General features: G+C 51.1%; 1 protein-coding gene across 1 annotated transcript; it reads left to right on the forward strand.

Moving 5' to 3' along the window:
• The first annotated feature begins 14,322 nt into the window (after positions 1-14,322).
• On the forward strand, positions 14,323-39,902 carry LRIG2 (leucine rich repeats and immunoglobulin like domains 2). The gene is made up of 18 exons (XM_068918634.1): positions 14,323-14,561; positions 20,092-20,163; positions 20,685-20,759; positions 21,263-21,397; positions 21,923-22,066; positions 22,201-22,344; positions 23,109-23,252; positions 23,514-23,657; positions 26,476-26,556; positions 27,319-27,390; positions 27,534-27,602; positions 29,619-29,782; positions 30,945-31,265; positions 32,190-32,471; positions 33,357-33,806; positions 34,320-34,469; positions 35,548-35,829; positions 36,481-39,902. Exons 1-18 carry the CDS (start codon positions 14,323-14,325, stop codon positions 36,708-36,710), a joined length of 3,198 nt encoding a protein of 1,065 aa, XP_068774735.1. The 3' UTR covers positions 36,711-39,902.
• The last annotated feature ends 13,954 nt before the right edge of the window (positions 39,903-53,856 follow it).

Genomic DNA, 53,856 nt, shown 5'->3' on the forward strand with positions numbered 1-53,856 from the left:
AACCGTCCGTTGTGTTGATGCCGGTCTCCGTTCCCGGTGTGTAACAAATACTGCGAGAAACGACTATTACCTGCAAACGTTTCCCTTTTGCATCTGTCCCCTGCCACCTAACGAAGCTAATGGTCTCCTGGGTGGCGGGTTTAACCCTCTGATTTGTTTTAGAGCAGAAGGGAGGACGGTATAGTTCAACTCAGAGCAAGGAGAGGAAAAGAAGGGAAAAGAGAAGCCGTGAGGCTCAGCGGATGGAGGCGGGGCAGCTGCAGCGGAGGGGTGACCCCTTTCACGCCGAAGGAAGGCCCCGCGGCGCGGGGCGGCGGGCGCGCGAACTCGCGCACCCCCTTCTAAAGCAGCACAGCTTGGAGCAGGGATGGGCAGGCGGCAGGTTTTCTCGATGCTGACAAACGGACCGATCTCGGCCTAGCTCCCTGCGCCCTGTTTTGCCTAGACAACACGACGGATAAAAATTTTAAAAGGCAGTTTTGGATCAGGCTCAAAGTGCGGCTTCGCCTTGTCGCCCTGTAACATCTTTAACTGGGAAAAAGGGCTGTTTGGAGGAAGTGGCCCTATTTGTCGATGTGAAGTGCGGGTGGGGGATCCCACCCGGGAACACAGGGCTCCGGTTCCCTTTGGGAAGGCTTAGGGCTGCTGGGATGATGGAAGCCGTCCGGCAGCTTGGGACGGCGCCTCGGCGAGAGCGGCAGCACAGCGCTGCCGCTGTCGCTGCCCCGGTCGAGAGTGGAAAGAATCCCCAATGCCCTGCACCATTTTTCTCCTTTAAAAGACGTATTTTATTTTAATCCCTTTAGGAATTTTTTTCTTGTGAGGAAAACGGGATATTGTTTCAGGATGTTGGGCAACAAAGCTGTCCTTGAAAAGCAGCTATGAGCAGCCTTGCAGTCCTTACTGCTGGCTGCATTTGTTGTGGGTGTTAATCGGGGTTAAAATGGGGTGCACCCAAAGCATTTTACTTCCAGGATGAGAGAGGCCACAATGGAGTAGCTCAGTTTCAGGTTTTCTGTATCCTGTTGTAAATACTAAGGACCTGTAGTACTCCTGAAATGCAATCACTAGTTTTGGCTTTATTGGAATTAATGTCTATAGCAGGTGTAAAAGTCCAGAGTGCTCACTTATTGTGAATACACATGTCTCTTGATAAGAGAGGTAACATGAGTCCAATTCCAGGAATTATTGGAAACCTCTTGGGAAAGTCTGTTCTTTTGAGATATCCATCCCGGTTTCCTGAGCGCGCTTTGCAAAAAGGTTTTCAGAACTTTTGGATTCACTTTTCAGTTTAACTGCACTTCCAGGCTTTGAGTTTACCCATCATAGCAACCTTGTGACAATGGAGGAGGCACAGGAGGCGTCCGAGCGCCGTCCTCGGGGACCGCGCGGGTCTGTCTCGGCCAGGTGACAAAGACGTGACATTGTTTGGGGTGTGTTGGTGTTACAGCCTCCGTCGTTGTTTAGAAATCGATCTGGCTTAGGAAGAAAGTCTGTGCTGCTAAAACGCTTTAGACCTAGGTCACTGATACTCAGTAGAAAACCTTCACGGTTGCGGTTGTCTTTACCCTCGTCTCGACTGATACTTCTTTTAACCCAGTGAGATAAGGGCCTGGGCTCTTCGTGACCCCTCCTTCGCCTGCCGTCAGGCGGGCAAACGCCTGCCCTGGGGAGCAGACCGTGGCTCAGCACGGCTGCTCCTCGGCAAGGTGCTCCCAAGTCCTCTGGGTCCCGACGCTGGTGACTGGTTCGGAGGGCGGTCTGGGTGTCTCTCACACCCGCTCCGCGTACTAATTACACCAACGTGAGTTACGCAGTGGTAGCGGAGCTAATTCCTCGTCAAAGTCCGTTAGAGGGGCATGGTGTGACCAGTGACTGGTGAGAGGGACGCGTTGATTTGGGGCATAAAATGACGCGTGGCCAGTGGAAAGAGGATGACCTCACATGGACTGAGCTGTGACTGCCACGTCCCTGCGAGCCGGGGAAATGCGGAGCGGAGCAGGGTGGGACGGGGCGGCGCTGCGGCAGCCAGCGGTCGGCAGCAGCGCGGGACCTGGGTCGTCTCCTCCGAAAAGCCTTTCCTGCAGACCTGGGGACCCTCGGGAAGGAGCAGGGGGGTGGGTGTGCTTCTCATAGCGCTCGGCTCTCCCGTGGGATCGCTGCTGTCCCAGAACATGCTGTTTTAATGACCATATTCCTGTTCTTGGGGCGGAGAGGAAAAGGTGGGGGCTCTGCAAATAATTTAACCATATCCTGCACCAAATAATTCCTTATTTCAATAACACTGTCTCACCCGCGTTTACTCTCCTTTGTATCTCCGTCCGGGAAGCCTATTTCAGCTCTGCTTCATAGCCCTGGCTTGCAGGGCCCTCAGCTCTCGGATGCCGGTGACATCCTTTGTCAGGTCCCTCCGTCTCTGAGCAGGCGGCAGGTCTCCTCCCTCTCCGCGCAGGGCCTCCCGCTGCCCGTGCGTTTGGCTGCCGTGCTGCTCCTGGGCCAGGCTGGTCATCGGCATGGTGGCCGGGGACAGCGTCACCGAGGGGATGAACCGGAGCGCCAGGCTGCTTTCCAGCCCCGGTGCCGCTTTCGGCCGTCCCGAGCGGCCGGGCGCAGGGCTGGAGCGCTGGGAAGCGCCAGGGCGAAGAGCTGGCGGCAGCGCGCTGAGCCCTGGCCCGGCGCCCCCGGCTCGGGGCTGCGGCGCTGAGCTGTGCCGGGGCCGGTGACGGTGACGGGCCAGCCCAGCCGCCCGGCGAGGCTCTGCCCAGCGCCGCCGCGGCTGGGGAAGCCCAAGCGGGGAGAGGGCGCAGGGCCGGGGCGCGGGAGCCTGCCGAGCGCACGGACCAAACACAACCGCCGATGTTTGTTCTGAAACCGGCCCAGAATCTGTTGGCCTCGGCGAGACTGGAGGATTATGTTCCTTAAAGTATTTTTAAACCCGGAGGCTGGCAAGCGCCGCAGGGCTGGGATTTCCTGGTGGGAGCGCGCGGGTGATGGGAGCCGAGGAGCCGCTGGCGGCGCCCCGGGGCGCGCGGGCGCCCGCTGCCGCTGCCGGGGCAGGCCGCCGGCAGGTTCCCCTGCAGGGGAGGAAAGGCAGGAGCCGCGGGAGGAGGCCGGGGACGTGCTGGCGCTCCCCCGGCCCAGCAAGGCGGGCGCGGAGCCAGGGCGGAGGCTCCTGATGGGTCCCGCCGGGCGCCCCAGCAGGAGCAGCTCCAGCAGCGCCGAGCTCTGCCGGGCTCCTTCGGCGGCGCAGAGCCCGGCGGGGCCGTGAGGCTGCCCCAACCCCTGAGCGCGTCCTCGACGCCCTGGCGGGACGCGGCGGCGGGGCAGCGGCGTGCAGCCGTCCGGTCGCCGGCGGCGAGCGCACGCCCTATTGTGTGCATGTGTAAATACGCATTTGCGCGGCCTGTTCCCCGCTTCCCCCGTTCCCTCCCCGCAGAGCCCGGGCTGACAATGCCAGGAAAGCCTCCGTCCCGCCGCTTTGTTCTACCTGGCCGTTCGCAGGAACGGTCCCCGGGGAGCAGCTTGCAGCACGTGCTTGCTGCTGGGCTCCGCCAGCCCCGTCCCGCGCCAGCCCGCGGCGGCGTGTCCGTGAGAGCGGGCTTTGGCTGGCGCGTGCGGTTCTCTCCGCGCCGCCTGCTTTTCGGGCTCGGCTGGCGCCAGGCCTCGCGGCTGAGCCCTGCGGCGGGAGACGTGGCGGAGAGCGGCGTGATGAGCGTTGTGCCAGCCAGCGCTGCCCCTCCGCCGGGCCCGGCCGCGGCCCCGCACCGCGGCCCCGCACCGCGGCGTGCCCAGCGCCGCTCCGGCAGACCCCCTTGCAAGGACCGCCTTTGCCGCCCAAACAAACGCGAGCTCCTCCACGAACCGGGGAGGAGAGCAAGCGTGCGTAATAAGCTGCTCGGCCTGAATTATCATCTCTGCTCCGATAGCAGCTGATAAACTAGTCCTCCGAGGGACAACAGACGTTTCTATCGTCCCCCAAACCCAGCGGAAGGACAAGCAAAGCCAGCCCGGGTCGTCAAGCGGGAGGTCACGCTCCGTCCTAGGGTAAAGGCCCTGCCACCCTTTCCCTCCTTAACGGGCTTAAAAGAACAAACTGTATTGAGATTTCCCGGCTCTGCAAAAAGCCGGAGAAAATTAAAAGTAGCAGAGGCTGAAGACAAGTCAAACACGCCAGCATTAACTTGCCTTCCAATGTGTGCTTAGCAGATAGTGCGTTATCATCCCAGTCCACAGCTAACCTGTCAGGAAGCGGCTGTGGGAGAGCTGGCTGTGGCTGCAGCGCCAGTGCTTTAGCTAGAGCAAACCAAAAAATGCTACAAAAGCTTGTTTTTGATTGAGTCTGTCGCTGCCAGCCACAAATGCTTATTTTGTGGGTGGAAGTTCATCGGGACGCAAGCACCCAAGATTAATCCCCCGGGGAAAAGACAGGCTTTGTGCCTGGAGCCAGAGGCGATGGCGGCTCAGCCCGGGCGCCGGGGGCCTCCGGGGGGGCCGGGGGCTGCCGGCCTCGTGCGGCGTTTGCGGCTCCCGGGCGCGCGCCCTCGGCGCCGGGCTCCAGCGGCTCCGAGCCGGCGCGGCGCGGCACCCCGGATGCTGCCGTTGGGTAAATCCCAGCTCTGCGCCCTTCAGGCAGAGCTGGGGAGAAGAGGCGTCGCGGGCAGGTCCCGGCGCACCCGCCGGCCGCAGCAGCCCCGAGCCCTGCAGGCGCCCGCCCGCCTCGCGCCGTAACGCGATTACCCCGGGGCGCGAAGGCCGCGCAGTAATCCCCGGTGTCACTCCATAAATCCCGGGATCCAATTACTGCTCCACGTGACCCCCCTTCCCGGGAGCGGGGAGCCGGAGCCGCCTCCGCTCGGCGGTCTCGCCCTCCCAGGGCCTGCCCGGCTGGCCCGCCGGCCCCGCGCTCCCAGCCCAGCCCCGGCCTTCCGCCGCCGCCGGGCCGTCCTCCGCAAACCCTTCCCCAGGGCGCTCCCCTGGCCGGCACCTGCTCCGCAGCCAGGGTCTCCCTTCCCGAGGGAGTGGGAACGACGCCGCCGGCGCGGGTGGCCCCGGCACGCCTGCGGCCCCAGGACGTGCCCCGCGTCCCCGGTCCGCCGCCGGCTGCGCGGTTGCTGCTGGCCCTGGCAGGTGCTCGGACAGCAACGCGGGTGCCAAACCAGGCAGGGAGCGCGGCCAGCTGCAAATTTAGGCTTCGTTTTTGGAGCCCTTGAATTGCTGGCCAGCCGCCAGGTTTGTTGTTTGTCCGTCTCTTCAAGTGTTTTTTTTCCCCAAGTGACTCTCGAGCCGGCGAGAGGAGCCGGGCCGGCGCAGGGCGCAGGGGGCTGCGGCGGCGGCGGCCGAGCCCTCGGGCCGGGAGACCTCGCGTTTCACCTCCGCGGAGCTGGGAATACAACCGAAAACGCCGGCAGGCTGCAGCCGGGCGCCCTGCCCTGCCTCCCGGCTCCGGCGGCTCCCGGGCGCGAGCTGCACGGCGGGCAGCTGCCCTGCCCCGGGCTGCCAGCCCGGCCAGCCTCCGGTCCGCGGTGATTAGGAAACAAAACAAAAGAGGGACAATTTGCAAGGGAAGAAATTGCTTTTCCACCTTGGAAACCTGAGCCGGGCTTCCATTTCCCTCCAGGGACAGGAAACAAAAGCGTTGGGGGGCAAGGGCCAGGCCACAGCCCTGGCGGGTGGGGGCAGAGCAGAGGGGCCGCGGAGGGCAGGGAGCCGGGGGGCCGGGATGGCTCTGCCGGGCACGGGATGTGACTGGGGTCCTGGGATGGCTCTGCCGGGCACGGGATGTGACTGGGGGTCCGGGATGGCTCTGCCGGGCACGGGATGTAACTGGGGGCCGGGATGGCTCTGCCGGGCACGGGATGTAACCGGGGTCCTGGGATGGCTCTGCCGGGCACGGGATGTGACTGGGGGTCCGGGATGGCTCTGCCGGGCACGGGATGTAACTGGGGGTCCGGGATGGCTCTGCCGGGCACGGGATGTGACTGGGGGTCCGGGATGGCTCTGCCGGGCACGGGATGTAACTGGGGGTCCGGGATGGCTCTGCCGGGCACGGGATGTAACTGGGGGTCCGGGATGGCTCTGCCGGGCACGGGATGTGACTGGGGGTCCGGGATGGCTCTGCCGGGCACGGGATGTAACTGGGGTCCGGGATGGCTCTGCCGGGCACGGGATGTGACTGGGGGTCCGGGATGGCTCTGCCGGGCATGGGATGTGACTGGGGGTCCGGGATGGCTCTGCCGGGCACGGGATGTAACTGGGGCCGGGATGGCTCTGCCGGGCACGGGATGTAACTGGGGTCCGGGATGGCTCTGCCGGGCATGGGATGTGACTGGGGGTCCGGGATGGCTCTGCCGGGCACGGGATGTAACTGGGGTCCGGGATGGCTCTGCCGGGCACGGGATGTGACTGGGGGTCCGGGATGGCTCTGCCGGGCATGGGATGTAACCGGGGTCCTGGGATGGCTCTGCCGGGCACGGGATGTAACTGGGTCCGGGATGGCTCTGCCGGGCACGGGATGTAACTGGGGTCCTGGGATGGCTCTGCCGGGCACGGGATGTAACCGGGGTCCTGGGATGGCTCTGCCGGGCACGGGATGTGACTGGGGTCCGGGATGGCTCTGCCGGGCACGGGATGTGACTGGGGTCCGGGATGGCTCTGCCGGGCACGGGATGTAACTGGGGTCCTGGGATGGCTCTGCCGGGCACGGGATGTGACTGGGGGTCCGGGATGGCTCTGCCGGGCACGGGATGTAACTGGGGTCCTGGGATGGCTCTGCCGGGCATGGGATGTAACTGGGGTCCTGGGATGGCTCTGCCGGGCATGGGATGTGACTGGGGTCCTGGGATGGCTCTGCCGGGCATGGGATGTAACCGGGGTCCTGGGATGGCTCTGCCGGGCACGGGATGTAACCGGGGGTCCGGGATGGCTCTGCCGGGCACGGGATGTGACTGGGGGTCCGGGATGGCTCTGCCGGGCACGGGATGTAACTGGGGGTCCGGGATGGCTCTGCCGGGCACGGGATGTAACTGGGGTCCGGGATGGCTCTGCCGGGCACGGGATGTGACTGGGGGTCCGGGATGGCTCTGCCGGGCATGGGATGTAACCGGGGTCCTGGGATGGCTCTGCCGGGCACGGGATGTAACTGGGTCCGGGATGGCTCTGCCGGGCACGGGATGTAACTGGGGTCCTGGGATGGCTCTGCCGGGCACGGGATGTAACTGGGGTCCGGGATGGCTCTGCCGGGCACGGGATGTAACTGGGGTCGGGATGGCTCTGCCGGGCATGGGATGTAACTGGGGTCCTGGGATGGCTCTGCCGGGCACGGGATGTGACTGGGGTCCTGGGATGGCTCTGCCGGGCACGGGATGTGACTGGGGGTCCGGGATGGCTCTGCCGGGCACGGGATGTAACTGGGGTCCTGGGATGGCTCTGCCGGGCATGGGATGTAACTGGGGTCCTGGGATGGCTCTGCCGGGCACGGGATGTGACTGGGGTCCTGGGATGGCTCTGCCGGGCATGGGATGTAACCGGGGTCCTGGGATGGCTCTGCCGGGCATGGGATGTAACTGGGGTCCTGGGATGGCTCTGCCGGGCATGGGATGTAACCGGGGTCCTGGGATGGCTCTGCCGGGCACGGGATGTAACTGGGTCCGGGATGGCTCTGCCGGGCACGGGATGTGACTGGGGGTCCGGGATGGCTCTGCCGGGCACGGGATGTAACCGGGGTCCTGGGATGGCTCTGCCGGGCACGGGATGTAACTGGGGCCGGGATGGCTCTGCCGGGCACGGGATGTAACCGGGGTCCTGGGATGGCTCTGCCGGGCACGGGATGTAACTGGGGTCCGGGATGGCTCTGCCGGGCACGGGATGTAACCGGGGTCCTGGGATGGCTCTGCCGGGCACGGGATGTAACTGGGGTCCTGGGATGGCTCTGCCGGGCACGGGATGTAACCGGGGTCCTGGGATGGCTCTGCCGGGCATGGGATGTAACCGGGGTCCTGGGATGGCTCTGCCGGGCACGGGATGTGACTGGGGTCCTGGGATGGCTCTGCCGGGCACGGGATGTGACTGGGGGTCCTGGGATGGCTCTGCCGGGCATGGGATGTGACTGGGGTCCTGGGATGGCTCTGCCGGGCACGGGATGTAACCGGGGTCCTGGGATGGCTCTGCCGGGCACGGGATGTGACTGGGGTCCGGGATGGCTCTGCCGGGCACGGGATGTGACTGGGGGTCCGGGATGGCTCTGCCGGGCACGGGATGTAACTGGGGTCCTGGGATGGCTCTGCCGGGCATGGGATGTAACTGGGGTCCTGGGATGGCTCTGCCGGGCACGGGATGTGACTGGGGTCCTGGGATGGCTCTGCCGGGCATGGGATGTAACCGGGGTCCTGGGATGGCTCTGCCGGGCACGGGATGTAACTGGGGTCCTGGGATGGCTCTGCCGGGCATGGGATGTGACTGGGGGGCCGGGATGGCTCTGCCGGGCACGGGATGTAACTGGGTCCGGGATGGCTCTGCCGGGCATGGGATGTAACTGGGGTCCGGGATGGCTCTGCCGGGCACGGGATGTAACTGGGGTCCTGGGATGGCTCTGCCGGGCACGAGATGTAACTGGGGTCCTGGGATGGCTCTGCCGGGCACGGGATGTAACTGGGGTCGGGATGGCTCTGCCGGGCACGGGATGTAACCGGGGGTCCGGGATGGCTCTGCCGGGCACGGGATGTAACTGGGGTCGGGATGGCTCTGCCGGGCACGGGATGTGACTGGGGGTCCGGGATGGCTCTGCCGGGCACGGGATGTAACCGGGGTCCGGGATGGCTCTGCCGGGCATGGGATGTAACTGGGGTCGGGATGGCTCTGCCGGGCACGGGATGTGACTGGGGGTCCGGGATGGCTCTGCCGGGCACGGGATGTAACCGGGGTCCGGGATGGCTCTGCCGGGCACGGGATGTAACCGGGGGTCCGGGATGGCTCTGCCGGGCACGGGATGTGACCGGGGGGCCGGGATGGCTCTGCCGGGCACGGGATGCGACCGGGGGGCCCGGGATGGCACTGCCAGGTGTGGGATGCAACCAGGGATCACAGGATGCAACCGGGGAGCATGGGTGCAAGCGTGGCCGGAGGAAGGCTTGGGTGGGCTCCGGCAGTGGCAGATTGCCCAGAGCCCTGGGGATCGTTCCCCACCCAGAGACGTCTGTCGGCTCCCAGCAGCACTTCCAGAGCAGAGCCCGCAAATCCCGGGGCTGGTTCCCGCGGTGGAGTGCAGCCCGCGTGCCGGCCGGCCTCTCGGCGGCTCGGCCGGAGCCCCGGGGCCGCACGAGTCACGTGCGGGCGCCTGCAGGAGCCAGCGGAGCTACTGAGTTTTTCCCGTTTACTCTGGGCAGAGCTGTCGCTGCCGAGAATGAGCCCCCCCGGAGCGGGGCAGCTTGGAGGGCTTGAATGGGGGCTCCACACTGGGTTGCAAAGAAAAAGATAAATATCAGGATTTGTCCTTTTTTTCCATTTTCCTTCCTACTAGAGCAAAAATATCCCTGTTTATTACTGTAAACCCTCAGGGCTGTATGGTAAACTCCCAGCAGGAGCTATACAGTCTCAGGAGATCAGAGATCCCGAGAACATCCCCTGGCCAACTCTGCAGTTGCTTTTAGCTCTAATCAGCCTTGTTTATCTCTCTCGCTGTGACGGTGTTTGGGAAACTCGGTGCGGGTCAAACTCAGGCCGGTTTCCTCATTGTTACCAGCTATCTGCAATCTGCCCCCGGCCCGGCCACACGCTGACACCGCTTGCCCTGCAGGGCACCTTCGGCCACCCCGGCCGAAGCCTGGTTCGGGGCGCTCGGTTGCTGCCTGCGATCGGCAAAGCTGCTGCTGCTGCCGCTGCTGCTGCCGCTGCTGCTGCCACTGCTGCTGCTGCTGCTGCTGCTGCCGCCACTGCTGCTGCTGCTGCTGCTGCTGCTGCTGCGAGCGGCGGGAGCTGCTGGCGGGAAGAGGGAGAGCAGCGGCCGGCTGCGCCCGGAGAAGCCCCCTGCCCCAGCCGCGGAGGCGGCCGTTCGCGGCGCAGAGGCCTCGTCCCCTGCGGGCGCGGGGCTCCTCCCCGAGAAAATAGAGCATCGCTGTCCTGTTAATTGTGTGAGTTGCGGAGCAATATTTTTCCCAGTCGCCTCCTGGTTTGCATGGTGGTTTTCCAGGCGGCTCAGCCAGTAGCCTGGCAACACGGCGACCTTATGCTCTGCTCCGCTTTGCGCGTTTTTTTAGCTGCGCTGGACTCTCTCCACCGCTCCATATTGCTGAGCCCCTCATTAGCGCAATTAATAAGCCGCTTCTGTCAATTCAATCAAATGCCAGGCTCAACAGCGGCAGAAAGCTTTGGCAGATCGAGTAGGGGAGACTCTGGGTAGCACTGGGAAATTGCAGGAAACCTTTCATCTCCCCCAAGGAGCCGAACAAGAAAGGAATTGTGGGACTGGGATTCTCTCAGGTCATGTTTGTTTATCGCCGGCTCGTTAGTATAATAAATCAGGTCCCCTGTCACTTTGAATGAAGCCCTAGGCCGGCTGGAAGGAACTTGGCAGAACACCTTGGTATTATTCGTGCCGGTGGGGACAAAGCCTGTCGCAGGGGCGCGCGGAGGCCCCCGGGCGTGCAGGCGCGCGCCCGCACCGCTGCGGCAGCTGGCCGGCGGCGCCGGTTCATGCCGGGGCAGCCCCGAACGCGGGCTTCCCGGGCAAACCGCTCGGCTCCGCCGGCGCTGGGCGGCCCCCGGCCCCCGGGAGAGGGGCCGGAGCCGCGCGCGGGGACGGCCGGGCCGCTTCGCCTCTCGCACCTCTCCGAGCCCGGGCGGACTTTGCTCCGGCGCTCTCGGATCCCGCGCCGGCTCGGCGACTCGCGGGGCCGGGCCTGCACTCGCCACTGGGTGCAAACCGCCGCTCCCACCCCCAAAATAATCGGTCCCCGCGTCCCCCAAGCAGCATTTCCCCGGTCCCGGCTGGAGCGCGGCCCCGCCGCCCTCGCCCTGCTCATCAGCTCTCCTGGCTCCGGCTCCGCTGGCCGGCAGCTGCCTGACGTGCGAGGAGGCGAGGGGAGGGGAGGGGAGGAAGGCTGCCGGCGTTGGCCGCGTGTCTTGGGAGCCCGAGCCCGGCTCCAGCTGCAGATGCTATTGTGCTGCAGCAATTTCCTAGGAAAAACAGCCCCGGCGACCTCGTCAGCCGGCCCTGGCAGCGCTCCGCGAGCGGGAGGGGGCGGACGCGGGCCGGAGCCCACGCAGGGCGGCAGGCTGCCGCGCTGGGAGCCCTCGCTGCTGCTTTAGGAGGCTGCTGCAAGCGATGCCGCCAGACGACTCGAGAGGGGAGGTAACAGCACGTCCACGTCAGCACCTCCCGCGCGAGGGCTCCGCTAAAAGCCGCAAAGCGCAGGGTCACCTCTCCACGCGCGGGAACCCCCAGGCAGGCCGCTCCCCAAACAGCCAGTGACGGGGCGCACGCCGTGCTGCCAGCAGCTTTGCTGCACAACTGCAGCTCGGTTTCTCCGGGCTGCGCTGCAAAGGTGCTCGGGGAGGCGCCGGCGCCGGCAGCAAACGCCTGGGATGCGCAGCGCCCAGCCGCACCGGGACCTCGGCGCCGGGTCCCGGCTGAACAAAGGGGGTTCGGACCGCTCGCAGGCGCCTGCGCTCGGGGGAGCGCGCCCATGCGAGCGCTTGCACGGGCACAGCCGCTCCTCGGCCGCGGCACGTCGGCAGCCGCCAAACCAGCCCCGCCATCCCGAATCTGGGGCCCGGGAGGGGACAACGGAGGCGTAGCGTCTCCCCGCGTGCTCCGAACCAGCCCTCCGAGCCCGGCCCCAGCTCCGATGCACGGCCGCTGCTCGCTGAACTTCGCTGCCCCTCCTGAAACGGCAGCTCGCAGGCGGCGTGGCTGCGGGGAAGCGCCTGCCCGGCTCGGGAGCCGGCTGCAGCGCGCTGCCGCATCCCCGCGGCGCGCGGAGGAGCGCGGAGGGGCCGCCAGCCCCGCCGTGCTTCCCCTTTCCGCAGCGGCCGCCGAGAGCGCCGGGGCGCCTCGCACGCCGCGCCGGGGTCCGGGCTGCCGCAGGCGCGCCGAGGTTTCTCAGCTCTCACCCCCCGAGTCACCGCACCTTTTGCAAACCCAGCCTCGGTACACCCTGCGCCGAGCGTCCCGGGGAGTCCCAGCCATCGCCCAGCGCGGGCAGGCTGCGGGGGGCCAGCACCCGCTCCCTCCCGCGCCGCGGGGCACCGCCCCGCCTCCGGCCCTGGAAAGGCAGCGAGCCCCCCGAGGCGGCGGGGGCCTTGGCACCCCCGCCGGGAGCAGGGCAGCGGGCAGGGGCTCCGCGCAGCTCCCGCGGCGTCCCGCAGCACGGTCTGCGGCCGGAGCCGTGCCACGGGCGCGCAGCAGAAAGAAGAGCCCGGGGGAGGTATTTTTCAAGGCCTGCAGGCCGGGCTGGCACCCTGCACCTTCCACCGGGCTGGCTGGGGTGAAGGACACTGGTAAACAGACCATGAGATGGTTTTAGCCCGTGCTTGCCAGGACCAGCTGGCTTAAGGCATCGCAAGGAGCAGAGCCCATCTTATCTCGTGGGAGCACTGGCGGGCAGAGCTGCACGTGCTCCGCGGGGCGCCCAGCCCGCGGCCGGCCGGCGAGCGCGCGGCGGCAAGGTCGGAGCCTGCGCCCCGGCCAGGCGCAAACGCTCCGGGTCGAGGGGGGAGCGTGGGGCTGGGAGCCCCCTGCACCCCCCGCACGGCCCTGCAACCCCAGCACCCCTCTGCACCCCTCCACTGCCCTGCACCCCCCCCGCACTGCCCTGCACCCCTGCACCCCAGCACCTCCGCAGCACCCCTTTGCACCCCTACACTGCCCTGCAGTCCCCCAGCACTGCCCTGCACCCCAGCACCTCTGCAGCACCCCTTTGCACCCCTACACTGCCCTGCACCCCTGCACCCCAGCACCTCTTTGCACCCCTACACTGCCCTGCAGCCCCCAGCACCTCCCCAGCACCCCTCCACTGCCCTGCTCCCCCCCAGCACTGCCCTGCGCCCCTCCCGCACTGCCCTGCACCCCCCTAGCACTGCCTTGCACGCCTTCGCACCCCCAGCACCTCCCCAGCACCCCTCCACTGCCCTGCACCCCCCAGCACTGCCCTGCACCCCCCTCCACTGCCCTGCACCCCCCCCGCACTGCCCCGCACCCCAGCACCTCCCCAGCACCCCTCCACTGCCCTGCACCCCCCAGCACCCCTCTGCACCCCTCCACTGCCCTGCACCCCCCAGCACCCCTCTGCACCCCTCCACTGCCCTGCACCCCCCCGCACCCCAGCACCTCCCCAGCACCCCTCCACTGCCCTGCACCCCCCAGCACTGCCCTGCACCCCCCTCCACTGCCCTGCACCCCCCCCGCACTGCCCCGCACCCCAGCACCTCCCCAGCACCCCTCCACTGCCCTGCACCCCCCAGCACCCCTCTGCACCCCTCCACTGCCCTGCACCCCCGCACCTCCCGCACCCCCGGGCCCGGTGCAAGCCGGAGCACCCGCGCTCCTCGCCCTGGGCTCGGCTGCCCTCCAGTGGCGGCGGCGCGGCCCGGCGGGCGGGGGGCCGGGCTGGGCTGGGCTGTGCTGGACCGGGGCCGCGGCCCCCCGCCGCCGCCGCGCCCAGAGCCGCGGGCTGCCGCGCGCAGCGAGCGGGTCCGGCCCGGCCCGGCCCGGCGGCGCGTCCCTCGGGGAGGCCGGGGCGTCCCGCGGCGGCGGGGAGGAGCCCGGCTGCAGGCAGGCAGGGCGCCCCCCGGCCCCGGCCCCATCCCGCTCCCGGCTGCGCGGCCGCCGGCGCAGGCGCTGCCCGGGCAGCTCCGCGGGGCAACGCGCGGCGGCGGCGGCGGGACGACGGCTCCGCGGGGCAGCGCCCGCTGCGGGGCAGCACCGGGCGGCCCGCGCCCCTCACCGCCGCCTCGGGGCGGCCGCGGCCGGAGCTCCGCCCCCGCCGGCGCAGGGCGTGGTCAGCGGCGGTCCCGCCCCCCGGTGCCCGCTGAGGCGGCGGCGCGGCGGGAGCTCCGCCCCCGGCGGTGAAGGGCGTGGCCAGAGGCGGTCCCGCCCCCCCGGTGCCCGCTGAGGCGGCGGCGCGGCGGGAGCTCCGCCCCCGGCGGTGAAGGGCGTGGCTAGAGGCGGTCCCGCCCCCCGGTGCCCGCTGAGGCGGCGGCGCGTCGCGGGGCGTGGCCAGCGGCGGCTCCGCCCCGGGGCGCGCTGAGGCGGCGGCGCGGCGTAGGGCGGGGCGCGGCGTGGGCCGGGCCGGGCGAGCGGCGCCGGGCCGGGCCGCGCCGGGCCGGGGGATGCGCGGAGCGGGGCCGGGGGCGCGGGCCGCCCGCGGGGCGCCGCCGCGGGCCCTGCTGGTGCTGCTGGCGGCGGCGGGGGCGGCGCTGTGGGCGCGGGCGGGCGCCGCCGCCGCCGCCGGGCCCTGCGGCGCGCCCTGCTCCTGCCGCCGCGGCCTGCTGGACTGCAGCCGCCACCGCCTGCCCGGCGGGCCGGGCCCGCGCCGGCTCCCGCCGCTGCCCGCCGGCACCACGGGCCTGTGAGTGAGCGCGGGCCGGGGCCGGGGCCGGGGCCGGGAGGGGGGCTCGCGGGCGGGGCTGGCCGACCGACCGACCGACCGAGGTCCGGCCCGACCCGACCCGGCGGCTCCTCTGTTTGCGTCGGCGGCCGGGGTCGAGGGCGGCCCGGACAGCGGGGCCGGGGCTGCGCCGCCTGAAACTGGGCGCCTCCCGGGCCGGCTCGGCCCTGTGGGCGGCAGCTCGCGCCTCGCCTGCGGCAGAGCCCCTGGAAGCGGCCGCGGGGGAACGCGCTTCCGCCCGGAAGGGCGGCCGCTGCCTCCCGAGAAGGCCTTGACGCTTAGAAAGGCCTGGCGGCGCCTTAGCTTCAGCGCTTGCCGAGGAGGGTGTCCGTCCCCGGAAAAAGGAGTCGGAAGCTCATCAGGGGGCTAATAAGCAAGATGGTGTCTGTGGTGTTCAGGGAGAGCAGGTTTTCAAGCTTCAAAAAAAAAAAAAATAGTTGTATCTTCTTCCAAGTGGATGGAGGGCGTGTTTGAAATTGCTTGGCACAAAGTGCGATGGGAAGCAGCGGTGCTGGCTGCTATGCTACGTTATGCAAGCTGACATATGCTGCAAACAGTAATTAAGTGCGTGTTCTCTGTTGTGGCTTTCGGGATTTTGGCACACAAAGCATGTGGGGGGACAACGTTTTTCCTTCATTAAGGCAACTCTAAAATCTAAACAAGCTGTAATGCTTAGAAGCTGTTTAAAATCACTTAAAACTTAATTTTTCTCACATGAGAAAGTCCCTGGTTGCTTTTCCGCTCTCAGTTCTCTGATATTTCACCTGACTTTGAGGACTAAAAATTCTGATTTTTTCGTAATTCTTCCAAGCTGCTTGCAAGTGATGCTTCCAGCATACTTTTTCAATGGCCAGGAAAGAAACTTCACAACTCCCTTTCATGCTGGAAGTATTCAGGCAGCTATAACTTCGTTTTTTATGCTAGCTTAGGTATGGTTTGTGGATAACCTGGAGGGTGATGAAAGAAGGTAGGGAAGTCCAGGTGCTAGCAAATATTTTTTGTTATGCCTGCGTCTTAACGTTACATCCTCTAGGGCAAAGAACGCACACCCTGCTTGTGGGACAGTCATCTGTGGGGGAAAGGGTGGCATGGCGCTCATGGCTGCTGCCTTCTGGTCGTATCCTAGCGCCTGAAACTGTGTTTATATATCCTGGTAACTAGGGAAATAGTGAGTAGAACTAGATTAGGCATTAGTGGATTAGTTCAGCCAGATCCATTCACGGCAGGGTTTTTTTTGGTGAGCTGTATTTTTTAGCTCAACTGGTTCATTGTGTTACCACATCAACACCTGTGCCAGCACAGTGGTGTGGGAGGAAGTGGGGTGTGCTCAGTCAGGCTGAATTGGGATTGTTCTTCAGGACTAGCTGTTAAGTGCTCAATTGGGTGTGTGCATTCTGTTTTATTCACTTAACAGATGAATGCCAGTTCAGCTTAAATTGAATGTTTAGGTGGCTTTTATTTACAATGCCGGATGAATCTTTAAAATGCAGTTTGCATGTTTGTGCTGCATCTTGCATAACATGGACCTCACAGTAAAAATCAAGTGCTTTTAAAATGGCAGGGATTCTGTCTTTTTGGCTTTTTCAGGACAAGGAAACTATATTTTGTTCTGCAGGAAAATAGAAGTCCCAGCTGTATAACTGAATGATCTCTAAACAGAGAAAATCAGGCTGTGTGTTTCCCTTTGTACCTAGTGATCAGTCTACCAGTGGTTTTCAAGCAATGGTGCGTAGAGGGGGTGAAACAAATGTGCAGCCAAGCAAGGAGGATGGAGCACCTTCCCGTTTACTGTGTAGGCTGTAGTTCCGTGATCGCATGAAGACAGCGTCCAAAACTTTAGAACAAGGAGGCTCTAGCTTCTAGTCTGGCCTGATACCGTGAGTCCCTGTGGCCGCTTCTCTAAGCCTCTCTTCTGGAGACCTGCTTGTTGTATCACTTGTAGATCAGCTAGAGTTGTTTGTGACTCTTCGTTGAGGTTTGGTCTGTTCTACAGAGCCTTTACTTGAACAGAATTTGCTTTTGAACTTCAGTATAGGGTAGCTCGGGCATCTTTTCCTCCTGCAGTGCAATAGCAATAGGAAAGGGTGTTTTCCCAGTCACAATTTTTAAAGAGAAAAGTAACAGTTCTTCTCTCAGATCCTGTTCTTGATAGGGTTTGTTTTGTTGAGCAAGATGCTGTATATTGGCATGTGTCTCTGAGGCTGACGTTATGCAGTGACCTGATGGAAAATAACTGGCCTGCTGAAAAACTGCCTCAAAAGAGTAAGGATGATGAATTAGCATGACGACCCCATTAAATCTCAAGAGAGTTAAAAAGTGGTTTCTTTTTGCTGTTTGTAACTGAACTGTGGCTTTTATGTCACTGGTTCGAAGTGTAAACTGTAGATCTTCAGCAAGTATAGGCAACAAACAGAACTTTAAATTTCTCATCCTTTTGAAGCCAGGAATTGACAGGGACTTTAGGCTATTGCTGTACTAAAACTTCTTGAGCCATTGGGTGAGATGAGTAATGAAGGGAATTGGTGAGAAGTATCACTTTCTCTATGAACTTTGATGGTCTCTGATGTACGGAGGTAATGATCTAGTAGTCTCGATTAAAAGTGCCTAACTTAACACTTAACAGAAATTAGCATATAGTTCTGTGATAACAAGTGAATTGTCCTCCACTGATGCCAAGAAAGTACTTCAAAGAAAGGAAATAGTAAGACCAAAGTCTATTTAGCAGTCTGTCAGAGCATGAACAGATAGTTCCAGTTGTTCTTCTACGCTTTTGGTGTAAAGGTTTTTCTAAAGCGGAAAGGTCTCTTGGTTGCATGCTCTGTTCTAACGCTATATACGATGAGAAATAGCTTCTCTTCAGTAGCTGCTGACTGGAAAAGTGACTTCTTTTTCTCCTCCTACTGCAGACTAGTATTTGGAGATGATGAACTACTACAAGGAAGCAGGTTTTAGCAGCCTTGTTAGCCAATAGATTGTAAAACATGTCTCAAGCTGTTAGAAAGTAATAGAAATCTGGGAAGCTCAGCATTTGTTCATCTCATGTTGAATGTTATGAATAACATTCTTTTTCTTAATTACGCTTTTTCCCAAGTCAGTTCTGATATCACTTGCAGCTGTTATTTTCACAGCCTGTTCTGGTAGGAAACATTGTATTCCTTCTGAAAGCCTTAGACAATCATGTTTCCAGTGATGTTAATATTAATCTGACCCTAGAGATCAGAGGAACGGCCTTCCCGTGCTATGCGTGGCTCCAGAGGGCCAGGCCAGTGCTGGGCTGTGGCGCCTGCAGGGTGCCCAGCACCCTTGGTGGGCGAAGCGTGGAGCACTAGGAGAGGGCTGCCCCCCGCGCTATGCATGGCTCTCTTGAAGCAAGAAGGCCAGCGGTTAACATTCAGTTATTTGTATGTGTTATTGGTGTTTAGGATTGGCTTAATTACTATGTATATTGAGGGAGCAGGCCTGCAGAATAACGTTCAGTAACAGCTTGTGCATTGTTCTTCTCTTCAGATGCTTTTCTACTGTAGAAAAGAATAGTTGCTTGCAAACCCGAGTTTGCTGTTATATCTGTGTAGTTTACATCTTGATGTAATGAAAGGAACATGTTTACTAGCCGTCTGACTCGCCACAACACCTAAGATTTTAGTAATTCATTGTTACAGCTGTATCTTTATCGGCGAGCCTGAGCAGGCGTTCACTGCAAATAGTGTCAAGCGCTTCCTCTCTCCCGGTAGATTCTGGAGGTACAGACCAAACGTACACAGGTACTACCGTGAGCGCTGGAATGAGCAGAGTCAGGTCCTGCTGAAGCTCTCTTCCGGTTAACTGCAAAAATTGTCATTTTTGTCAATACCTGCCTCTGGACACCTACTGGTCACCAGGGAGGAGTGAATTTGCACTGCAACCCTTTCTTCAGCAGGGCACTAATAGAATTCCTCTTCTGCACCTAGTTATCGTTTTTGGAGGAGCTGCATATCTGTACAGGTTTGACAGCCAAATTTGCTTGAATTTGACTGCAGGCCCAGCAGTTACTACTAAAATAGACGTACGCATAGGCGGTGTGGTGATCTGAGCCTAGCTTTCAATGGAAATGTTTTTGGCTATGCCCAATTGTATTTTAATATTTGCTGAATAGTTACATTATAGTTTTGTTAAGGATAACTTTGAGTCTCCTTTGTCAGTGTAACTACAGCCCCTCCTAATGTTCTCAAAGCTATCTGTAATAAATATACATTGTGTTCCTTCTGTAGTCATGTGCAAGAGAAATCAGTGACACAGGAGGGGAGCTTGTTAGAAGGTGAACAGCTATTGCTGAAAATAGCCCTTTCATGGCTTTATCCATGATGTTAGAAGTGAAAATGGGAGTGTGAAGTATGATGCCTTACTGATAGGCTGGCGCAAGTAGATGGCAGAGACAGATCTTTTGATTTTTTGTAGACAGTGTTTGAGTATACTTGCACCTATCAACAGGTTGCTCACGATGGTGAAGTTATCAGTACTGTTTCACAAATGCGTTGCTGCTGCCAGCCCTGTTCCAACATGCCACGCTTGGGCTGTCAGCGCGAGCTTTTTGGGGTTCATCTCTCTTCTGGCCTAGTGCCAGAAATGCACTGAAAGGATTGTTTTGCTTAACCTTATGGAATGACATCTGTCGCTCTGCACAGGAAAGGCTAGAACCAGGTTTCCATCATAAACTTGAATTTTTTTTGGTCATCGTTAGACTCCTGTCACCAAAAGAGATAGTCCATGCCTGAAGAGTTAGCCTACAGAAATATACTCATTTTTTTCCTGTAACAACTGATGCACAAAGTTTGAGGTAAAAGCAAAATGCTTCTTCAAAGTTTAAGAGATGGCCTATAATGGATGTTGATGTTATTCCATTATAAACAGACTTAATCACTTTTTTGCCCATTGAAACAACCCAATTCCTGTGTTTGTTTCCTATAAGTAAAACAACGGAGCTAAAGCATCCCTTCTTTTAGCTTCCCAGCCTCGTGTTTCTCTCCACTCCAGCTTGTTTAGTGATTGTGTGTATGCTGCTGCTTTAAAATAAGCCTGCCGTAACTAGTTGGCTTCTTTCAGAAGCACTGAGAAAGTAGGGGTGGTTGCTACAGAAAACTCTTCAATAACAGGCATTTTATAAGAGATTATTTTCACCTCCCTGGAAAGTTTTTCCTTTTTGAGATACTGTAAATATCGCGGTTAGACCTGTGATTTAAAGGAAAAACATTCCCATCAGATATGATCTTTCTTTCAAAAAGCCTTTTCAGCACCATGTTAGTTGACTAAAACAAAAATAAGATTGGCTGGACTTTTTTCTGTAAGGGACCAGTAGAGCAAGATAGAAGCAGCTTTTCCCTTTTAGTGACAGAGGAATTGTGCATATCAAAAATAAGGATTAAAACTTGTCTTTTTTTAAGTTGCATAGATGCATAAAGCATACAGGGTTTTTTATTATGAAACTAGAATAACTTCCTATTTCTTTGTTCTCTAGGGATTTGAGTCATAATCATTTGTTGTCATCTAACTGGAGCATTGATTTGTCTGTTCACACACTACAAGAAGTGTAAGTTATTGTTTATGGTAAACTCGATAGTAAAAATTTCCTCCAAAATTCACATTAGTACATTTCAAAGTTGTGACTTTTAATGCATATCTAGTTATCTGATCTGATTTGGAGAAATATCCAGTGCTGATTAATTAAAAACGGGCATGCTATGTTGGCAGTGTATCCTATGTAAAGCTCTGGTATTCTGTGTACAGAAAGCTTTTTGACAGAAAATTAGAAGACAACTATTTTTAAAAAGAAATGAGATTTCTGCTTGTTTTGACTTTGGCTAATTCTATGTTAAACAGAAGTAACAGTATCCTTTTTTTTTAATGGTAAAAATAGTGTACTTCATTATGAAACTTTTCAAATTATTAGTATTTAAACACACTTTTAAGGAATCTGTTTTGTCAACTATTACATGTTATTAACATAAAATTGTTAAAAGTTATGATATGAGTTAATTCTGCTTTGTAGAATAGTATTTTTCCTCTTTTAAGTGCCAATAATATTTTTTGTTTTGTTTTGTTTTTTTTTAGGAAAATGAATTACAATGAGCTAAGTGAAATCCCATACTTTGGAGAAACAACTTCTAATATAACTCTTCTCTCATTGTAAGCAATGGCTTGTCTACCTTTTTCTGCCTTTCTTTAGCGAATGGGAGAATATTATTAGAATTTTGCTGTCAAGTTGCAGGGAAACATAACTTATTTAGTCTTAGAATACTATTTGTCTAAAGTGCTTCAGGGAATGTGTAAGCGCTCTTAAAGAGATACAAATCAGTTGGACAATCAAGTCACTCTACATTACCAATAAAATGCAGTCAACCAAGGCAGGCAGTTTTGAAGAGGAGGGAGGTGGTCTGGGCATGAGAGTTCCCACAAGGAACGGCCCAATTACAGGCCCCAGAACTTGAATCTATTCATATGTCAAGATGGCAAATAGGTCTTGGGTTTTCAGTATTGCTTTATGAATTAACACTCTGAAGTGTATGCTACGTTTCCCATTCAGGAGACTCACTAATAACGTTAATACTCAGAACTCTATAGTTGTTTCAGATGTGCAACTTGAAGGATGAGATATTTTGATAATCGTCTTTGTTGCTGGTATTTTTCAGGGTACATAATACAATTCCAGAAATAAATGCGGAGCAGCTCCAAGTTTACCTTTCATTGGAGAATCTAGATCTTAGTTCTAATCTAATCTCAGAAATTAAAGCTTCTTCTTTCCCACGGATGCAACTGAAATACCTGTAAGTAGGAGTGATCTGTTATGTCTGAGGCTCCTGGCTCCACAGCAATAATGTTGAAGGCCTCATCTGCTCTAAGTAACTGTCATCTTATCGGTATAGCTGCAAGGGTTTGAACTGGTCGCAGTGCTCACTGTAGCTGCAAATGTGCTTAGAATAAAATATTTTTAACTTTTAATACCAAGTCTGTATCGTGTTTTCTCAGATAGTATTGAAAACAATGAGTGCTGATGTCAAAGTGCTGGTATTTCAGCTGGCAGGGACGTAGAATCTGCTCATCTTGAGTAGATCAGTGTTGACATCCTACCCGTGCCTGATGGAAGCATGGGCACGCAGTAAAAATCAGCTCCTACTAGTGATTCTTGTGGGGAAAAATGGTTTAATTTAGGGTACCAGAATTTGGATTTCTGATGCGGCTGCACAAGGAACTTGAGTGTTAATAGTTAGCTGCTTGTAGTAGTTCTTGTGCAATTATGTTAATAATATTCTCCATGTTCTGAAAAGCTTCTTTTCCTCTTACTTTCCTAGGAATCTGAGTAACAACAGAATAACTACCCTCGAAGCAGGCTGTCTTGATAACTTATCTAGCTCTCTAATGGTGGTCAAGCTAAACAGAAATAGAATTAGTGTGATTCCACCAAAGATCTTCAAATTACCTCATGTGCAGTTTCTGTAAGTAGCACTCTTGAAAGCTTAAAAAGATAGTGTTTACAGCTGTATTGCTCACCTTGGTATGTGTTCTTGATGGTCACGAAGTGTTGCTTATGAAAAGATGTCTTAATATTTGATTGTCATCTTTATGTAAGGGAACTGAAAAGGAACCGTATTAAAATAGTGGAAAGTCTTACATTCCAAGGCCTGGAATCATTAAAATCATTAAAAATGCAGCGCAATGGGATTAGCAGACTGATGGATGGAGCATTCTTTGGCCTGGATAATATAGAAGAATTGTAAGTATGCCTAGTCATGGAATTTACTTTAAGATCTTTAGCTGGGGAGGTCATTTCCTGTATGGCTTCCCTAACATTTTAGGCTGTGCTGAAATATTGATGAGCGTCAAGGAAATTAGTTTACAGATCTGTATTTTCCCATTCGTTTGATTTTTATGCCTCTGGAAACTTCAGAGGTAAAGAGAGACTGGCTCTCACCCCACCTTCTTTCTCATTCGTAATCAAGAATGCTTTGGCTCTGTTAGTTGAGTCTCTTTGCAGTTTTGTGAAGATATTTTGTCGGTTCTCTGATTTTTTGGTGTGCTTTGAACTGCTTTTGCACCTTCGTACCTGTAGGAGACCTAATACAAGAGTATTCTAACCTCGGTGTTTTTGGGCTTTGTAAGAAGGCATTCGCGCTCACCATAACGTGGGACGATTCTTTATCGTGTGACTCTTTGACATAGCACGGGCATGTGCCATGCACGCTTAGGAAAAGATTTTTTTAAAAATAAGTCATCTTTGAGAACTGAAACATTTACATTTGGAAATAAACGGCCACGGTTTCAATCCTGCCACTACACCACTGTAGCCATGGCTGTGTTGCTCGTTTTTTGTACGCTTTTGTTCTTTCATTTGGTTCCTGTGGAATGAATACAATCATGTGTTTCAGATTCTGTCGGGTTTAATGTTAGTAAATCATGTTGAGATCCACAAAGTGAAATTCTGTAAATGTGTTTCATTGATTGTCTATTTGGCAAATGTTTTTTCTTATACTTCCTTAGAGAACTGGAACATAATAACTTAACAGAAGTAAACAAGGGCTGGCTGTATGGTCTGCGAATATTGCAACAACTCTACATTAGCCAGAATGCCATTAACAGGATCAACCCAGATGCATGGGAGTTCTGCCAAAGACTTTCTGAACTGTAAGTCCTGGGCTGAATTTCAGTGGGGATTTTGTAACAAAATACAATTACAAATAACAGATTAGAGAGCACACATATAGAAGGAATGAATTACCGAAGAAAGTGCTCGGTTTACTTGTTAGGTCTGTGGAACTGCTATCTATTTTACTTATCTTTTTATAAATATTCTCTGTTAGAAATTAATCAAGACTTCCTGTGTGATAGTATCTTCATAGTTAATCCCACTTGCTTGCCTTTAAAGTGTACGTTCAATGTTTCTAGAGACTTGTCATACAACCAACTAACTCACCTCAAGGAGTCTGCCTTTGTGGGACTTAGTTTATTGGAGAAACTAAACCTGGGTGACAACCGAGTTAGTCACATTGCTGATGGTGTGTTTAGAGGACTGACAAATCTTCGAACCTTGTAAGTACAGAAAACATGCAGTTAAAATCTCATTTGATTCAATGCAGCAAAGCTTTTGGAACTAAAGACAAAGAATATTGCACTGTACAAGCCTAAATGAGATCAGTGTTTTGACACTTGCTGTATTGCTCTCCTGCCTTCAGGTGTGGCAGAGCTAATTATTTTTGGTCTGCAGGGATGATAGAATCCTGGCATAGTTGAAACAAAACCACCACTTAATTTTAGTGGTGATATAAAACAGTGGCTTGATGACCTTGATTGCCCAGTTGTGTGTCATACCAGTTCAGAGAAGGTGTGGATTGTCAGCTTGTGTAAGTGTGAGTCATGGGATGAATTGTCAGTACAGACCTCGCTTTATTCCTAAAGATTGTGTTAGGATTGGAACCTAAGAAACCAAACTGAATCCTGCAAGTCATAAAAGGTGCGGCTTTGCCCACCCTGCTTGCATGCTAAAGTCATAGGCGTAGCATAGAGGAAAGATGGAGGAGTACTTCTTACCATCAGAGAGAGAGCTCTGTATTTGCCAAGACCTTTGCTAGCAGCCTGTAACCTGTTTGATATTTCTGACAAGAAAAGACTTAATCCTGGTTCTTTTTAAAAAAAAAAAAAAAAAAAAGTCCCAAGTAGATCTGAACACTTGTAATCATCCTAAACAATGGTAGTTGAGAAAGGAGTGAAAGTTTATAACCTCTCTGTCAGTTCATTAAATAAATGCTTAAATAAGCAAACTCACCAGAGAGACTTATGTAAGCAGTCATATTCTGTTAACCTTAATGCAACCTTTTAATGAAATAATTAGAACTAATTTCTTAGATTTAGAGTAGCATGAAAAAGAACAAGAGCAGATTAATTAGTAGGCTTTCCTGGGCTCTTCAGGGGCATCAAACAGCTGAGAGGCTGGCCATTTGCTTCAGGGTTGGAATGTGCAGGACTGAGGGCATTGGTGATTAACAGGGCTCCAGGCATTCGTGCCCAGCCAAGCATGAGGAGCAAACTCCTCATCTCACACAATGAGGGGCTTTTCTTTTTGGGTTGCTCACGCTTTTTGTTAAGTGGTCTGAATAGTCTGAGTGTGTAAGTCCTTCAGACACTAAGATAGGTTGTGCAGCTGTCAGATTATTTCCATTGTTGTCTGTACTACAATTCTGGTTGTATCGGTGTTAAAGCTGACATAATTATTTGTCTCTCTGTTCAGTTCTCGCCACTATTCTGCAAGATAGCTTTAAAAGAGAACTAGAGCAAGATACTATAGAAACTGTGTATATAAGCTACAAGCTAATAAAAGCAAGGTAGGATTAAGGGTGTATCTCAGAATAGCACTGAACCTTTGAAGTTTTAAATCTTATCACTGTGTTTACTTCATAGCTTTTCTGTATACTTGTGAGTAGCTCAGCATTGATACCGTTCCAGCATTCATAATATAAAATTCTGAAGCAAACCTGGAGAGAATTCTAAAAACTAGTTTCAAGTCATAAGATTTAGCAATCCGGGAGTAAATTTGGCATACTACTCGTCTGGTCGCTCTTCTCATAAGATACTCAACATGGATTTGATCTAAACTTGAATAATTTTTCAAGGAGGAATACGCTTAGTGTGAGCCAGCGTCAAGGCTGTGTTGGCTAATTTCTTGTAAGTGACGTATGAATAATGGAATTAAGAGCGCTCTTTTCTTATTCGTCCTAAATTTTAAAGTACGTATCTTAATCGTGGGAATGACTGCTGCAGGGCATTAAGAAAAGACTTCTATATTTCACAGTAAGAAAAACAAGAAAATGATGCATTACCACTGACAACATCCTGGAGGCTGATTTCTGATCTCTTTCAGGATGGTAATCCACGTAATTTATCTCACCCAGGGGAAAGTAGATACTGCGTTTTTCCATTATTAGCACGAGGAAAGAAGTGTTTAAGAGAGACATACAACTGTCTGTATGTGTAGGTAGCTTTCTGTGGCAGTTGATGTGTTTGGAAGCTCCATCAAGCCGATACATGTAGTATCTACTAAAATGCAGTATGTGTTATTTTTCATCAGTGTATCTTCCTTTAAAGACTGATGTCTGCGAATACTGCTATCCATGGTGGTATTCAGACTGATGAAAACTATGGCTCTAAAGAAAACTCTTCACTCTTCCATGCCTTTCAGTCTGAAAATGCTTCTGCGTTTATCTCACTGTCTCTCAGAAAAACGTGTAATCCTTTCCAAACCGTATTGCTATATTGCTTTTGCTGTTTAGTCTATGCAAGGGGCAGAAGTGCTATGCAGAGGTCAAACAGAAATCCCATTAGCTGGTAACAAGATTTGTGAGCGGAATAACAACTTCATTCTGAAAATCTACTACTTTGTGCCTGGCAGCCTTACACTATAACCTGTGTGTAATCTCTTAATATGCTAATGCTATTATAAGCCTGTTACTCAGGAAGATTAACGCTGCTCGTATATTGGTTAATTCACTTAACCAATGAACCAATTTGCTTCAGGAATCTCTCCCAGCTTCTGGTAAATAGTCCGTCACGTGACAATTGCTAGTCAGACTGGGTCTTTCCTTGAATACCGTATCGAGAAATTGTACTTCAGGATTTGTTGTGGTTCTATCTGAGGCACTGATCTTGAACAATTCTGTTTTCCCTTGCATTCCTAAAATGGAATATTCATCTTTTGACAAGCTTAGTTATATAAAAATTTGAGACCTTTCAGGTGACGCTGTCCCAGAACACCGTACTAGGCATATGCAACAGTAAATTCTCTTCCCTGGTTAGCTGCTAGCAGTGGTCATGATGATGTTCCAAGGCTTTTAAGACGACTCTTCCACTCCTACAGGGATTTGCGGAACAATGAGATCTCATGGGCCATAGAAGATGCAAATGAAGCCTTTGCAGGACTTGGCAGACTTGATAAACTGTATGTATTACAAATGACTGAAATGACAGTATTTCCTGGGCAAGCAGAATTAGAGGGAAAGTGAACTGGCAGTTGTATTCAGTGTGTTACCCCTTCTGTGCTAGGGCCTCTCTGTACAGGTTAGGGTTCCATGTCCAGTACCTTTGGGTTTGTGTAGGCTGGACCACTTGGCAGTACCACTTGGAAGGAATTAAGCATGAGTATTCAGCTGCATTTTTTTATTGAATAGCCCAGTCCTGCTATATGATGGTTGTCACTTTTTGCGTTTATTTAATTTGATTAAAATTTATCCCTTCTCCAAAAAAAATCTTTTTGACCAAATCCAAAACAGCAGTGAGTTAACAGCTTTTGAGTACTTCAGCTGTTCTCTCTTCATGCAGAGCTATGTGCTTTATAAGAAGGAATCCTATGGAACTACAGACACCACTTACAACAAGTAGCTCAGTATGAGGGTGCTGACTCAGGAACTAATGTGATTGTGGCAGACCGGTATTTGGAGGTTATTGTTCTGTTCCAGGTTTTACTTATCAATGCTTTGTTCTACTAGCATAAATTGATCCTCTGACCCGTATCTAACCTAAACCCGTAAAGAATGGAAAAGAAAACCTGTTCTTGTGAAAATTCTTTGAGCCTTTAAGCTCAAAAAATAGTATGCGGTCTTGTAGCTCAACTAGAGCTAGAAAGCCCTTAGTACTGAACTTATTCTTGAACTCATATTGACATTCAGTCTGTTTTCTGGGTTTCGGGGGGGGTGTATTTCAGGATCTTGCAAGGAAACCAGATTAAGTCAATTTCGAAGAAAGCGTTCTCTGGTCTTGAAGGACTTGAACATTTGTAAGTTCTTTGCTTTGTAAAGGTCCTAGTTATTTATTTTCTTCATCTTTGTAATGCCTTTCGGAATTTCAAGGACCTAACTGTCTGATGGTAGTATATGCAATCAAGTCAATCCATTATGTTTCTCTTTGCTTAACTTACAGGGATCTAAGTAACAATGCAGTCATGTCCATCCAAGAAAATGCATTTGCCCAGGCACCTCTGAAGGAGCTGTAAGTTCACGTTGGTTCTTTACAGTTCGTTCTACTTTGTCCCTTGTAAGATTGGCTAAAGTTGACTAAAGTGCATCCCGTTTTCATCACGAAATATTTAAAGCAATGCTAATAAACTGTTGAATAAAAGTCAGTGACAGTATACTTATTTTGATCAAAGGTTTACTAAAATCTGCCCCTCCGTTTTCTGAGTTGCAGTTAATATAAAATAAATTTTCTTGCCATGTTAAACCGTAGATTTTCCATGCCTTACATTTTTGCATTGGAGATATTTAACGAGATCACCTGAACTAGTACTGGGTTTTCAAAGTAGCGCTATGATCCGTAGAGTTATGGCTAAATGTTCATCCTGCCTCCTGATGTGATTGGTGTCAGGGTCTCTAGTTGGCTCTACAGCTATGTAGAAAATTGTTTCTGCTGGCTTGGTGGTGTCCTGTGCGTCATGGGACTAGACTGAAAATTAGGATTGTAGTCTGCTATAATCTGACAGAAACGTATTTTAAAATATTACTGTAAAGTAAGTGGAACACTGGTGCCTGAAATGCAAGATTGGAAAACACTTTTGAATGATGAGAAGTTAGGTTTGATGTTCTGTAAGCATTTCTGGAATGAATAATACTCCTTTTTCAACTCAGAACAGACTTTATTATCTCCTGCTAGCACGTCAGTGATGGGGGCTGTTACAATATATGATGTACCTCTTAGCACTGTTCTTCTGCTTTAAAACAAATTTTGGCTCTTCAGTGGACCCCTCTAACACTAAAACATGAAAGCACTAACTTCTCTATGCCCCCTTGAACCTTCTTTCCTCCAGAATAAAATCCGTGCTTGTTCAGACCTGATATCTGGTCAGTGAAGGTGGCTGAGGCTTTGGTTCAAATAAATTAAACTCAGCATACGCTGGCATGTAACCAGTGAACAAAAAAAATGTTTGATCAGGGATCTTTTTGGGAGTTCAGTGAGCCCTCTGTTTTGTCTCCCATTTTTGGGCTAGGAAAAGGCCTTATAGACTTCAAGAGTTTTTACTTATTCAGCAGATACTTAAGCTGCTATAGCCTCTTGTGATCTTCAGGCACGTGAAGTATTATGACGTGAAGTGACCTTTGTACCTAAGACTAATCTGAGAGTAACACAACCCTTTCTATGAGATAAGGTCTCTGAACGTTGTGTAATCTGTTTTAAAACTGTTATCCAATTAGTTCATCTCTACCAGTGTGAGAAAGAAGGTGATGAGAGGCATTTTAGGTGTTAAGACTTCCATTGCCTTCTCTTATGTGTATTAGAAATGAGGCATAGACAGTTTGTATGGGCAAATGGCAGGATGGAATCCTGGCTTTTCTGCATGCCCCTCTTCTCTTTCACTCCAGGTCTACCAGATTCGTTTAAGTGTTAGATCACCCCCTTGCTAAAGTACTGGACTTGCTCTCCAGTCAGTAGTAGTTTTGTTCAAGATTTAGGATACTTTGAAAGCATGTGCTGAGGAAGAAGTGGCCCATCAATGTTTCCCATCCTCCTTCCTCATTGTTTTCTTGGAGCAGAGAAGAAGAAAAAATCTGCGATAGGCACCTATGTGAAACGACTCGTTTTCATTCTTAAATATTTATTAGCTGGCATGAAAATGAGATTTGAGGCTTACATCCACAAAGTAATGGCAAATATCTAGTATGAGAGATGGAGCTGGCCTGCAGTGTTGTGTATTTTTTTTTAAAACTGCTTTAAAGAGGAATGAGGTAATTGTAAAGACATGCTTAATACTTTGTTTCAAAGTTAAAACTATAAGGCTGTTTTCCTCAGAAGTTTAAAAAATGTTTTAATGCTGATACAAATTTGTTTTTCTGGACTGTTTATAGCATATATAATTAACATTATGTAACAAAGACCTGTAGGCATAGAAGAATACTGTAAGTCTTCATTTCTGAAAGTATATGCTTTTAAAGTCTTTTCTGGTGGATGAAATCCCATGCAGGAGTGTGAAATAAACTTTAATCACTATTTCATCTTGCCTTGTTTCTGCAGGATTTTGAACACTAGCAGCTTACTTTGTGATTGCCAGTTGAAATGGCTGCCGCAGTGGCTCACTGATAGCCACTTACAGCAGGCTGTAAACGTTAGCTGTGCTTACCCTGAATGGTTAGCAGGACAAAGCCTTCTCAGTGTGGACCCTGAGGACTTTGTCTGTGGTTTGTATTTTTAATCATTTTTGATATAAAAACATAGTAACACAAATCTCTGCAGGTACCTTTCTGAAACCAAGCTGTAGCACTGCTAGACGTACTTGGCCTTGGCCATAGTGCATGCGTGGGACTGTATATGTTTTGGTCTGCCTTTGGATTTTAGATTTCATTCTGTTTCTTTTCTTCTGTTTTTCTGTTGTATTTGAGCACTAAAACTAAGCTGAGGGAGAAATCCTATGAGACTGCATTGTTGTCCTTTTAGATTACTGTTAAAACTGATTACGTTTCTGTTCTTACTGTTTCTGAAGTATATAAAAGCTTTTGCTTTATAAAAGCTATCTGGCACTTCCTTATTGGTACTGTCTGTACCCAGCAAGGCTAGACAGTTGATACTCTGGCACGTTTTGTGATGCTCTGTATCTGCAATGTTTATCTAGTCTCTGCCACCAGAGTTTCAGACATAAACCTGTTTGTTCTTGTAACTGAACTGTCACATCTAAAACTGAGAGTCTCTTTGGCCAGGGTCATGTGTGAAGTCTATGGCAGATCTCAAGCAGAGCCTGGTGTATATGCGATTCTTTTCGTTCTTTCAGTGGTAAAAGTGAGATGCAAGCACCCACTTCCCCATTGTAATAGTACCACCCTGACACTGAACCATATATGTATGCTTACAAGAATGTCTTTGCTGAAATGATGGGTGTTGAAATAACTCTTTGAGTGGGATAAGGCAGTGTGAACTCCTCGCTTGCTATGCTTTGTACTTGCAGAACTTAAAGGCTTATCTTCAAGATGTTTAAACTATCTGAAAAATACCATTTCCTTAAAGTCTACCCTTCATAAAGTGACACTGGCTCTTTGGCCAAATGTGGCCTTTGTGTGTAATCTAAACATAGCAAGTTCCAGACAGTTGTAGAAAATATGAGGCAGTGCTCCAGACCGTATTTTTTACGTTGATTGTTCTCAATGCTTATGCTGTGCTCCTACCTGTGGTTCTAATTGTCTTTCACAGCTTGTTTTCCAACAGAAAATAGCTGACTATATGCACCCCAAGCAGGATATCTGTTTCTACAGCTTTTGTTCTGCTTACGCTGTCTTTCAGGGACTTTTCTTGCAATACGAGCTGAATGTTGAAGAGCAAAGTAGCTAATCTTGATGCTTTTATTTTCAGATAACTTCCCTAAACCACAGATAAGAGTACATCCTGAGACCACAATCGCTCTGCGAGGCATGAACGTGACTCTGACTTGCACTGCTGTGAGCAGCAGTGATTCGCCCATGTCCACTGCCTGGCGTAAAGACAGCGAAGTATTGTATGATGCAGAGGTTGAGAATTTTGCCAGATATCAGCAGCAAAGTGGGGAGGTTGTTGAGTATACCACTGTCCTGCATCTTTTCAATGTGAATTTCACTGATGAAGGAAAGTATCAGTGTATCGTCACCAATCACTTTGGCTCCAATTATTCTAACAAAGCCAAACTGACTGTCAATGGTAAGCGGTAATGGTAACAAAGAAGAAACACTCTTAACCTAAATCTTTGTTTAAATAGCTACAAATCTGCTTTTCACTTTGCTTTATAAAATCTGCTCATATTCCTTAGTTCCCAACTAGAGCTGGCCCAAACCACAGTCGTGCAAGAATGTATCACTGGTATTTAGAAGCGTCAGACAACTTTTTATAAAGTGACTTGTTTTTGTGGGTGAAAAGCCTCCTCTTTGCTTTGAAAAAGGGCAAATGTCTCCCATACTTTCATTATAACTCAGGTAGTTTTTCATCTATTTGAATGGAGGCAGAAGTCTCTTGAACTAAAAGCTCCCTCTGCTGCCTCATCAGAACGAGGCGCTTTCCCCATATACTTGCAAAGCTAGGGAAGACTTGACTAGAGATAAGTGTGGGGTGGGAAACAAACTCTGAAAAATCCAGTATGAAGTCCTCGGTCTTTAGCCATAATGAAGAATTCCTTCGTTTATGTCAGTGTTGACATCAGTCAGTAGATTACTGACCCACTGATCTCCCATTATAGTTGAGAGTAGAAGTGCCTGTGTTGCTTTTGCTTGTCAAGAACATGTAATACAAATTTTTAGCTGCAAAGATGAAGTTCACCTTCCCTTTTATAGAGGAAGAAAAAGCATTGCAAAGGACTTAAGGTGAAAGCTTATCTCTCTCTTCTCTTCATGAGACAGTTTGTCCATCAGATCATTTTAAATGAACGCTGTAAGTATATTTACGTTTGGAGGCTAGGCTATTAGAAATGACCACTGAGAACTTGTGCAGCTCTTCAGAAGTGTCTGCCTTGACCAGGGAGAACTACAGGTGTGTCTCAGATTTGTTTGCAGACATTATGTATTAGGGAGCTTTTGTTGCTTTTCCCTTGGTACTAAAATTACTGATACCGTAAGGTCTCCTTTGATCCAGAACTGCCTTCCTTCCTGAAAACTCCCATGGATCTTACTATCCGCATTGGAGCTATGGCCCGGCTGGAGTGTGCTGCAGAGGGCCACCCTACTCCCCAGATCTCCTGGCAGAAAGATGGTGGCACTGACTTCCCTGCTGCAAGAGAGAGGAGGATGCACGTCATGCCTGAGGATGATGTGTTCTTCATTGCAAATGTAAAAATAGAAGACATGGGAATCTATAGCTGTATGGCACAAAACATCGCAGGTGGTTTGTCAGCAAATGCCACGCTGACTGTGCTAGGTAAGCAATGTGCTTATCTGTGCTTGAATGGATCATTTCACTTCTGCAGCGGTAGTGTAGCTTATCTGTAAGTAGCAGGCTTAAGTCCTGAAGAATTAAATTAAAATACAAAGAGCGTAGTGTCCTCTTTCTCCGGCTGTAGATGATATTCTGCAGTAAGGAACAAGAGAAGACCTCCTCTCCCCCCTCCCCCCCCCCCAGGCTTCCCCCCTCCAGCTATAAAGAAATAAAGGATGCTATGTGTTCTCTGGAGCAGCAAAGTAGCAACTGCTTTGCATGGTTTTGGGGGATTTGAATGCCGCACTTGACAAGATTGTTGGAACGGTGAAGCTTTAGAAACTAAGCCACAGATGGAGAACAGATATAAAGTAGACTAGGATTTGGCTGAGCAGAAGCAATGAGAAGCCAAAGTGGCGACCAGTGAAGTCAGCATGGTCTTTGCAGGAGACAATTGGAGGGCATATATCAATCCAACAGCACAGACTAGATAATTTTTGTGTCGTCTTGGGACGAATTTAGTCACAGGTAACATGAAATGTGCTGAGAAATAGGGGCAGGACAGTTCCTTCTGGAGTGCAGTAGTTCTTGAAAACACTGACTTCTAATGTTAGCCATATGCAAATTTCAAATTGGAATACATAAAGCAGAGGGATTAATGCGGCTAGAATCATTTTCAGGACACTTGCTGTACCTTCATTTGTTGTAGTGATCCATAGAAGAGAGAACCTCCCGGGATTTCCTGACTCCTGTGCTTCATTGCTCAAGTTTATTTTCAGGTTGTAAGACAAGGTGTTTTTATATCCCATGGAGTACACATGGTGTTGCTGTACTGTGATGTTATCTTACACCTGTTTTTTTTGTGTTTGTTTTTGTCCCCACTGTCAGAAACTCCTTCCTTCGTTAGGCCCCTGGAAGACAGGACAGTAACCAGAGGTGAAACTGCTGTCTTGCAATGTATAGCTGGTGGCAGTCCTGCCCCTCGCCTCAACTGGACTAAAGATGATGGGCCTTTAACAGTGACAGAACGGCACTTTTTCGCTGCAGCCAATCAACTCCTTATCATTGTGGATGCTGGACTAGAGGATGCTGGGAAGTATACGTGCATAATGTCCAACACTCTGGGCACTGAGCGTGGCCATATTTACCTAAATGTCCTGGCTTCCCCAAATTGTGATTCTTCCCAGAGTGGCATCATCCACGAAGACGATGGCTGGACAACAGTTGGCATTGTGATTATTGTTGTGGTATGCTGTGTTGTGGGAACTTCTCTGGTATGGGTTATTGTGATCTATCACATGAGAAGGAAGAGTGAAGACTACAGCATCACTAATACAGGTAAATGTCAAAAGTAACATCCATTAGTGCTGTTTTTTAAACCCCAAACGTTTGTTAGAATGGTGAAATTTCTGGATTCCTTGGAACTGGCAAACATTAATGTTTGGAGTGATGTTTTTCCTTCTCAAATCTCTTCAGGGATTTGCTCTAATTTCTTTATTTGTTAGGAGAAAGAGGCAAGTTTAGAGGTTTTAAATATTAATCATGTATTTATTCCTTACACACTAGATTTGTTTTACATTGAGGGAAAACATTCAAATTTGGAAATAAATTAGTATTTGAATTAACTTAAAAATGTCTTCAGGACCTGGAATAAAGTGCATAAATGTCTATTCTGGCCCTTCCAGTTTTGAACTGGCTATATAGATTTTTAATCTCTGAGGTAGCAAAAAGGCAATCGTGTAAGTTGAATTTCTGCGTTACATTTGTGTTAACGCAGGTGATGGTGTTGGTGGTATTTTGGGATCGTCACACTTATTTGTTAATGTCATCAGTGTTGATTCTGCCTTGCAGAGGAGATGAACCTACCTGCAGACATTCCCAGTTATTTATCCTCCCAAGGAACTCTGTCAGAGCCTCAGGAAGGCTACAGTAACTCAGAGGCAGGAAGCCATCAGCAGCTTATGCCTCCAGCTAGTGGCTACGTGCATAAAGGCACAGATGGTAAGCATAGCCCTCACGTGTTACCACTCGCGTGGCAGGTTGCCAGTGCACCCTCCAGTCCTCGTAACTGGCAGCAGTGTTGCACAGTGCAGGGTAGTACTGCATATTAACATCAAAGGTGACTTTTTCTAGAAAAAAATTCAAGTTGATCCTGAGATTTGCTGTGAGCTTAAAAGGCATCTCTTGTTTTTCTTCCAGTATTTGTTTTTATTCTGCTCTCAAGGCTTTTGCATTCCATGCACACAATTTAATCTTTGATCCAGCAACGTCTGGGCCCACATCTGCTTTGAGTGCCTTTGAATGTAGATGTTGTAACTGCAGTCCTTTGGGTCCCAGAGTAGCACGGATCCACGTAGAGACTCTTTGCTTCAGGGTGTGTGATCTTCTCAGCAAGGCAGTGGTGGTCTTAGAGAAATTCCTAGGTTAAAGGTCAAGGTAGATTTTTTTTTTTTTTTTTTTATGCTGCGGCTTTCCTTTGGCGTTTCAAAAGTTCCTGGAATGGAGGTAGAAGGAAAGTTCACTTGGAATATGACTTGCTCTATCTTTTGCTCTTAAAATAAGATTACAGCCTCAGCTAGACATCTACTCTGCCAAAGGGCCTATACTATTTTTCTACCTTGTTTGGAGACTTATTTTCATAATATTTTTGTCATTGAGTCTATAGAGATGTTATTTTTACCACCCAAATGCTGAGGAGCCATCTGATCCTTATGTGGGCTGACTTTGAAAAGTGATCCTTCAGTATAAATTTTTCATGTGTGTCCCATGATTCATTCCCTCCAGTCTGCAGTCCTATCATACTGGAGTTTCTCAGCAAAAGAACTGAGGAACAGCTTGTCTCACCTGGTCTGAGATGTGTGGGCTTGCAGAGTACAGGTATAGCTGCTCCTGTCTTGTCTGGTACGAAGTGAGCTTCTCAGAGCATATAGGCGTATGTGGATAGGCATCCAGATTTGATGCAGGACTGTTTCAGCCTGGTGCCTAAGCTAGTTGGACCTGCTGGAGCAGTGAACTTGTGGAAATCAAGTATCCTTCCCCTCTTTAAGAGAATATCTGTTTTTTCTGCCATGTTTGTCAGGTGGCACAGCACCGCTGGTGATCTGCTCAGACTGTTATGACAATGCAAACATCTACTCCAGGACCCGAGAATACTGTCCTTATGCCTACATCACAGAAGAAGACCCCCTTGACCAAACTCTCTCTAATCTCATGGTGCAGATGCCTAAGGAAACATACACAGCACGCACCCAGCATGACACCAGTGCTCTTGATAATCTTATAGCAGACAGAGACGTGTCTGTCTTCCTCACCAACCATGATAGAATAAGTGAGAAGAAAATCTCTTCCCAGCAGATCAATGGTGAGTGTGTCCCATTCCCTTTTATTTTGATTTCTATTACCAGATAGCTCTGGCCTTCCTCATTGTGCCATTCTGTGTTGGTGCACAGTTAATTCATCAAGTTGCCATAGCGTATGGAATAAGTCATCTACTTATTCACCACCTGTTCTCAGAACTGGCCCTCATGCAGTCTGCATCCAATACTTCCAAGAGTTGAGGAGAGTGACATTAAAATGATAGCACGTCTTAATCTGCAGTTTGTCTCTTAAAGCTTGTGAAATATGATCCCTTACATGTACTTCGAGGACATCTTTGCCAAGATTGAAAGCTGCACGTAGGAAATCCAAATAGCACTTTTGTGTTTGAGCTGGGCTGAGTTTCAAAGTACTCCACGAGAGTTTTGTTATAAACTGAATGTTTTTATGTTGACTTTCTTCCAGGTAGCCTTTTTTTTTTTTTAAACCACACTGAAACTAAGTATGTTGTTTCTGGTTACTGTAACAGATTGCTGAAATGGGAGGGCATCCAGTAAAATATGTTCCCAACAACAGAGAAAAAAATCTCAGGAAGATGGTTATTGCTAAGCCACATGACTCAAAAAATCTATCCAAAATTTGGATGTATTTATCATGAACTCAGATTCCTGCTCATCTCTTATTTTTTCTTCCTCAGAACCCTTTCAGCTTCCTTTATGGGGAGTAAACAAGGACCTAGGGCTGTCTCACTCACACTTTCTGCATCAGCAGTCAGCCCGTGAGACCCCACGACCTCTTCGAAGTGAGGGCATTATTGACAGTGACCGGGATCAAGCTGCTTCACCCAGACCTTGCCACAGGTTACGTGAACATAACTTTGATTTTAATAGGACGCGGAACATTCAGGACCATAGTGAAACCACATAAGGCACTAAAATGAAGTCTTGGAAGCATATCCATATCAACTGACTTTTTGTATTTACTACCTCACGACTAGCCCCAAGGCCAAAGATGCTTTGGTACGCGTATCTACAATTACAGGCTGACTAGACCGAGACAGACTCCCTAGAAGGAGGTGGTACATGCCCTTTTTCCTTGGATTAATGTGCATTGGAAAATGGGAATGTGCAACACTACACATGAATGATTAGTGATATCCACAACAATAGCATTAAAACATGCTTTTTCTGATGTTGGAAACAGCCTTTGTGTTAGTGCATGCTTTGAAAATCTCTCAAGAATGCATAGCTATTTCACGCCGCATTGTCTGCTTGAAAACAAATGTTCAGGGCCTCCTCATGGAATTCCCCAGTAATTGTAAGCATAAAACTCTTGGCCAGCTTTTTGTTCTTTAGACTGTTGGCAGGAGACTGTAATCAGTCTAACTTTGGGGATTGTTTTCTCCTATGAATAACGGACTCTAGTTGTAAATAAATTTGCATTTATAAATATTTTGTATACACTAAGCATATAAATGTATTGGCTGTAATGTAAATATATTTTTATCATGCCAAAGTATGTATCATATTGTTAGCCTTGACAGCCGCATATCAAGCCATAATTTTTGGTGGGGGTTGAGGGATTGAGAGCTTGTTTCTGCAGGGGTAGAGCTGGTTCTTTTCGTTTTGAAAAGAAGTGGATGTGCTATAGGTATGTGGTAAAACTGATATTAATGAATATCATTGTCACATACAAGTCTGTATGCACTAAGCGTGGCTGACCTGACTGCAAGCTGATCCATTTCATTGCGTTAGCAGAATTCCAAGTTTGGTCCATTATGTGTTGAGAGTCATTACATCTCTCTATTAGGCGCCCATCTTTTCCACTAGAGCATAGCATCCAACAGATGCTGCTTTAACAAACTAGGCTGTAGTATCCAGCTTCCCAGGAGTTCTTGTAGATAGTGAACACAAGACTAGCACACAAAATGATGTCTCTTTCAGCTGTTAAATATCTTTCAGCTCAGCTGTTAAATATCTACAAGATGGCAGTATAAGTTCTGATTTGCTTATGTTTCAAAAGTTATCTAAGCTTTTATCTTTAAAAAGCTTTCATACTGTGTGTACATGTACAGAGTGTGTGCTCTGCATTGCACAAAGGTCTCCGTGTATTTTTCATGGCTGACAGTTGAGTCAGTGAACTTCTTCAGAATGTCATGATGAAAAGCACTGGGTAACTTGGAAGAGCGTTTGATCAATACTCAGTGCCCTACACTATATGGATTTTCTGTTTCCTCTGCACAGCCAAGAGGAATATAAAGTTTAAAAAGCTTTTGTCCTTTTTTGGTCATAAAGTGTCAGGACAGTTCTTACTCTGACCGCTGTAATAGTTCCCTGGACCTCAGAGCGGCTGAAATGTTAAAAGTATTTGACAGGTGAGAAATGGAACAGCACAGGGTATGGGTGCTCTGTAGTGAAAATCCAGTACTAACCCTGAGAAAAACAGTGGTATGTACAGAAAGTTCACTAGCGATAGTGGGGTGTGCCTGACAAAATTAGGAGGAAAAATGTTATGGGGACTCCCTGACACGTTCTTGCCTCTGGAAAAATGTACCTGTGCAGACCAGGTTAATGGCTGTAGTCAGTGCTGGGTTTTCAGGAGGCATGCTGAGCTCAGAGCTAGAGTGCTTTCCAGGTTAGACTCTATCTTCCCGTACGCTCACTCCAGAAGAGCAAGGGCTTGCTTGCTGGTCATTGCTGCTCTCCACTCCCCCCCTCAAGCCACAAGACGTGTACTAAAGTGAAAACAGCTGCACTTTATATTTTTATAAAGACAAAAAGGGATCTTGGATCAGCCCAAAAGAGCTGTTGTTTAAGACTTCCTGTTGATCCATTCCTAGATAGCGTCTGTGATTGAAGTCTCAGATGCAGCCATGCAAAACTACAGCTGAAGTTTTTGAGCCTGTGGGTTAGTTGAGTAAAAGTGTGAGGAAAAAGGTGGGAATAATTATTTTCACACTCTGGGCATGGATAATAGTCAGATCTAGGCAAATGAGCAAATGTTATCAAGGGCTCTTACCATGCTCTCGAAGGGATCATGAGATAGCCAGCAGCTTTAGAAGGAAGAGGATTCAGAGTTGTCCTTGACCTTTGGATAAAGCAGAGAGAACTGTAGGTGTGTTGTAACTTGCCTCTTTTGCAGGAACTTGCCACTGTCAGAGTTTAAGTTCAGATGAGAATTGTCAGGTTATGAAACTGCAGCAGCAGGAAAACTCTCATCCTTCTGGGCTGCTTGCTGCTTTGCCCAAAAGATTCATATAGGGTAATGTGGCAGAGTTGCTCTTTGGCATGTGCAGAGCCATGATTTTCTGCTAGCAGAAGAGTAGCACTCACCCTGCTGCTGCTTTGTCTCCCTTCACCATTTGACAACCACTTGTTACTTTTTCTTCCTTCTTTCTCTTTTGTGGAGGAGAGCTAATGCAGATTTCTCAAGTGTCAGAAGATAACTATTGTTGTTGATGTGCATGGGGACATCCAGACCTTATGTGTACTTCAGGCACAACTTTTAGTATGATCAAATTCACATTAGGAAGGTAAAATATGCTTGGCCAGGACCAAGGCTTTGAAATTACTGCTGTCTGCATCAGGGCAAACAGAAGCCCTAGTTCTTGAAGGTATTCAGGAACTAAAGCTGCCCTGATTTCAATGAGATATCAGCCTCTAAAAGCTGCCTGTATGAATTAGGATATTTGCATCCTTACGTAAGCAATGGTATTTCTTTAAAGTCCGTAAGCTGGTTGTAAATAGTTTACCCACTTACAAGCTTTGAACAACTTGCTACGCTTATTTAGCATTGTGGAAAAATTTCATAGGCAAACTTGCAAAAAAGTCAGGGGTCTCTTTTTTTTTTTCCCCCCCCAAGAGATGCAAATACCACAGTGGCCATTCTGTTTTCAGAAAACACGAACAGTTTCTTCAACCAATGCCAAAGTAATAACAGTACGCGAACTGGGGGTTCTTAAGACAGTGTGAACAAAGCTGTCTTTGCTCCCTGTTGTTATTTCCTAGTGGCTATTTATATTTTTTTCACATAAGAATGTATATTTTGTATAGCATGTGTAACATATGTTTGTTTATTGTAATATACCTTCACTCAATAAAATGCTATATACATTGAGAATCCAGTGTAACTTTGTTAGTTTACAGATTAAGTAATTTTCCTTTTATGATTTTTAATTTTCACAGGGAAAAAATGCAGTAAACTTGGTAAACGGTTTGAGGTGAGAGTCAAGTCTTCTCAACATGAATATTATACGTATTCTTCACTTAAATTGTTGGAAGAATGCTTAGTACTTAGCCTGGCTCATGAGTTAACTTCTATCCATGGTAAGAAAGTAGTAGCTGGCTGCATGAGTGGGTCTGTGCCCCTGTCTCGGAGACAATGCAGGAGCGTGAGGCAATCAGCTGATCCTGCCAATGGCTGACACAGTGCTTGCAGTCCAGGCACGCTTCTGAAAACAGGGAGCAAGGAGGGAAGAAATGATTTAGTCAAAGGTGGTGTGCATAAAAACCACTTAGCCTAGGTGCTGCAGAAACAGCTGCTGATCTTCAGACAGCGGCATGCATGCCGACAATCTCCATAGATGCAGGTAGGGCTGTTCTCACTGTCTAGACCCAAAGTGCTGTTGCCATGTGTTTACAAATCTGGAATTTCGTATAGCTCATGCACACGATACAAAATTCGTTATAGTATTTCTAGTCACACAATTCAAGACCATTTTGCCTCTTGTAAGAAGATGTGTCAGTTGCTCCCATCTAGATACAATTACTTTCAAAGTTAAAGCTTTTCTTAGAATAGCTTTTTGCTATCAAACATTCTTCTTATTTCAATTTTCTGGTTGTAAACTTCCTGTACTTTCTTCTGAAAACGTGGAGGTACTTCTACAAAGGTGCTGTTGACTCTGGGCTAATACTCGTATATTATTGTGCTCCCAATGCTGTCCTTTTGCCATTCAGATTCTTCAAGGTAATGAAAAGCAGTTTTCCTTCTGGCAACAGACTATCAGCATAAATGAGCTAGTGACAGCATGCCCCTGCATACCTGCTGCGGGCGATGAGAGAGGTGAGTGCCTCCCATCTGCCAGTCGTCATCATAAGAGCCACAGTAAGTTTTCTATTCCTTTGTATAACTTCTTCTGTCACTATATTCTTGCACTAGTTTGTGTTCTGATGATTAATCCTGCCTTCGTTCTTCTGTACTGCATTTTGTACACTTTGCTGTTTTATCTATTCACAGCTCTCAGAACTGCTTGACCTTTTCCTGCTTTAAACTAACTGCTCTAGCTGTTCTGTCCTCTGCTCTTAGCGACGAGTGAAGCTTGCACCCAGGGAAAGTTTAGTTCCCTAGAGCTTAGCGTACATAAGGTTTAACATACAAGTGTGAAGTCACCTGGCTTGGCATGCTTCTGTTTATGGAAGCACAGCACATGACAGCCTTCAGCGTGCAGGGATTTCCTCTCCCAGCTCTAGCAGCCGGGGGTTGCCCAGGGGGCCAGTTTGGCAGAGGGAAGCTCCAGATGTAGATCTCAGCACTGTGCTTCTCCAGGAGTGCCAGCCAGGCTGTGCAGAGGTTGCCTCCTTGCTGACAGCTGTAGGAACAGGCTTTGCTGCAGAGGTGGGGTCAGTCAGCTGGCAGCCTTGCCTTGGGTCCGTGCCTGGTTTGCCGGGGCAGCATGTGATGCGTTTGGCAGCGCTGCCCAGCTCCTTGTGGCCTGCGCCTACTCCCACAGGCACAGAGGCGTATCGTGTCTGTTGGACCCTGTGCAGCAATGTCTAAAAAGCAAAGTCACGCCTCAAGCAACTGCTGTTACTTCTGCTGTCTCTTGTTGCGAGCATAATGCTGTATTTCTTTGTATTTCATTTCTAGTAAGGGCTGCCCTTTCCTCCGAAGCACTAATGTCTGCAGGTGAAGATTCTTGACCTCTGTGGCTGTCAGCACATAACTTCGGTGTGTCAGGTTGTATGCCTGATAAAAAAGAGATTATCTCAGTGCTAATAGGTGGCCTCAGGGGGTATACCTGGCTGTGAAGTGGACGCTACGCATGCCTGTCTCCTTTCAGCCAGCTCAGGAGGCTTGTTCACTGTTTACATAGTGCTTTGAGGTTTCCTAGGGGAATGGAGCTACAGCACTCAGAGTGCTTTACTTCTGGAGTGTGCCCACAGCATTCCCCAGCTACCAATTTTTGTATGCTCCCTCTAAGTATTTTCAGGCCACCATAATTGTAGGAAGATGACCTCAATGATATGAGTCTGTCCCACAAGTCTCGCCTTATCCAGGAGTGCAAGTGTTATGAACCCCCTGCCCCAACCCCATCCTGTGATCCTTTCAACAAGACACTCGGGAAAATCCAGTTATCACCTTCCCTGGAAAGTTTAGAGCTCCATGGTTCATTATGTACATCTCAACCCTGGCATAGTGTCAGAGAACCAACAGCTATTGAAGATAAGATCATGAATAGTTAATGTTCTCAGTTACCCAAGCATGTTTAAAAATTAACACTGCGGCGTGGTGCTGATGAGATTAAAAAAAATGGGTCATCAAAGAGAGGAAAAAACAGAAAACAATTGCATCTACCTTCAGGCTTTGCTAATGCCTGAATGTTTGTGGAAGATCCTATCCCTTCCTTGCTTTAATCCTTTGGTAGGTTAAACATACTGGATACTTCATTAAACCACCTTCTCCCCTGCCTGCCTGATTCCTTGCTGCTGGAGGCTCCTCTCCTCCCAGAGAACAGTCTCTGCCCCTTCAGGGGCTGCTCCGGACTCCAGAGTGACAGAGTTGATTAGTGTCGTGAGCAGGCAGCGAGGGGCTGGCGTCCATCTGCCCCGTGCCCGTTCCTGTGTCCCTGGGGGCAAGGGCTGAAGGGGAAGCTAGGTGACAAAACCTGGGTGTTTGAGTAACAGGCTCAGTGATAGTGTCCCTGCTGCATGGTACGCCATAACAGCATGGGCTGAAGAATCAGTCCAAGGCACAGGTTGTTCCCAAGGGATTTAACTCTCGGGGGAAGCAGGCAGAGGGCTTGGGCTGGGCCCGCAAAGAGTTGCAGTAATGCACAAGCTGTTGCAGCTCTCGGTGCGTGCTAACGTTGAGCTTGTCCCACCAGATCCAGATCTGCCTTGAACTGCCGGCTCATGGAAGTTGCCCAGTCCACAGCAAAACTGTTGCCTGAACTGTCACAGCACCAGGATGCACTCAGCTTTCCTGGAGCTGCCACACATCGTCTCATCCCTCCTCTAGGAGCAGCACTGTCAGTGCTGGCTGGGAGCAGGTGAGGGCTGCGCCATCACTGGGATTCCTGCAAGCTACTCTCTTGGTTAGAAAGGTGTTCACCCGTCTTTATGGGGCAACGGCTTTGCTTTCCATCAAATCCAGCCCAACTTTCCAAGTCCTCCAGGGTATGAGCTTAATAAGAGAATAAGTAAATAACTGAGATGGAAGGAGAAAATTGGTCTGCGTGAGAGTCCTAGACCTAGCTGGGCTTTGGCAAGGCAGACTGCAGTGCCAGCACAGCCATGGCTGTTGCCTTTTTCAGGAGCCTGCCCAGGGTTTTGGGCTGCTGTTTCCACATGTAGAAAGCTGGAAGAGACGCAGAATCTTTTTTCTAAATGAAACTAGTCATTCATAGGCAGACAAAAATATAGGGAACAAATTAAATCTAAATCCTAATTTTTGTGGCTCTTACCCTGAAGTAACTAACTGGGAAAGAACAGCAATGTGCAACTAGATTACCTCACTCTGGAAAGCACGCAGCTGTTTGAAACCAGATGTCAGAGCCACGGGAGTGCTCTGCTCTTGACTGCCTAGATTGTGTGCATGTGTGTCTGGTGGGGTGTGTGCTAGATAGCAGGAAGTGGGCATGCACATCAAGCTAGCCAGTGGAAGAAGTTCTTGGTGTTAATTCATTTTATTGTCCCTCATGACCCCTCGCCTGTGGATCCCGAGGTGAGCAGAGTGAAGGTGCTTATTAGCTGCTCTTGTGTGCATGCATGCATGTGTACTTGATCTGTGGTTTCCAAAGCACTTTAGGACGGTGGGCGAGCTCATAACCTCCAGGTTACAGATGCAGAGGGAGAAAAGAAATAGCCTGCCTAGAAGCCCAGCAGATGCATGACAAAAATCAAGCCTGGAGCTTGGGAGTGAGCACTGTGCTAGACCATAAGTGCTACCTGTTTTTTCTTCCCATGTCTGAAACTCAGCTATTTCTAGGTCTGCTTGTTCTCAGTTTCATTGAGCAGGTCAGGACAGGAAATGGGATTAAATGCAGCACTGCAGAAAATGGAGCAACCTCAGAGCGTGTCTTTTAATTAAGGGCCTTTTCTTCCTGCATCTGGGAGGCAGGCCCAGATTGGGATCCCTATCTGCAGGGAAATGGAGCACTATTAAGGCTACAGTTTATCTCATTTTCTCCCAATGAGATGCCATTGATTTGCTCTGTGGAGGGACATATGCTGATTAAACTGTAAATGCTTATTGACAGGCACAGGAGGCTGATGCGCTCAGCCATGTGCTCTGCAGAGCCATGCTCTCTGTGCACCCTCAGAGCTGTCGCTGCCTTAGGGTCTGAGATTCTCCCTCCTGCTTTGCTTCTCCTTTCTGCTGACAAAGGTCCATATTGGGGTTTATCCTGCAAGCTGACGGCTGCTTCATCCTATAGGGAAAGGAAGCAAACTGCAGCCTTCCCCTGCCAGACACTGCAGAGCCCGAACAGCCAAGCTGTGCACCCCCAGCAGAGCGGGGTGCAAGAGCCTGCCCACCCACACAAGATCAACCATGGTCCCAGAGCGCGATCCTGCACTGCGCAGGGGCAGAGCATGCCTGGGGCAGGGCCAGGGGACCTGTTCCTCACCACACTCTCCTACTCGGTGCATGTGAGCCACACTGCAGCCCCTGGGCTGAAGCTGTCTCTGCAGAGCTTCCCTCCCACCCACGCACATCTGCCCAGCACCTGGCCTTGCTGCTCAGCCTGGGTGCTGCGGAAGTTACCCTCCTGTAGCGAATGTGAGTCCAGATGGCTGAATTACAGGAGGTGTGGTGCAGCAGCCGGCAGCTTTTGCTGTGGAAATTCAGGCCAGCAGCAGGGGGAATTGCTTAGCTGGGTGGGATGGTTTCGTGGGGCTCAGCATCAGTCTGATCTGTGCGGCTGTGGGTGCTGCTGGTAGGAGGACAGTAAACTGAGTTTATTGCATTTGACCCACTCTGGCCTGCATAACCTCTCATAGCTCCGCTGAGTGAGGGTCAGGAGAACGCACCCCATCTTCCCTTTTCCCTCTGCTGGCTTTTCCCAGCACAGCGAGGTACTAAAGCAGCTATCCGCCACTGTCCTGCGCAGGGCAGTGAGCAAGGCAGGCAGCACAGCCCTGTGTGTACCACAGCCCCAGCACATCCATCTAAGGGGCTTTTCTACATGCTTTTGTGGAGGGACCGCTGCCTGTTCCTGGGTGCTGTAGCTGTTTTTAGGAAGGCTGCAGGTGCGTGTACTCAGCACAGGCTCTGTGGGGGTGTCTTTACCAGGAATGGTTGGGTACCAGGGATCAGACCGTGGAGAGCAGATGCTTTCCAACAGCAGCCAGCAGACAGGGAGGTGAATTCCCAAATCTCTCCAAAGCATCTAAGCAGCCCCTGGGAGATGTTCAGACCTATAGCAGCAGGTAGTCACTGCCACAGGGGTCTAGCAGGGCTGTCCTTCCCAGGCAGCGATGCTGACACATTCCCCCTCTGAGGCCTCAGACAGACCCTGCTTCTCCACCCGAACAGGCAGGAGCAGGTGAGGGGGTCATTAGGGTGGTGAGCAGCACCTGAGCCTTGGGGAGCCTGTCTGAGCCTGCAGGCAGCCTGGGGCAGGTGTGTGCTGTGCTCAGCTGCTAGGCTGGGCAGCCCCAGCCACTGAGGGGAGCGGGGCTGGTTCAGCCGTTATTTGCAGTGCCCCTTGGGTTTGGGCTTGGGCAGGAAGCAATGCTGTTGTTTGTCACGTGCTGCGTGTGCTGGGAACTGACCTCAGTGTGTTGCTCCTCCAGACTTGGGCTACGTTTGCTGTGCAGCTGCGGCTAACCGAGGTGAGCCTGCTGGAGAGGTGATGGGAACAGCCAGCACAAGGATGGTGAGTTCACTCTTGCCTCTGTAATTCCCCAGCCTCAGGGGCTGCCACGCTGTGTCTCTGTGCTAACGTGTCTGTTATTGCTGGGTATTATAGAACAGTTTAGCACAAGAAAAATTGCTGAAAATGAAGTAGTTTCTAAAGGCTTAGAGTGCTGCTGGACCTTGGGGGCTTTTGTGCCTTTGTCTGTAATTTTTTCTCTGAGTAGTGCCCTTCTGTGCCTGGTGCTCAGGGACCCTAGGGGGGTTCCTGGGTTGTGAGTTATACCATGTGCCATACTCAAACCACGTGGCATGTCTCTGGGTAGGTTTGTGAGTCTGTTCACTGCTGCAGTGTTTCCATCCTGTATTTTTCTGTGGTAATACATACAGTCAGGACCCTGTAACCTTTGCTTACCAGTCCTTCACACCCTGAGTCTGTTGGCGCATTGCTTGTTTGCGAGGGCAGCATCGTGGAGGGGGTTGTGTCGGTGGGTTGTGTGCAGAGTCCTTGGGACCTGCTGCGTTGCCGGCTGTGGAGCAACCATCTCCGAGTTGTCTAGGTGCTTGAAACAAAGCCAACTAGCTGGTTAAGTGTTGACAGGTTCTAGCCCATAGCATGGAGCTGCCTAAAATCTCCTTCTACTAAATTTCCAGATAAGCTCTCTTCTGGAACAAGCTTGCCTTTTGGCACATGCCTGTTCCTAAGCAAGTGCTGCCTCATTTTGACCTTCCCCAGGCTTTCGCCACTTCAGCTGTCACCACGACCAGGTCTGTGAGCAAGACCCAGATGGGGTTGCATCCAGGCAGCATGGGCTCCATCTGTGCATGGCTGCAGAGCTGGCAGGGCGGTCAGCTGGCCCCGCTCGGCCCATGGAGCGCGCGCGTGCAGGAGCATGCCTTGCTGCAGCACCGCGGCGTGGGCCTGATGCCCCACCGGGAAGTGGCCCACGGCTGCGCTAACACGAGCTCCGGCAGGAATTTGGCCTGGAATACAACCCTTTTTGTTCCGGCAGGTCTGCCCTCGCTGCCTTTGTCTGTGACTCAGATCATTCCCGTAAACACACGTCACCTCAGCTCCCTTGCTGCCTCCAGCAGCTGCTTATCGGTGTGTGTCTGGCACCTGGGCGATGCTGGGCAGTCGCGCAGATGCTGGCTGGTGTGGCAGAGCCCTGCTCGCTCCCTGCACTGCAGGAAGGTCAGGGACATGGTGGGCACCAGCGGCTGCAAAGCGAGGCTGGATGGAGACAAGAGTTCAGCCTCCATGCCTGCAGATGTGATGCATCGTCAGTGCTAGCACGTTTCTGAAGGACACGGATTGTAACTATCCGATTCCAGCTCATCTCTCTTGGCAAAGGCAGATTTTCTCTAAATGAGATCCTCTTACGCATAACTTGTGTGTAACACAGGGGATAACTGCTCCGCTCATCACTCTGAAGGTTCAATTTCACATTAGATTTAATGTCTCTTCAGAAGACTTATATATGTAATTCAGCCCAGCGTTTAGAAAAATCTCCCACATCCTTGCTCCGATTTATTGTTGATACCGTTTTGCCTGACACTGAATGGTGCAGGTGCATCTATTGAGCAGTGGGCTGTGATTTGTGACTCGCCAAAGGGGATTTCAGGATGCAGAAATAAATGTGCCCTACTCGATTAATAGCTAATAGCCTGCTGAGAGTGTCCCTGGCAGCGTGCTTGGCTTAGGGAAGGACTTGCTGAACAGAGTCAGGAGCTGTTCTATAGAGCAGGACAGATCCTTTCTGAAAAAAATTTTAATTAACTTAAAACAAATGCACAGGAAAGGACCAACCATTAGCTGCCTTTGCTTCCTGAAACTCATCCTTGCTAATTAAGCAGTATGTCAGCAAAAGTGACCTACAGATAACACAGCACCCAATTTGCATTTAAATTAAAAAACATATTTTTAAAATAAAGGTTTCATTAAGCCCCGTTTGTTTGTCTTTCCAGACATACACATTATCTAACCTTTCCTGGCTTTTTATTGACTGACTTTTGGACTGCCGTCGGCTTTACTGGTTCAGGTAGCGTGGTTAGTCACGGCCTTCTCTGCCCTTGCCTGCCCTCAGACTGCTCAGGCATGAGCCAGACCCAGCACCGAAACCGCCAGCTGGGAGCCCCGCGAGAGGCAAGGCTCGCGGGCCGGGCGTCTCTCGGGGATTGCACCCACCCCAGCGCGCAGCTGGGGGCCAGAAACGCCGTTATGAGGAGCCTGGTTGCTGGCAAAGCAGCCGGGCTGCAGCCAGAGCCCCGGGGCAGAGAAGCCGGTCGCTGCTTGCAGCGCACGAGCCGCGGCGGCGCGTTTCCGAGGGCACGGCAGCATTGCGGTAGGCGGCACAGCTGACGGCTCTTCGGAGCAAGCGGTGGAGTAAGTTTTCCTCGGAGCTTCTGCTGCTCAGCAATTTAATGAACTCTCTGCTAGTTAAAACTATGGCTTCCTAATCAATGCTGTTTATCCTCAGGATGGTGTTTACCATGCATGAAGTGCTCTTGAGGCTTATGATGTCCTTGTAAATGGAACTTGAGTTTTTCTACCTGTTTTTTTCCTCCTTCCGTTATCATTAAATACAGGAAGCAATAGTCAGCTCTAGCAGTTCAGGATTCCCTCTTGGTGCTCAGGCTGTATGTCCTGTGGCTGTGCCAGTGCTTTTACGGAGAGATTTTCCTGAATAGCTCTTGTTAGCTGAGCTTGCTCACGCGGCATCCGCCTTGCACAAAACAAGGCAACCTTGCACGTCTGAGCAACAAAAGCAATCTCCGGTGACTGTGGCATCCCTGGCTCTTAGCACCATAAAGCAAGTGGGGGAAGGAGTGTTCTCCAGTAAAATGACCAGCAATGAATTACTGCAGTCATCCTGAAGGGAGCAGGCTTAATGGAGGGGAAAGGGCGTTGCAGGAGAGAGGAAGAGAGCAAGAGGCAGTGCTGCCCCAGTCCAAGGTGCATCAGCGCCAAAGGAACCGGTCGCCCCTCCGTGCCCAGACTGCGTCGCGGTCAGCCGATTCCCCAGGAGAGTCGGCCAGGAACGCAGTGCAAGCGAGCACTACCACGGCACCCTGCTGCTCCCGAAACACTGCACTCGCCCGGCAAGTCCAGCTGCCCGAAGTTCACCTGGTGTACCGCTGAAATAGTCAAGGGCAGGTTATGTAACTGGTGTCACGCGGCAGCTTACGTTAAACGGGGCGCCACGCCATCAGAGGAAGCAGCGGCGGCCGACACGTGACAGCAGCAGATGCGTCCGTCCTACGGACCGGCATCTTTGCAGGGACGCTGGCTCCTGACAAGATACGATTTTTGTGTGATCGCTTTTTATGCGTACCGTCCTGCAGGCATCAGCGCTGCAGGGCTGGGGAAAGGGGTGCCTCAGACAGAAAGCATGACATGGTGTTATTGCTGCTTAGCTTCCTGACCCCTTTCCTGGAGAGGAGGTGTTCCATATTTATATACATGTATCAGGGGTTTCATGTAGAACCTTCCAGGGTCTTGCTACCCAGCAGTCTCCATCTGCAACGCTGGTTTCTCCGGAAGTCCGTAGCAAGGCTCAGCACTGGCTGCCTGGCAGACAGGGGACCTTGCAAGGGGATCTGCTGAGCTACAATGATGGAAGCATTTGCAACACAGAAGCCTCTTACCAGGATTTCTCCATTTAAAGGAGGCTAATAGTATGCAGAAATGTTCCAGCAGTGCTGCTTTTCATGGGTGCAGGGTACTTCTTCAAGGGCTCAGAGTTCTATTCCTCTGTGTTTTTTGTATTAATGTGGCTCATAAAACGCAGCCAATATTTAAAAAAGGGGATCTAGTCTTTGCTGGGACCTCTTAGTTTCTCACCCTCATTTTTTAATTATAGGCATCAAGGCACAATAGAAGCTTAATGAGATCTTGTCTGGCCAGAACCTCATAGCGCTTTGTGTAGCTGATGCCACCAATCTGCATTTCCATGAAAAGGAGTAATGCCTATTTTTTCTCTCTTTCCGATGATGAGCTAGGTGCCTTGATTGCACCCGATACATTTCTCCAGAGCAGTCGCATTAATGAAATTTGAACTTCTGTGAGCAAAATTGAATTACTGAGCATGAGCTAAAATTAAGTATGGGGGATATGCAAACATCCATAAATCCAGCGACCTCGATAAAAGGAAAGATTGCCCTGCCAGCCTAAGTTGGGCAGGTCTAATTGGCTTGAGCCAAGCAGTGCTGAGCTTTGGCATTATTAGCAGTGACGGCATCTGCTCTGGCCAAGGGGCCGGGTGGAGAGGTCACTCTCAAAGCTGTGCCACCCAGTTGTGAGTATTTATCCACAGGATTAGCGGCGGCTGGGTGCCCTGGCTGCGGCGGGCTGGCCCTCGGCTCAGGGCCCCCAGGCAGGGTTTCAGCCAGTCCCGGGAAACAGGACCCCCAGGGTCCCTCCTGCTCCGGCGGGTGGTGATACCTGGCTGCCGCGCTATAATCCTGCCCTCCCTTTTGTCCGCCCTTCACTCCTCCACTGAAGCCTGACAGCTTTGATTTCTTTCCCTCGGTTAGAGAACATGAGGTTTTTGACAACTGCCTTTGCCGTTATTCTTCCCTTAATGCTGTTGTTGTTTTGTGTTACTGTCAAATCACATCTTATTAAAGCTCCTTCCTGTCCCGTCGGCAGTAGATGAGGAGCACGAATAGCTACGTAATCTCCCAGCTCTGTCTGGGGAAATTGCCTTTTATTATTGACATGGAAGTGCTGCTGTGTCCGGGCCGGAGCAGGAGGGCAGCAGCCCTCGGGCCCCCTCCGGGGCTGCGGGAGCCAGCGGAGCGATCCCTGCGGAGCTGGCGGCCGTCCTGCTCTCCGGAGGCACCTCTCCTGTGGGAATTGCCCGCTGCAGGAAAGTGCTGTTTCGGAGGCGCTCCGTGGCCTGGGCTGCTCCGGGTCCAGGCTGCTCCGCTCCCGCGTTCCCATGCGTCAGAGGACAATGGTGTATTTGCTGCTAAGGGATCCGTCGCTCCCATAGCAAATATGTAAAGCGGCACCTGTAAGCGTGTGTCGATTTTTGCCTCAAATGGGAGCCATGGGAAGACTGGACACCAAGGTGGGAAGATTTGCTGTCCCCACTCGTTCGGTCTGGGGGCCGCAGTTTTCACTGGAGGGGTTTTATGCATGGAAGTGGCCGTGTGTCTGCCCCACGCAACCCCCTTTGGTCCCAGTGTGGTGTCTGGGGAGAAGAAATCTAGGTCATCTAAAAAACGCTCTCTCTGAGCATTAAATATTTAGCTGTGTTTACAGCATGTTCCAGCTCCAGGCTGCATAGGAAGTCTAGAAATGCTGGGAGAAAGTGTGCATGTGTATGTGCACGTGCATGCGTGTGTGCGTGTCCGTGCATTAACACACAGGTAGGACAGAGGGGACGAAGGGCCCCTCAGTAATTTTTGAGACAGGCAGGCGGATGCAGCCCAGGGGAAGGGACAGCGTCCATTTGGGGCCCTCAACCGGGCAGCGTCTCCTCTTGTTGCATGCAAAGTGAGGAGAGAAAGAGTGAAGGGGGAGGAGATTTTGTAAAATCTTCCCATGAGTTTCCTCTTACTGATTTGGTGGTTTTATATCGCCCCAGTGCAGACGACAGATCTCTGAGGTTATTTCAGCCCCAGCAATGAGAAAGCTGGAGGTGGCAGAGGGGCCAGCGGTGCCGGCGCAACGAGGGCAGCTCACGGGCCCAGAGGGATGGCGCCGGGAAGGGAACAGGCGGGAAGACCACCCTGGTCCTCTGTGTGGCAACATTGCATTCACGGGGTGGATTTTGATCTGTCGATGAGCTCTGGTTACGTTTCGCTCTTTGTGAGCAGTCGCACATTTACAAAGCGGCTGACACTTCCCACGACTTGCTAAAAATTCCTTGGCACCCGAGCGGTTCCTCCAGCTTTGTTCAGCTGCAGGGAGCTGTTTCTACCAGCAAAGTGCTGGTACAAAAGACAAGACGCTTCTCAGTTGCTGAAGTGCCGGCGGTCCAGAGGAGCAGGGCAAATCCAGCTCCGACCAGGGGACGTGGGCGACTTGGAGAGGCAGGGTGTGGAACAGGCTGTGTGCTGTGGGCAGGCGATAAAGCGGGGAGGCAGGCTTTGCAGGGAGCACCTGCATCTTCCCATGCAGGTTTCACACCCTCCCTTGTTGGACAATCGAGTGGCTAATGCTCGTCCGTTCCCTTGCAACGCAACCAGCATGGCAGCACGGAGGCATTGCAAGCTGCTCTCCTGCTCTAGTGATGCTGCCGATGCTGCAGGTACCCAAAGGGGCTGGGATCTGACTGTAAGATCTGGGATGGCGGCTGGCGTTGAACAGACTGTGGTGCTACAAAAGTCATTCCCTTAGTCTAGGTCTCCTTATGTTCAACTTGTCTGTTTAAATTGCAAGTTTGATGAGGCCGCCGCTGGGACTTCACTGGCTTTGACATGCTGCCTGAGGCCATGGTATCAAGGCAGGGCTAGCGACACGGGGAGACGGCGTCCAAATCCTGCGCCCGCTTTTGCACCCACAGCAGTGTCTGCAGGCCCTTGCAACACGTTGCTTTCTCAGTGCCCAAGGGCTGTGCCTAGGGTGGACGTGCAACTTGTGCTTGCGTTAGGAAAATCACTCTGAAACCGTAAACCTCACATCTGAGCCTTCCCACGGCTCTTACTAGGTGTCTTCATACAAACAAGCATTTGAATGTGCCCTAAAAATCTAACCTGTGAGATGGAGTGAGAGACACTGCAAAGTCTGCAGTCGTGTTTAATTTTATCTCCAGTTTCACAGGACTCTTTTCTCAATGGTGAAATGGGCGGTGCATTGCAGAGTCAATCTCCATACTAGTGACTTGCAGGCATTTCCGCGGCGCTTGCTGCGAGCGGGGAAGTGTCCTGCCGGGACGGTGCTGCGAGCTGGCAGCGAGCCCCCTCCCCGGGTCTCTGGTTCCTCCCGATGGTCCCACTCCCAAGCCCCGCCAGGTGGATTTGAATGCATTGAGGGTGGGTCACAGGACAGTGTGCCCTGGCCGGGGCTCTGCCCCTAGCAGCATTTGGTGACGGATGGGGCAGGTATCTGCATATTCAGCACGGGCCCAGTGCAATGCTCTGGTGTGCATCTTGCAAGCCACCACAGCAGGCAGAACTTTTCTGCCGATAAATCTTGTTTTTAAAATAGGTGCATGTCAGACTGGTAAATAATGCATCTGGTAAATGAAAACAACGTTCAAATCAGGGCTGGAGTAGGCAACCTGCACTGCAGGTACAGCTAGTCCTGTGCAGCAGGGAGAGCAAGCGGCAGCAGCACCTGGAAGCAGATTGCCTCCTGAGCTGCTTTTCAAATTGCCTTTTAAAATTTTTAGTTCCCACAGCATAGTCCATGAGCTTCTCCCATAAGCATAAATCAGGGAGTGGCTTTGATGGGAACATAAAGATTTTATATGTATGAACTCATACAGAGAGCAGTAGAGAAAGCACGAGGCTCCAGAGGTTTTAGGGCTCAGAGGGAGCCAGGTCTCTCCCTCCTTTCTGGAAGCGTTCCCAGCCGTGTCAGAGCTGTCCTGGTAGGCGTCTTCCTTCAGACCCCAGCTGACTGCCTCTCTTAGCCCCTTACGCTGAGATTCAAGTAGAGCAGATTGTTAATTATGATTGAAAGTCCCAGGAGCTGTTAATTATGATTGAAAGTCCCAGGAGCTGCACAGCACAACGTGCTGTCTGCCTGCAGTGGAACAGGTGGTGCTGCAGCTCCTTGAGCGCTAGGATGCAGGTGGTTTTGCACTGGACAAAGCCCCCCAGCCCCAAGCTTTCTCTTAGGGACACTTGGTCCTAAACGGGACATGCTAGGGAGGTCTGCCCTGCATGCTGGAGGTTTCGTGTCTCCACAGCCCCAGCAGAGCTGGGTGCAGCTGCAAGTCTTGCTCTACTTCATCTGAAGGCCAAGCGCTTTGCCTCACCTTGGCTGCTCAGCCTAAAAATTCACATAATGCATGTGTGCAAAGGGCCATCACAGGGGCTGTTT

Source organism: Struthio camelus, chromosome 24 (assembly GCF_040807025.1).
Source record: "Struthio camelus isolate bStrCam1 chromosome 24, bStrCam1.hap1, whole genome shotgun sequence".
NCBI classification, from domain to species: Eukaryota; Metazoa; Chordata; class Aves; order Struthioniformes; family Struthionidae; genus Struthio; species Struthio camelus.

Coding starts and splice junctions, on each gene's coding strand:
- LRIG2 (XM_068918634.1), top strand. CDS start 14,323: ATGCGCGGAGCGGGGCCGGGGGCGCGGGCCGCCCGCGGGGCGCCGCCG. Junction 23,253..23,513: donor TGCCAAAGACTTTCTGAACT/GTAAGTCCTGGG, acceptor CAATGTTTCTAG/AGACTTGTCATACAACCAAC. Junction 31,266..32,189: donor AGCCAAACTGACTGTCAATG/GTAAGCGGTAAT, acceptor CCTTTGATCCAG/AACTGCCTTCCTTCCTGAAA.